Here is a 69881-nt window from a genome sequence, read left to right on the forward strand (position 1 = left end):
TAGGCTCAGGCGGAAGTGTCTGCGCGCGCCTCTTCGTGTGGTTTGACCTTTGAGAAGAGTGCAGGGGTGTTGACGCTGGGAGAGGACTCTCACACACATCACACACTCATCATACACTCCCCACGCACACACGCAACACACACTCTGAGGGAAGAGACGCACAAAGCTCCGCTGACATTCTGCGCTCTTTTCTCTCTCTCTGCTGAGGAAAAAAAGTTTTCACGCAGAGAGGAGAGGACACGCAGAAACACGCACAGCCTCTCCTGCTGGTTCCCTGCGTCCTGGAAGTTGAAGGTTCCCCCGTCTGCGCGCTGCTCCTGCTTCATTCTGTGGGATTCCTGGTTTCTTTCTGCTGTGCGCGAAGCGACGGGCTGTTGTTGTGTTTTTGAAAAACTGAAGAGGAGGAAGAAGAGGAACTCAGGAAAGGAAGAGGACCCGGACCAGGGCGCGCCAAACACTCACCAGGTAGGAAGACTTCATCCACCATGGCGCTTCCTCCTCATTCTGCTGCACATGATGATGAATCTGTGATCTAGTTCTGCTGCAAAGATAGAAATGCTCTGGAGAAATGCAGCCACGTGAAGGAACCGCAGTTAAATGTAACCAAGTCTGCAGGAGAACAGAGTAAAGTCCGTTTAAATCAGACATTTGTTAAAGCGCCAACATCAGTCATTCACTTTCTGCATCTTAGCTGTTTTATCTCTATGTAACCGGACTCTAAACGTTACAGTTTATTGACATATTTGATGTTATTTTTAGCTGCTACAGACAAACAAAGTGAGTATTTCAGGATTACATCACACACCCTCATGGAGGAACAAGCTCCAAACATCAGACTCATTTTATTTAGAAAGCACTTTAAAGATTCCCAATAACAAAACTGTACAACTCTGTGCACAAACACAAAGGTTACAAGTTTAATACACTATGCAGAAGTTTAATGCATTAGCTCATTATAAAGAGAAAACATAAACCTGGTAGTCATCTGCATACAAATGAAATGTTTTGTTTCCAGAGAAATGGCAGCAAGTTGCAGCATAAAAAAGAAGGGAATGGAAGATCAGGAAGAGCTGGCAGCCAGTGAATAGAAATTTACTTTGTTAAAAATCAAACTTTAACATCTGGAACCGGTTCCAAGGACTCATTTCCTAAGAACAGAGAAAGAGTCGACTTTATTTCCAACAATCGTCACCGGATTTGACTTTGGCTTTTGGTTTGTTGCTCAAATTCAGGTATGAAAGTTCAACATGATTTCGTCCTTTTGTCATCTACTTTCTCCATTCCTGAGTTAATTTAGTCAAATCCATTTTTTGATGCTGGAGGGCAAACCAGGCTGTCATCTGCATAAAAATAAAAGGAAATTCAATGTTTCTGAAAAAAAGCATCAAGTAGAGAAAAAACAGGGATGAGAATAGAGCCTTGTGGGACACCCCTTGAAAAACTGTTTAAATCCTGCAGCACAAGCAGTGAACATTTATTAGTGTCCACTTTTGAAAAGGTGTTATGAAAGTGTCATGATGAGCTTCCAAGAACGCCTTCTGGTTGAGAAATGTCGGAGTTTATTTCCGGAATCAGAGCAAAGGGAGAGGATTCCTCTCTCCAGTCAGGAGTCCCACCTGAGCGTGTCAGAGCTGCTGTGATTCCAGAGGCTCACCTGCTGCTCACCCACAGGTCAGCGATACGCTTAGCTCCAGAGTTTTAGTCGGAAATGGAAGGAAAACATTCAAAATCAACACAATATGAAACGAACAAATTCTTCCTGAGCCTGGACGTTTCCTCATTGAAACTTCACATATTCAGATGACGTTTCACAGCAGCTCACTGAAAACATTCATGTTAACACAAGAAGCAGAGGAAAGGCAGCATTTTTGGACTAAATTCACCTTTAGTCATTAACAAAACCCAAAACGTGCAAAACAATCGTGATGCGGTTAACATCTGTGAAATAAATCGCCTTAAGAGTCCAGAAAATGTTTATCTGCAGTGAGTGACTCCTAAACCGGCGGAGGAGGACGAGAGCGCCTTAAGAAGCTCCACTAGCCCACGTGTTTTTATCATCAATGCTAATGTTCTTTAAGTGACATTTCACACTCCTTTATTTTCCACCTCTTCTTTATCAAATCTGCTCACGTCCTGCATGTCCTCGTTTTGTTTTCCAGACTCAAAGCTTCGCTCAACGTTTGCTTTAAAACTCAAACCTGCTGTTTTTCACTTCACGGTTCAAAACAAATGTTTTTCAGCTAAACATCACTGATATCCGGCTGAATGAGTAATGCAGCTGTCAGGAAGGAAAAAGCTGAAAATCACTGATTAATTGAAAATCAGGGCTTCTGATTGTAAAAGACGGTTTTGGAAAGTCTGGAAGCTTGAGGTCAGAGGTGAACGTGTCTCTGGTCGGCCTGCAGATCTGATGCTGCTGATGCTGCAAACTGTTTGCAGCATCAGGAGGAGGGAGAATCAGAAAGCAGCTGCTGAAATCTGGAGGTCAACCAGGGGCTGTGCAAAGAGGGGCCCACCGGGGGGCCTTTATTCATAGTATTCATAGTATTTTTAAAAAATGAAATAATATTATTACAAAGGTTTTTGTCGAACCTTTGGCATATTTCATTAGATAAACTTTCATAGTCTGGCCTTTTTTTAAAATTATTCTGATCAAATATTATCAAATTATTCTGATCAAATATAAACTTTTATAGTCTGGCCTTTTTTTTAATTATTCTGATCAAATATTATCCTGTTATTACAAATCTTTCAGTTTTTCATAAACTCTTAAAATTTGGAGTGACTATATATATATTTTAAATTATGGCTCTGGTAAAATAAATATTGATAGAGGAAAATAAACACCATCTATACTAATATTACAAATCTAATTATTTATTTTATCTAAAATTTTTCACAAACTTTGATTATTTGACCTTATCCTATGACTATATAAATATAATAATTTTATCACAAATCTAGGGTTTAAATTTGGTCTCAGCATTTTATTGTTTGCCTTCATCGTATTTTTTGAAATATATGTTAAATAAATAACCCAGTGCTGTATTTATGGGATGAATATGTGTAACATATTTTTGAGGGTAAATTGGAATCTCAGAAGCTGTTGAGGAGCGGCTCGTCTGGCTCTGGTCTTTCTGTCTGATGACAGAATGAGGACAGCGCAGTGAAAGTCCTGATATCCGGCTGAGCCGTTTGGTTCTGGTGTGAAACCAGAACCGTCTGTTCGCCAAATCTGGCCACCAGCTACTCTTGGTTATTTCAGGGTGAGGTTGCGGCGGATCTTCGACTCCGGGAACCTTTTGAGTCCGTTTGAACAAAAGCGACTCAGATCCTCCGTTACATCAGTTTGCACACGTTTGTTTGCTTTAGGTTTTCTAGAAGCTTTTCAGTCCGTGCTGCAGATAAGGAACTCGCTCTGACTTCACGTTTCTTCCTTTGTGTTGCCGGTCGACGTCCATACAGGTCCGAGCTGCAGAGATTTACAGGGAAACACGCTGCTGAGTCACTGCAAACTAATACATGTAGAGATTAGTGTTTACATCTGATGAAACCTGCATGTTGCAATAGGTTTACATGATGTCCAGTGTAAATCAGGCTGATTGGAGGGATTTGTGTACTAAAAACAAGGAAGTTTTTGAGGGAACAATCCTACAGATATTTATTTACGTTTGGTTTTGTGTCAGGCAGCTTCTGTCTGTGTCATTTTGTGAGTCGACGCCTGCCTGGCTCCCCAGGCCTATTCTGGGCGAGGCAGGCCCACCACCTACACATCCTGCAGGGGTGGAGAGAGGCATGTGGTCCTCCCTGCAAGCCGGGCCGGCTGGCTGCCACTCCTCAGTCAGTCCAGCCTCCGCAGGGCCTCACATGCACCCAGGAAGACTCGCAGCCAAGCCTGTACTCCCTGAATCAGCTTAAAGTGGCAGGAGCACGCCGTGACTTCAAGCTTTTTGTGAAAAGTTTAGATTAATGGCGGCATTAACGGAGGATAAATACCAACCTGATGGATGTAGAGACACTTTCAGGGAGGAAAATGGTGGATATTTTGAAATACTTAATCTGTGTTTTCTCAATTCAACTAACAGGCTAGAGCTAAAAAATAACACTATCATAAATGAATGCGAGCTAGTTCTGCCACAATAGCAAATTTGATCAGATTTTTCCTCAACATTTGAGGCTCAACAGGTGCATTCAGTCCTTCCAATCAGCAAAGGACTGCTGGCATCTATCCTTTTGAAATTTCTTCACTTTTTTTAAGAAAAAAGGTGAATATCCTGATCTGTAGCTCCGCCCCCTTCCTCTCCGCTGTGCTGCAGCTCTGCCTCCATGGAAACTGTGCAGGTAGCATCATAAATGAGAAGCTATTAGCTTTAAAAGGGCAACAAAAGAGTTTCGCCTTCAGTTTTCTGAATTGCTTGTTTGCAGAAGCATCCTGTAAATAATGCTTACATGACATCAGGAAAATATATTTTCACACATTTTTTTCACTTTAAAGTCCAAATACAACTGTACTGACTTAAGTGTTTGAGCAGGACTTTGACTTTTATATGTCTGTTGTCATAAAAACAAAAACCAGACAGAAGTAAAGAGGTCAGAGGTTAACAACCAATCCCAACCTCAACGTTCAGTAAGACAAATTAAACTTTTGAAGATTTTCATCTTGTTGAGTCTTTCAAAGTCATGGTTGTTACTTCTCATGTCGTTAACTTGTGCTAAAATGAGTTAGCCAGATGACGAGACGGTAAATGTTTTCAGTTTATCTGAGGTGTTTGCATCGGCTGACTCTGGTTCCTCTGTGTTTCAGGCATGGCGGCGGTGTTGCCGAGGACCCTGGGTGAGCTGCAGCTCTACAGGATCCTGCAGCGCGCTAACCTCCTCTACTACTACGAGGCTTTCATCCAGCAGGGCGGCGACGACGTGCAGCAGCTGTGCGAGGCCGGAGAGGAGGAGTTCCTAGAGATCATGGCTCTGGTAGGGATGGCCAGCAAGCCGCTGCATGTGCGGCGCCTGCAGAAGGCGCTGCGGGACTGGGTCACCAACCCGGCCATCTTCAACCAGCCGCTCACCTCGCTGCCCGTCTGCAGCATCCCCGTCTACAAGCTGCCCGAGGGTTCCCCCACACTGCTCAGCGCCCAGGACCGCTCCAACACCGCCAGCGTGAAGATTCCCAAAGCCATCGCCGCCGCCTGCTCCGACCCGGGGAAGCTGGACGTGGCGAGAGAGAAGGTCTCCACCGGGTCGCCCCTGCAGGGGAGCAGCGAGGCGCGGTTCTGGTCGGGCCACAGCAATGACAGCGAGCACAGCCTGTCTCCGTCGGATCTGGGCTCGCCGTCGTCCCCCAGAGACGCCATGGAGGCCCTGGACGCGGCGGCAGTGCAGTCGGTCCTGGAGTGCGTGGACAGGATGGCGCCTGGACTTCCTAAGACGGACCCGGCGGACGTCAAAGAGCAGCTGAAGAACAACAAGAAGCTGGCCAAGATGATCGGACACATCTTTGAGATGAGCGACGAAGACCCGCGGAGGGAGGAGGAAATCCGGAAGTACAGCGCCATCTACGGGCGCTTTGACTCCAAGCGGAGGGACGGAAAACACCTGACGCTGCACGAGGTGCTTCACCGAACCGGAGAAACTGCGGCCCAGCAGGGGGCGCTTCCTCTGTGTAACCCGACTGGTTTGTTTCCTGTGCAGCTGACGGTGAACGAGGCGGCGGCTCAGCTCTGCATGAGGGACACGGCTCTGCTGACGCGCCGCGACGAGCTGTTCGGACTCGCCAGGCAGATCTCCAGAGAGGTCACCTACAAATACACCTACCGCACCAGCAAGTAAGAGACGAAGAGCAGACACAGATCACTGCTGCAGCAGTGTTAGGACTAGACCACCACCAAAAACTCAAAAATTCAAAATTCATCTCAGAAAATTTCTAGAAAAACTTTTCTCTTCTCCAGAAAATAGCTCTAAAATTTCTAGATTAATCTCAGAAATTTTATAAATCTGAAATGTCTGAGCTCCAGATTTACAAGAAAAACCCTGAAATTATAAATAATTCAAAAAACGTTTAACTTTTCTGACCTTGTAAAGTCGAAATGCCAACTTTTGAAAATGTTCAAAAGTGGAGAATTTTCATGTATTTTAACATCTCATTTGTGAGATATCTGAAGTTTGATAGATTTTCTTTAGGATTCAAATGCAGCACAAACTTGGCTCCAAAGGAAAAATGGGTTAAACAGACTTTCCATCCTTCCTCTAAGACATGAGCAGAACCAGAACCGAAGGTCCAGAACGGTAACTAATGTTTTGTATCTTTCCTGATCTGCAGATCTCGGTGTGGAGACAGAGACGAACCGTCGCCTAAAAGGATCAAAACCGAGGTGAGTTCAGATTACTGTGGATCAGAGACGCCGTCTTCTGACAATCAGGCAAAAATGTACTTTAAGTAAAGTTTTCTACACTCTACTTTTTACTTGAGTCATTTTCTTAGTTGAGTAAAATTTCCAGATTTTCCTGCAGTTTCTGTTACATTTTCATAACTTTTAGAAAGAAACTGATTTGCAAAATGTTTGTTTCCAGTTTTTTTATTTCTATGAATTATTTAAATTTTGCTTCACGAACTACCAAAATTTCCACATAACTTTGTACTTTAGTCCATCTGATGATGTAATTTTTAATATTAAGTGATTATTCAGTGCTTGAGTCGGCCTTTTACCAAATACTTTTTACTTTTAGTTGAGTTAAAATATGTTGAAGTAGTTTTAACCTCCTTCTGGAAACAAAGCGCTGCTGTGTGACGTTTAGGTTCTTCTTCTGCGCTTTCGGGTCGTAAGCCGTTCACACATAAGTCTGATTGCTGTTGCATTTAATCAATAGAATGAACAACAACGTAAAAAAGATTTTAGGTCAACACGATTGAATTTTTCTCACTTTGTGCTGCAAATGTTTGTGTTTGAACCTCTGAATGGTTTGTGTGGAATCATGAAGTGAAACATCAAAGTAACGAAGCTGAAGCTCCACATTAGTGCGGGTTCGGAGGACTCGGGTCTGGCAACTGGAGCTCCTCTGAGAGCGTCGATCTGGAGCCGAGTACAAAGCCGGGTCTGAGCGCTGCTCTCCCGGCGCCGCTCGGCCCGGAGCCGGTTCTGAATGGCTCCTCTCACAGAGCGAGCCGCTGATGGAAAACATGTGGCGGCTCCACAGGGATCCAGAGGCGCAGATGATCCGACACCTGTTCACACAAAACAGGGGATTCCCGTTTAAATCTGCTTAAAGCCTCATTTAAAGAGACAGGCCCTTATTTCTGCAGATAGAGTTCAAATAAAGACAGACTGGAAAAGACTGATTGACTGAAGGGACGTAACTGTGCTGCAGGAGAACTTCTTTGACATCCAGGAGGCACTGCAGGCCATCCACATGAGGCAGGAGATGCTGAGGGAGCAGCTGGCCTGCGCCAAGTCCAAAGGAGAGGAGACGGTCGGACGCAACCTGCAGGTAGGACCAACCTGGACGACGTCCAGGAACCAGACACAACATTTAAGATTTCACTGCTGCAATAGTTCCTTCTGCTTTTACAGCTACAAAACCTTTAGATTATTCACAGTTTTCATTACGTGTTAGATGTAGAAAGAGTCCCGCAGCATGACACTGCCACTACCCTGCAATAAATATGCAACAAAAATGTAATAGTAGTTTTAATGCATTGTTATTTTTGAGACTGATTGTAAAATTTTTCATAAGAAGAAGAGATTTCCTGGCTGTGTTGGATGTGAGACGTCCTGCTGTGATTTAAAGAGACAGTGACAGATTAAGTCTGTATCTATAGATACTTAGGAGCCTCGTTTTGTGCTGATTGGTCAGTTTTAGACCAGAATTAGCTTGAATTAGCATATGAAAGACCATCAGTACGCCGGACTCCCAGCTGATGCCTGGTCTCTGTGCGTCAGATGCAGCTGGAGCGCCTGCTGGCAAGGCAGATGGAGATCCTGCAGGACGCCGCCGTCCAGGAGCGGCTGCAGGCTCTGGACTGGAGGATCCCCCCGCTGCGCTCAAGTACCTCAACGACGCCCAGAACACCAACGGAGCCGCCGGTGCCGCCGACCTCAGCAGGGACAGCCAGGGTAGGTCTTTTCAGCACTTTTCACTCATTTCTGACACTTTTTTCTGGCTCTCTGCTGCCCCCTGTGCCCAGATACGGCGCATTGTTTTCACTCTTTGTTGTTTTTGAGCTGAATTTAAATCTAATTCACGTCGACATGAAGCTTTTGACTGGAAGTAAACGCCTGAAAGGTGCAGATTTTCCACAGTCGGCTGTCAGTCGTTGTTCTGCCTGGAGTTCACAAACAGAGGAGAGGAGGCGCATCATTATTCAGGATCTTTCTTCTCCTCCAGGCCTCGTCTCATTTTCATCCTTTTTCCTCTCTCACCCACTCTCGACAGCTCATTATAACGCTGTTCCCACAAATCCCACAATGCACCTGTAATTATGGCGCCCACGCCTGTTTACCTCTAGCCAGAAGCCTGGAGGGGGGCGTCTCTCTCTCTCTCTCTCTCTGCTCTACTTTTCTTCCTCTTTTTCTTTTTTCTGAACTTTTCGTGACTCCTGTCTTTAGATAGAAACACTGAGTCCGATCTCATTCCTGGTCGTTTTCCTCCAGATGATCGACCAATCAACCTGCGGGTGGTCAGTCAGAGCATGCAGGAAGGAGACCTCCCATTGGGCAAGCAGCTAGCCAATGAGCTGAAGCGCCATCACAACCACAACCACAACAACAACAACAACCACAACAGCAGCAGCACAGATGAGGCTAAAACACCAGCAACAGGTGATTCACTTTGAATCAAACCGGCTTATTTTTGTCTTTAAAAAACGACTGTAAACATGAACCATGTTTGCAAAACTGTCAAACAACTAAACTGTAACAGCATCTTTCACATGATGTAGCTTAATATTCAGAGTTTACCTGAATTACAATTTAAGTTTTAAGATATTTTGAGATTTTGCTAGGGATTACACAGCTTAGCACAATGATGAAACACGCTCTAGATTTTTGAGTTTGAGTCTGAATTTGATGGAAAGGTGTGAATCACCATAGCAGCAAGTGGCGAAGCGTTTGAGTTTTATTTTTTACTGTTAGACGCTAAATTAGTCGTAACATTATGAGCAGTATGTGCAGAAAAAAGTTGATATCTGGTGAATTTTTCAGTAGTAACCAGACTGGAATCTATCGGCTCGTTTTCTGAAAAACCTGTATGCTGATGATGCTGCGTTTTATGTGTCTCCAGAAAACGGGACGTCACAGCGAGCGCCGGCAACGCCGAGAAGAAAATCATCAAATCAGAGCCAGAAGACTCCACATAGTGCCTCCCGCCTCTCCATCATCCCACCCTCTTCATTCTACTCACTTGACAGTATGCAGTTATCACCCATCTATAGATACTAAGCAAGCACAGCCACAGTAGAGCCTTAACAACCAACGTTGCCTCATGAATAGCATTTATTTTAATTTGTCTCTTTGTTTTTAAAAGTATTTGCCAAAGCACCTGAGAGCACATCAGGAAGCCCCTCGGTGCTCTTTGTGTTTCCTTTGGATGTTGATGTGAGTTAAACTTGGTACCTCTGCTTTCTGTGGCAGGGCCTGAATCTTAACTCCACTACTGCTGTGGAGGCTCAAGCATTGGATGGTGTTGATGCAGTTAGAAATTTCTGTTTTTAAACAATCTTGTCGCAAACATGATCTGCTTGCTAAATCCACACTGTTATCGTGCTCGTTCAGGGCAAAGGTCACTGTCAAGTATCAGTCTTGGGAGTGAACGGCGAACATTTCACCAGGCAGTTACGATTTAGTTTCTAGTGCAAATGTCTTAGTGCATGTGAAATAAGACAAACTTAACTTGTTTTAAGTGAATAACTCCTTAATGTTGATTTAAACAAATACTGGATCCACTGGCAAAAATGTTTTGCTTTAAATGATATAATCTGCAACAGGAACTCGTATGTTTTTATTCATATTAAGGAATTATTCATATCAATCAATCTGATTAACTAAATAAAATTGAACTATTTATTTTTTCTGTAACTTTATAGCTGTGAATATTCTTGGTAAACTCACAATAGTCACATAAAGTAGTTATACTTTTACTACTAAACTGCACACAGTAACTATTTATTCATATTTTCAAATGTACTTTTATTTATTGATGCTCTCATTGAATAAAGTGGAGAAAATAATTAACTTGGGAGATTTTAAACCTCATTCATTTGATTTTATTGTGACAAATGATGCCTGGAACTAAGATATTTGCACTGGAAACTAGAACAATAGTAAGTGATATTTATTTTTTGTTTTTGCGGTTTGAATCATGAACACATCTGTAATGGATTTATACCTTTAGTTTCCATCCAGGTGTTTGCTGTAGAGGGTGGCGGGACAGAGGGTGAAGTAAGGAGGCCGAGTTAAGGTGCAGCCCTGCAGCAGGTTGTCATTTTTTAACGTTTCCTTCGAACGAGGCGGGACCGACCGCTGCTGCCTCGTGTGTATTTATGGCAGGTAATTTATGAAGAGGATGTACAGGAGCTGTTGTGGATCAGCAGCAGCAAACGTTTCACGTTGTAATTTAGCAAATTGCTGCTGTCAGAGGAGAAACTTTCAGGAATAAACTCCTGCGTGTTTCTGAGGACACAGGAAAAGAAGCGAAGCTCGCAGGTTTGGGGGGTTTTGTTGCAGCGGCTGCAAGATTTAAAAATGAAAAAAAAAAAAAAAAAAGTTTATTGCTGTTGAAGCAGCAGCTTGTAAATATAACAAATAGCCTAATCTGTCAGCCAGGGTTTTCTGTGTCCAGTGTAACTTTGCTGTAGATTTTTGGTGTCGATACAGTGTTCATGTATGTAGAGCTACAACAGAAAAAAAGAAATCTTAATTGTCACTAAGGAAAAAACGGTGTCTGGTATATAAGAACTGCTTTTAGCCTTAGCTCTAACAGTGTTTTCTGGCCATGTGTGCAGATTTCCGACGTGTTGTTGATGTTTAGACGTAGAAACATGACGGCTCAGTGTTCTCTGTGTAAATACATCTGTTTGACCCCCTGCACATAGTTTAGTCTCGTTCAGAGATCAATGCAATATTTATGTAAGTAATAAGTCTATTTGCATCCTAACGCGTTTTCGTCATGTGCTCAGTAACTGTGTGTCTGTCACCAGGGTGGGACCTTCTGGGAAACGTTTTCGTCTGTCTGATTTTCTGCAGGTTAGCGATGGCAGAACGCTCGCATGTCGTCTCTCTGATCACTGTTTCCTTTAAAGCGATAGATTAGGCTTTCACCCAGTTATGCACCTGTTTTTTAAACACTAATATATTTTATTTGTTATACAGCACATAAACATTAAACTTTATTTTTTGAACTCTGGTTTGGTGTGTTTTCTGGTTCTGATTCTGGTTCCTGTTTTTATATTTTATTTTCTGGCTGTGTGGATGTAAAAGGGATAAATTGATCACATTATGCCTTATTGGGGAAATGTAACTTTATTTTTGTAATGTTTTCCCTTTGCTTTTTCCATCCCATATATTTAGATTTTCTTTGTCTTTTCTTTTTGTTTACTTCTAGTTCAATGGTAACAAACAAATCCATAAATTGCGCATTCAAAAATTCAGAACATAATATTCTGATCATATTTTTAGCCTTACAGCAGCAGGTAGGATGGAATAATTTGTTTACAAAATGTTTACTTTTCCATTTAAATCGACTCAGTTTGTCTGTAGGACCAAAACCCATCTGTCTAATGTAAAAATGAATCAGAATAAATTCCTCCCAGTCTAGAAAAATCCCAAATAATCCCTCATTTATAGGATTATTTGGATTAGAAAAATAAAGAGGGATTTTCTTAAAAGGGTTAAAACCTCATAAAATGCATGATTAACTGATATGTATAACTTACTGAGGACTGAAGTTAATAATGACCATAAAAACCCAACCAATCTGAAGAAGTGATGTGATTTATCCTTCAGGAAGCCGCCATGTTTAGCCCTTTGGTCTCCGCTGCAGGTGAGTCTGCTGGGAGGATGAGCTGCACATGAATCCCTGAGTGGATGATTTGCATCAGCGTCACATCAACACATTGTGAAAGTGGCTCATGACTCACTCTGACGCAGGTCTCCTTCTCTCTCACACACACACACACACACACGCACGCACATAGATACGTAGACAGATTTTCTCTGGAGAGCAGCTCGGCTCATGAACGCCCACGCCGAGCGCCGCTCCTCCTCCTCCTCTTTCCTCCCTCCTCTTCCAACACAAGATGATGATGATGATGATGGGGATGTGTAACCATGGCAACGGCTGGAGGTGGGCGGCGGCTCCACCGGTGGTGGGCGGAAGCCAGCCAGCCAGCCGCTGAGCAGCGTGGGAGGGATGTGCAGCCATCAGCCGGTTTGGAGGGAGCAGGAAGCGGCGGTGGGCGGCTCCGCCTGGGATCCCGCTCCGCTTCCTTTGTTTACTGCCTCAGAAAGGCTACGTTCAAATTTTACATTAAAAAGCACCACCAATGTTCTTGGTCATACTTATACCAAACAAAAAGTGGAGACATGATGCTTTCTACGTCAGCACATTGGGGGACTATAGCTAAAAAAATTTAAAAAGTAGATTTCCACAAAAAAAATATTTTAACCTCAGAAATATTGTAGAAAAACTTTGTGAACTCACAAACTGAAAATTTTGCGAAGAAAAAAAATCTCTAAAAAACGTGAAAATTTCAGAACGTCAAAAGTTTTACATTATTCTTGTTTTTAGAAAAAAAGACATTTTTAAGATCCAAAGACAAAAAAAGAGAAAGAAAGGAACTCAGATTGATTTTTAGATTAATCTCATAAAATGTCATGAAAAACTTAGAAGTTTTCTGAGCTTCCAAGTTCAACATTTGTGAGGAAAGAGGATTACATTTGGAGATCAATTTCATATTTTTTTAGGATAAACGAAATGTTTAAGATTCACTGGTCAAACATTTGCAAGAAAAAAATACTAAATTTCAGATAATTGTTTTCTGAAATGTTCTAGATATTCTGATCTCATAAAGTAGAAAATTTGCCAAGAAAAAACCTGAGAAATTCTCTTGAAAAATCTTCTGGGCCAGATCAAAAATTTGAAAAGAAAATATATCCAATCAGATTTCTAAGGACAATAATAATAATAATAATAATAATAATAATAATAATAATAATAAAATAATAATAATAATATAATAATCATCTTTAATTTTGAGAATAATCTCTGAAATTTTCCAGAAAAACTTTTCTGAGCTCCAAATGCCAAACATTTCTGACAGGCTTGAATACTTTCATGTTGTGGTCGTGATGTGACAAAATGGAAAACCTGAATTGCATTAAAACTTTCACATCAAACAAATGCTGAGCAGTTGAAAGATAAGCAGTTATAGCAGTTATAACAGAAAAAATGTCTGCATGCGCACAAACCGAGGCCACGTCTACGTACGCATCTGCACAAAGAAGGAATTTTTTTTTGACTGCGTGTTGATCAAAAATGCAGATTCCTGTAATTTTTACTGGAAGTCCCCTTTATTTGTCTCTGTTTTCAGGTCAGACTCATGCATGAATATTTGATGCCCAGGTTCAGAGGCGTCAGCTCTGATCGGTTTGTTTTATCCTCCTGGGAGGTCCAGGTGGGTGGAGTTTCTATGTCGACATTTAGATAAAGGCTGATAAGAGCCGAGAGAGAGAGAGAGAGAGCAGAAAGTGGGATCAGCAAATAGTTTCCAATGAGTAATCGCTTTTGTAGGCCATTTGTTTATGGGTGTCAAAAATCACCCACACAGGTTATTGAAGGTCAGAATAAACATTTTAATTCGTTTCAACTGGATTTTATTGCTGAGGAACAGAGCAGATAAATATCAGGTGGTTAATGCTCTGCTCCTTCCAGGAGATGGCGCTAAATTCACTTTAATCCCAGAAAGGGTCACATTATTGAGAAATGAAACAGGATGCAGAATCAAAAACGCCCACACGGTGGCAGAGCAGGATAAGATGACCTCCTTCAGCAATTAGAAAATTAAAGATAAAAGTCTAATTAAGATAATGGAAGTATAAAAACTTGATTTCGCAGCAGTTTTTTTAAAAATGCAATCTTGTTTTGTAGTCTCATGGCTGCTACTATTGTGTTTATTGTTTTAAATGTGAAAAGTAAATCAAATGTAAATTTCTGCTTATCCATTTAAGAGCAAAAAATTGCAGGAAGTAATTTGCTTATTAGAACATCTGGTCATAAAAACATTAATTAACCCGATATAGTTAATTTTTTCATCTTTTGTGTCGTTTTATTTATTGAAATTATTAAGTATGTAAAGATTTATGTAGGTATGTAGACAGGTGTAATAAATATAGTGAACAGATTTATGGACGAAAACATTGGGTCAAAAAGTAGGCGGGACTTTATGGTGATTGAGAGACGTTTTAGCCAATCAGAGGCCACCACGGGACGGAACTGTCCAATGAATCGCCGCCCCGGGAGAAAGGTAGGTTGTGGATATTCAGAGCCGTAGAGTCGCAAGGAGAACCGTTAGGAGGAGGTTTCCGGGAGGAATAACTCACTTTTCCAGGTTTATTTCACCCTTCTGCACCCAATACAATCCGGAAAACCTGTTCGGTTTTTAGGGCGAACATAAAATGTTGCCTTTTCGCTCGACGGCAGCTCTGAAGGAGTTGCTCCAGAGCCAGCTGAAGTGGCCGGTCAGAGCCGCTATGATCGGTCCCCCCGCGGCCGCGGCTGCCCTCAGCTTCGCCTGTCCGCTCAGCGGCTGGAGAGCCCCGCAGCCCGGCAGGAAGGCCGGCTATCGGGGCTTCTGCACCGCGAAGGGCCACAGCGAAGCCACCAGCGACACCTCCGGAGATAAGTGAGTAATCCGGGTTATCGTTTGAACCGCTTAAACCCCGCAGTCAAATTAATTTTTAAATATGATTTAAAGTATCGATAAATGTGACAACATTCTGATCAGGCAAGATAAAAACAGCCTAAAGCGAAAACCAAAATATACAGAGTTGTCCGAAAATGGGAGCATGTGAGGTGCAACGAGCCATGAATCGTGACCAGCAGCTTCTGCATCATCATCATCATGTTCAGCTTCATCCCAGAGGAGATCCGGTTAGACATCAACCTGGGAGCTGCTGGTCAAACGATAACAACACAAACAACCAACTCAATGACTGCTGAAGGTCAGGCATGACTGCGTCCGGGTCCAACCAGCAGCCCTGTTACTTCAGCTGCATCTACTCATTATATCACCGACAAGTTCATTTATGTCAATACTGCAACCACAAACAGACTTATAATTAATCTGGATTCATTACACACTGATTATTATGTTTATTTCAACGTGGTTGAGGCTCCTTTGCCCAGATTGCATATTCCGTATGTGGTTCTGCTCATTTAAAAGCTCTAAATGTTCTGGTAGATCCTGGTCAGACCCAAATGCTTTGATTTCCAAATAAAATGCACCAAGCCGCTGTCTGGTTCTGGTTCTGCTAGAATAGTTGATGTCTCTGATTCAAGACTGACTCTCTTTAGGACTCTTGAATCTCAGCATGTTGTAAATCTCATATCCACACATCCTTAAAAAGTCTTAAAAACATTTATGAACAGTAAAGGCCTTAAATTCATGTTTAGAAAGTGAGTCAGCCTTAAATACTTTAATCACAGGTTTTAAATTTGTTGCATCATGACTTTTTAATCTTGTATATTGTATTAGATTTTCCTTGTGAGACTTTTTGTTAGGCAAAAGTTAGATTACTTTTACTAATTGCTAATACACAATTGCTAATTAGCAATTTTGCATATATTTGTAAGTCTTTAAATTCTTTTAAATATAGACCTATATTGACTTGTATACAAATGTATTTGATAACTCTGCAGCAATAGAGCACAGTTAATATACCAATAGCTTCACAAGCTTGGTCACACATGTAAAAATAATTAAATGTTTTCAGTCAGTGTAATTAGCAATCTGACAATGTAAAATAAATAAAGAAACCGATAAATCAATATAAAAATAAACTGCATCAAACCTTTTGGATGGTTCAGGAAGTGCAGTTAGAAATTCTAGATATATCAATGAAGTTATGCAAATCTGCATTCACCATTAATGCAACATTAGTGGTGCATCTAATCACTTACCTGTGCACTTTTTCCTTCCACACATTTTTCCATCAACATGATTGGATACTGCAGCTTCCCCTGCATGTGTGAAACTTCCAGGCTGCAGATTAGAGATTAACTGTGAGGATGGATGAAGGTCGTTGTCTCTTACAGCGTCAGGCTTTTACTGTACGAAAGGAGTCCAGATGTCTCTTCAAAATGGGAAAGAGAGGTGAACACTATGCTTCCCCCAACAGGCTGATATCTGCAGTGGTAATCTGTGGAAGACGAGCAGCTGGGCGTCCATGTTGTGTTTCTGCTGATGAACGATGTGTTAATGTGTCGCACTAATTCACTCTTTCTCCTCTGCACATCTCTCTCTCCATGTTGGTCTGCTTGCTTTGCATTTGTAAGTATGTTTCTCTTTTATTTTCTCTAAGTTTTGTTCTCCCACTCTGTGGTGCTTCTGTTCAGTAGATAGATGTTCTGCTCCTGAAAGCTGCTTTTACCTTGAAAACAGCTCACCTCCCCCAGTGGCTCCGCTTCAACCCCCTTCCCACTCACCCACTCTGACCTCCAGGCTTCACTAATGAGGTCAGAGGTCAGCCAGCAGGCTGCCAGCATCTCCAGGCTTCCAGTTTCTTCACTTTTTTGAGACTTTTCTTCATTTTGCATCTGAAACAAACAGAAATTGTCCTGTTTGATCAAAAATGAGACAGCTAAACAAATGAATCAGTCAGAGGCCTCTTCAGATTTGTTGTAACACTGACTGCTACATTGATACAGATCTTGATGATAAATAATTTCATAATTATAAAATTCAGCCTTTGTTTACATCTTGATTTATTGCTTCTGGCTTCTTCTGGTGCAGAATTATGAACCATGTGTCACATGAATGATGTAAAAGTCGGGTGAAATGACTGCAGGTGATTGAAAACAGAAATGATTGTTTCACACATGGAAGTGACACACATCAGATTTTATTTGGGGGTGAATAATTCAGAATTCTGTGAAAAAGTGGGATATGGATATTAGGAGATAAATAAAATACTCTATAAAGGAGGTGTCTCAAAATGCCAGGTGGAGGTCAGGGATGAAAACAAATGTAAACAGAAAACCACGACTGATTTTCCTTCCAAACTCTTCCCAGTAGAATGAGTCCTACTGTTTTGTTTTTACCATTAAAAACTGGAAACCTGATGCTGCAGCTGTAGCTCTGCTTCCCCTAACATGCAGGTCAAAGCTCCCATGATGCCTTGCAGGGCACGGTGAGGCCGGACTAAATCCTCTTTGCAATGAATCATAGCAGAGATCTCCTGTCGCCATGGTATGGTTCCTCCCTGGGGGGTCTGGTGTGGGGTGGGAAGACCAGGCAGCAGTTGGAGAAACTGCTGGAAGTTTCTGCTGCTAACATGTAGCTTCTTCCACTGCAGCTGCTTTTCCATTAACTATCAAATTGTGCAATTAGAAACAGCTATTTCACCAAAGCGTTGTATCCATAGCTGCTCCCAAGTAGGGGGCTTATCGCTCCAAAGCCTCAACAAGATGGAGATGTCTTCTGTGATTGGCTGATAGAAGATGAGCGCTAGCGCTGAATTATGAATATTAAGTGTTTACATTCGTATCCGCCATGATTTCTAATGACTTTGCATCAACAAGCTTATTCACATGATTTATTATTTATTGGAAACCCCACCATTGTAAAATCATGTTGTTTTTTTTACATTAGCAGAAAACAGACTGAGATTTGCTGACATTTGTAATGGAAACGCAGCTGGTGAAACCTCTCAGTGTGATGAAGATGCCTCCAGGCCTTCATCGCTGCAGCTTGTTCTGGCTGGTGCTGCAGCACCCAGACACCGGCGGCCCTTGGGGGCCTGGCGATGGCAGCATCATGCCTCCACCCCCCTCATGCTGCTGCATGTTTGTGTTTCTTGCAGGAGAAGGAAGGCGGGCATCCTGCCCAGCCTGGAGGATCTGCTGTTCTACACCATCGCAGAGGGACAGGAGAAGATCCCGGCTCACAAGTTCACCACCGTGAGTCTGGAGAGGACGGAGACGGACACGCCGTCCGCCTCGCTGCTCTGATCGTCCATGTCTCTGCCTGCAGGCTCTAAAATCCACGGGGCTTCGGACCGGAGACCCTCGGCTCAAAGAGTGCATGGAGATGCTGAAGGTCACCTTGAAGACGACCTCAGACGGAGCGCTGGACCGACATCTCTTCAAGAAGTACGCTTTAATTATTTTTCTACTTTATGGCTTAAAAAAAAACAAAAAAAATTCTCCTGTTTTATTTGAATTTAATTTATTTTTATACAAAAAGTTCCTTATTTCTGTTTTAAACAGTTTGCTTCTAGGCTCAATTTTTATTTTACTTTATAAAAATATTTTTTATTCTAATAAAAGCAGTGTTCAGTATTGGTTATTTAAAATTCTTCAAATCAAAAGTATTTTTCTCATAAGTATGCTGTATTTTATTTTGATAAAATAGTGTTTCATTTGTAAAAGCTTTTTAGATTTTTAATAATTTTTAGGAAACACTAAAAGAATATAAATTTTTTATTAAATATAGATATATTTCTATACTTATTTATTTTATTTTTAAATAACTAAAATAAATAAAACTGTATATTTAGTAGGAAATCACATGTGACTGATTTATTTTATTGTTTATTTAATCATTAATTTAATCACTCATCTATTCCAGTCCCGTCTGTTTCTGTTTCTGTTTTTTTTTTGTCTGGGCTCCAGACTCAGTTTCTTCTTTATTTCTCTGCTGCATCGTTTTGCTGCCAGCATAAATTTTTCATCTTTGTCCACCTAAAAATACAAACCGAAGCCCGGAGTCCTGCAGCTGAAAAAGGTCACTGGATCTGCTGAATTATTCAGGACTCCTCTGTTTGCACGCCAGCTGCAGCTTCTGGATGCAGCAAAGTAGAAGAAGAATAAGAAGAGTGATGAGAGGAGAAGCTGGATCTGTGTAAACATTGGGCAGCAGGAGGAGGGCCAGCTGGGAGGCGGCAGCATGGAGAGCGGGACATATGACGACTCAGCAGGGAGCAGACCTGAGAGCCGGCTGCTGGCCGCCATCCATCACTTCCTGCTCTGCGGCTTATTTGTAGAGCTCAGCTTGTCAGAGACTTGGAGCGGAGCACGTGAGCTGCTGGTGTTTGTTTCTGCAGGGATTAGGCAGCACTCTCTCTGCCAGCTGAAGAGAGAGGTGCTGTAATCACCGCATGAGAAGGATCAGCAGGAACGAAGAGGAGTGATAGAAACGTGTCGGTCTGAGCTGCATGGAGCGTCATGTCACCAAACACCTACTCGTAACTTCTCTATTGTTTTACAAGGACCATAAAAACACGGTGGCTTCTGGAAAGAACCTGGTCAAAGTCTGATCATTAATCAATTAATAATTGTCTGAGGGTTTGAACTTCACTGGGGTCAGGGTGAGCTTCATGCTGACAGAACCACCACCCAGAAACATTTTGTTCAGTTTGGAACCTGAACAAACGTCATCATGTTCCAGTTGAATCTGTTTCTAATGATGTTTTTCTGGTATCAGGTGTGTGCAGAGCAACATCGTCCTGCTGACTCAGGCTTTCAGGAAGAAGTTCGTCATCCCAGACTTCCAGTCCTTCTCCACCCACATCAATGACATCTATGACAACGGCAAAAAACTGTCAGGAGGGCAGGTATGCTAACAGGAAGCGCATCATCATGCCTCTGGTGTTTTACAGAAAGCCACTATATTGGTCTCCTGCAGGTGGCGGACTACATTCCCAGCTGGCTCGCTTCAGTCCTGACCTTTGGGGCGTCGCGCTGTGCACCGTCGATGGACAACGGTACCGTTTGGGTTTTTAGTTGTGTGTGTGTGTAACAGGCAGGTGTGTGTGACCTGTTGACACTCAGAAGGCCGTCGTCTTCCCAGGCACACGGTGGGAGACACCAAGGTCCCCTTCTGTCTGCAGTCGTGTGTGAAGCCGCTGAAGTACGCCATCGCCGTCCACGACCACGGCACCGAGTACGTGCACCGCTTCATCGGCAAGGAGCCCAGCGGGCTGAGGTTCAACAAGCTGTTCCTGAACGAGGACGGTGAGGACACACACACACACAGGTCTACTGTTTCATATGTCAGCGTGTGTCTGTTCGCCAACCCAGGAAGCTGGCTCACATACAGAGGATCCATGTCATCACTCTGTTACCACAGAGATGTGATCCAGCAGTAATGAGAAGCCGGGTGAAAACTCAGGAGGTTTCTCTCTGAATCCCGTCTTGTTCTCTGAAGAGTTTGCAGAAAGTTTCCTCCTCTGACCCTGGATTGTATTTTATTAATTAATCCTTGTGACATTTAGCCGTTTCACAAGAGCTCCACTTCTGATTGGACGAACAAAATCAAGCACAACACGACTGGACAAGCAAATTATCATAGGGCTGCACCTGATTGGATGAAATTAACGCCTGTCGTTCATCTTACAGCTCGTTTTTAGTTATTTAGTTTCTCTGATGGATGTACGGAGGCCAGTTGTGTCAGCAGCGTTCTGCTCCCAACGTCTGGTTTTAATAATTAACGTTGCCGATTATTCAGAGATGGTTATAAGTATGAAAGCTAAATGTTGACTAATCCTGTCGCAATTAATCAATTAAATGAGCTAAATAGTAAATAGGTAGAAAACAATAAAGATTAAATTGTTACTTTAGTTATTGCTTCATTGCATTCCCAGTGGATTCCTGCAGCTGCACCAGATGTTGAGTCTGTCAGAAATGTTCAGTTTTCCTCCCTCACCCTGCAGATGTTGACTCCTCGTTAAGCTCGTTAAGCCGCCTCGTTTCCACCTGCAGCACTAAAATGTTGCTAACGCCTCCCTGCAGATAAACCCCACAACCCCATGGTGAACGCCGGCGCCATCGTCTGCACCTCCCTCATCAAGGTAAGCCCCGGCGTTTCTGACCGACCCCTGACTTCCTCTGCAGTCAGACGGAAATGATCCACAGATTATTTTCCAGCCAGATTAAGGTTCTGGAGCATCATGCTAAAAGGGGATTAGCAGAGTCGGAGCTGCTCTGGGTTCTGCTAACCTGAACGCTTCGCTCTCACTCAGGGATTTGCTCTCTGTGCTCGTCTGGAAAACACAAGAGCGCCACCTGTTGATCCTAGTCATATTTAAGTCAGCAGGAGCCCCAGAGAGCCGCTTACAGGAAGTGACTCCTCCACTTCCTGCGTAATTCCTTGGTTCAGAGAACTTCAGGGAGAAAGGCAGCGTCTAAAGCAAACGAGGTGGATTAGGTGCCGATCCCCTGCAGGTCCGTTACCATGGTAACACCTCCGTTTTCTCCTCAGCTGCTCTGACCTCATCACTCACTCCAGTAACTATGGAGACGCCAAGCTGCAGCCAGGCTAACATCGTCACAGTTGAAGTAGACGAGTTTCCCTCTCTAACCTCAACTGATCACACTGAATGACCTCTGACCCCGTAGTGTTTCTAGCTGATGTCTGTTCACGTGCGCCTGCTTCCTGCCGGCTGGTTCTGACCGGGTTCTTTGTGTTTCAGCAAGGAGCCAGCAACGCAGAGAAGTTGACTACGTGAGTCCGAGGGAAACCGTCGCTTCTGTTCATCCCACATTTCACATTTCCTTCCTTCTCACCTGTCCTCCTCCTCTCTGCAGGTGATGAACTTCATGAACAAGCTGGCAGGAAACGAGTACGTTGGCTTCAGCAACGCCACGTGAGTTCCTCAGCAGAACCTTCTGGTCTCAGGTCGGTTCACTGCCGGCGTTAATGAACCCGCCTAGTTCTGTTTGTGACCCAGTTTCCAGTCGGAGCGCGAGTCCGGAGACAGGAACTTTGCCATCGGCTACTACCTGAAAGAGAAGAGAAGGTGAGGATGTCTGGTGTTCAGGAAGTGTTGGAGTTCTGATCGGGTTCTGATCCGGTTGTCCTCCACAGTGTTTCCCTGAAGGAACCGACATGACCGCCATCCTGGACTTCTACTTCCAGGTGAGTCTCTGGTTGTGGTTGGGCTCGGCGGGGAGCCGGAGCCGCTCCCTGACCCGGCTGCTCTCTGCAGCTCTGCTCCATCGAGGTGACCTGCGAGAGCGCCAGCGTCATGGCCGCCACGCTCGCCAACGGCGGCTTCTGTCCAATCACGGGCGAGCGCGTGCTGAGCCCCGAGGCGGTCCGCAACACGCTGAGCCTCATGCACTCCTGCGGCATGTACGACTTCTCCGGCCAGTTCGCCTTCCATGTCAGTACCGATCGCGACGCTTCGGTTGCTTTCCATGAAGACGGGAGCTCACTGTCGTTCTGCTGCAGGTTGGGCTGCCGGCGAAATCTGGCGTCGCCGGCGGGATCCTGCTGGTGGTTCCCAACGTGATGGGCATCATGTGCTGGTCTCCTCCACTGGACAAACTGGGAAACAGCGTGAGAGGGATCCAGTTCTGCACGGTAACTTGGTTCTGTTCGGGTTCTGATAATCCAGTAGACTCAGTTCGTTTGGGGACAAAAACAAAAAATGGAAATTATTGAACTCATTTTATTGCTTTTACATCATTAATCAAAATTTCTCAGGTTTTTGAATTTTCAAACTCTTTGAAAACTCTTTAAGATTTCCTAAGCAGAACTTGTTGGATCCTGAAACCGGGCTCTTTTCTGTCTGCAGGATCTGGTTTCTCTCTGCAACTTTCACAACTACGACAATCTGAGGCACTTCGCCAAGAAGCTGGACCCCCGCAGGGAGGGAGGAGACCAGAGGGTGAGTCAGCTGCTGCTGCTGCTGCTGCTGCAGCTGCAGAAACACTGAATAGCACCAAGTGTTTCAGTCCAGTTTCTAGGACTCTGCAAATAAAACACTGACAAGTATCTTCAGTGAGATATAGGAGCGTATTTTCCTCTGCAGCGCCTGCTGCTGGCAGGCTGCAGACGATGAAGGTTTCCCTCCTCTTCCTCCTCTGCAGGTGAAGTCGGTGATCAACCTGCTGTTCGCCGCCTACACCGGAGACGTGTCGGCCCTGCGCCGTTTCGCTCTGTCCTCCATGGACATGGAGCAGAGGGACTACGACTCCCGGACGGCGCTGCACGTGGCGGCGGCTGAAGGTCAGGCCCAGACAGGAAGTGGAGGCGGCTGCTTCCTGCTGTGTGTGTGTTGTGAAGGCTGAGGTTCTGCTGGTGTGTTCCAGGTCACGCTGAGGTGGTCCGCTTCCTGCTGGAGGCCTGTAAGGTCAACCCGGTCCCCAAGGACAGGTAGGAGCGTCTCCAGGGACACAGAGACACTGAGGACCAGTTCAGACCTGGTCCTCAGTGTCTCCATGTTTATTTCCTGTCTGCTGACATCTGTCCTCCTTTCCTTTGACCTTCCTTCCTTCTCTCTCCATATTTCCTTTTTACTCTCCTTACTTTGGTTTTCTTACTTCCTTCATTTCCTGTCTTTTCTTCCTTCTTCCTTCATTTGTTATTTTTTAGCATCAAACTTTGTCCTCAAAGCGTTCCAGCAGCGTTTTCATGGTGTTGTCGTGTTTTGCGTGCAGGTGGGGCAACACGCCGATGGACGAGGCGGTGCACTTCGGCCATCACGACGTGGTCACCATCCTCAGAGACTACCACCCAGTACAGCCCTCAGGATGCCACCGCCGCCGCCGACTCGCAGAGCGCCGAGAAGAACCTGGACGGCATGCTGTGACTTCCTGGAGGCTCCTTCAGTATAAAAGCTCCTCATCATGTTTATCTGTTCTCCCAGTGAAATAATCGGTTTTTATTCCCTCCTCTGCGTCCAACCATGAATCAAACGCGCCGGTGCTTTTATTCTGGAAACAGGAAGTGGAGTATGCGTTCATGGTGTGACCCTGACATGGTGGTGTGTTTTGTATATAAGTGTAAATATGTTAAACTGTCGCTGTTTTCCTGTAAAACTTTATTTCCTCTCTTATTTCTCTTCCGTTTGAACATATCAGAAGAGACACTGCCAGGCTGAATGGACCGGTTCTGACCGAGCCGCAGTCAGAAGGGATGAATGTTCAGGTGGCAGGAAGTGTTACCACGGTAACAACCTTCACCAGAACCAGTAAGACCTGCTGGGTGAAGTTCTGGTCCAAGATTCGGCTGAATCCTGAATATTCTCCCTGCTGATGGCAAGTTTGAGGTGTGTGTGTGTGTGTGTGTGTGTGTGTGTGTGTGTGTGTGTGTGTGTGTGTGTGTGTGTGTGTGTGTGTGTGTGTGTGTGTGTGTGTGTGTGTGTGTGTGTGTGTGTTCCACTCAGGACGCTGACACGCTTTCCGATGCAGATTGTTTCTGACTCATACTTGAAGAGTCCGGTTCTGTTTTTGTGCTGAAAGTTTGAAACAATCATGTTTTATTTGTTTTTTTCCTCCCAAATCCAAACTTTAAAAAAAAGGAGGATCATTCCAGAAGTCGGGTCAGAACCGGGTGGTAGTGGGGTCAAAGGTCACAAAGGAAGCACAAAGCTGCGGCATGGTCCGAGCTGCAGCTCTTTGGATCATGTGACGTTTTGTTTCTGAATGTAACGTGTTTGTTCTGGTTCTTCTTCTTGTGTATTTATGCCGCTGAGCCACCAGCAGATATTTATCCAAATAAAAACTAAATATATAAAAACAAACTGAATTCCTGTCATTTAATTCCTAATAATTTCATCTAACATTCAGGAATTAAAACAACTGCTTCTAAATTTTTCTGACTTTCCAGACTTTTTATTTTATGTTTTATATTTTCAAACGTTTCTTTTTTATATATACAAATTTTAAATGTCATTAGAGTCGGTTGTGTTTTCACTAAACCTCATTTTATTTTTTCTCTTCTATTTCCAACCAGGTGAGGCTAAATTTGAAAAGTTAAATTTTTGTATTTCATGAATTTGCAGAGAAAAGTTTTTCTTTTCTCCCTTTGCAACAGAAACTGAAACACTGGGAAACATTTTGTGTTTTTACAAAGTTGCAACTGATCATTGGATGGAAAATCAATATTTTCCTTCTGGTTTCAATGATCTTAAAAGTTCCCAACATGTGAGGAGAAATAAAAAAGCCTCCAAGTGAAGAAGTAAAAGTGGAGCTGCAGATGAAGTGAAATTGTTCCAGATCTCCTCCGTTGTTGTTCTGAACATGTTGAGCAGTAAATGTTGGTTCTGCTTTTCCGCCCAGATGCATCAGCTCAGTTTGGACCTTCTGGATCTGAACTTTGAGTTTTTCTCCTGGATCAGAGACGATTCTGAAGCCACGCCTCCAGTCGTCACGGTTGACGCCCCTTTTTCACCAATCCTCCAAAACAGAAGACAAGTTTTAAAAAAAAAGCAATTTAGTGTAGAGCGAGTGGCGGAGAGAGGAGGAATACAGGCTGCTTATCTAAAGGTTGTTGGTTCGAGTCCAGCAAGGATCTTGTTGTGTTTTGACTCAAATAAAGGAAAAATTCAAGTAAAATCAGTAGAGTTCAGGACTCGAACCTGCAACCTGTGGACTCCAGTCCACGTCTTATTCCTCTGAGCTACTGCTCATTACAAAAATAAATGATTTCCGCGTAAATTTGTCACGAAAAAATCACCACATTTTCACACTTTGTCAAATTTTGTGGAAAAACCTGGCGAGGGAAGAAAAGAGGCGAGGAAACGTGTTGATCAGAGAGTTGATGACAGCTTGGAGCTTCAGGTCTTCAGATTCTCTTCATCTTCAGACCAAAGACTTTCCAGATTCTCTGCAGCGACTCGTTGGGCTCCTGCAGACCTTCGTCTGTTCAGCAGTAAATCCCAGCAGGACTCGGCTTCACAGACTCCAGCTTTATTTCTTCATCTTTACACAGAAATACTTTCTCTGGGCCTCCACCTCAGAGGAACAATTAAAGCCCGACAAGCCGAGCAGAGTCACATTGATACAAACAGGAGAGTTTTCAGAGTCTTCAGCAGTGATGAAGGTAAGTTAGACTAATTAAAGCAGAGCTCTGCAGCCTGCAGCTCATTAGGACTAAAGATCACAAACTCAAGTTTGACAAAGAAAACATACAAATTTAACCATTTTACACTTTTTAGTGAAAATTACTTTTTATTTTCACAACAAAATGACTTTAAATGTGTTTAAGTAACAAAATGTGATAAACATCAAAATCACATTTTGAATATTTTCACTTTACACATTTTGCAACAAATAATTCAGTTTATTTTTAAATGAGACAATAAAATTTAATAATTAATTTTAATTAATCAATTAATAATTGTAGATTTTTATTTTATTTTTTATTTTTTTACATAATTGAGTCAAAAACTGCAGTTTAATAAGTTCTGGGTAGAAAATAATTACAAACAAGATTTTATTTGATCTTAAATGTAAAATTATAGATTTTTTTATCTGAATGGTTGTTTTTTAAAGAAAATTAACACTTGAATAAATACTGAAGTTTTTGATTCACTGATTACCAAATTAGCTGACTATTATTTTAATAATTGATTATTCATCATTTTATTTAGATTTATTTTTCCTGATATTAAAATAAAAACCATGTGCAAATATAAACATCCTATATAAAAAAATTTAGCACAAATTCCTCAAAAATCTTTTTTGAGGACGTTTTGTGTTTCTCTTTTTAATAAAAACCTTAAAGTAAAAATAAAATATTTCCTCTAACAGTTAAAACAGATAAAATGAAGTAAATATTTGAAAATGTCATTTTGTGGCTCTGGACCCGTTTTATTTACCTGGAAAAGCAAAAAATGTCTCTGGATTGGAAAAGCTGCAGAGAGCTGGACTAAACAAAGCCCACCATGACGAGGACGCGGAGCGCAAACGGGCCGAACAGAACCACCAGGAGCGACGAAGAAACAGAACCAAGACCAGAACCAGTATCAGGATCAAGACCAGGAGGGGCGGGGAAACGGTGGCAGATCGTCTTCAGTTCTCATCCTGAGATTCTGACTGAGGAGAAAACAAGAACTAATTAATTCATCTGAAACAGAACCAGTTCAGTTCAGAACCGTTCATGTTCAAAGTTCTTTTCTTAATACGTAGTTCTCATAAACTGAGCAGAAAAAAGAAATAAAAAACAATCGTCACAAACTAACTGTGAGGAAAGAAAGAAAAACAGAAAATGTAAAAAATGAGAGATGAATTTAAATCTTAAATTAAGTTAATATATTGGTATAAATATTAGGATTTTGTGATGTTGCAACGTTTAAGCACTTTATTAAATAAAATCATTTCACTTTAAAAATGGAGGTGATTTTTAGAATAAATAAAAAGTTTGCCAGAGGATGAAATTGTCAATATCATAATTTAACTTTTCATCAAATTTTATAAGATTAAAACTTGTGGAACAGATTTATTGTACAAAATTCAGTTTTGAAAATCTTTCTAAAAACATTCATGAAGTTGCAATTGAAAAAATGTCTCAAGAACACAAAACAGGAATTAATATTTATTTTAGATTTTCTTTTACAGAAACTCATTAGAGAAAACTTAATAGATAATTATGAAATTAATGTCAAATCTGCTGTGGAATAGAAAGTTATTTGGTTCTATTATTTATTTGTAGTTTATTATTTTTGGATGTGGGCTACTATCACAATTTGAGTAAACACGTCATCGAGAGGCGCAGGCTGCAGAGTGAGGACTGGACCCGGCCTCTTCACTGACGTCATCATTGTGGGACCATTTAAGATGTGAGACATGCGCAGTTCTGACTTTGCAATAAAGTAAGCAGTGGTTTTCCTCCTGGTTCAACTGAATAGTGAATAAAGTGACTTTCTCCGACTTTTCCTGCCCTTATGACGCCAACCAGAGGAAACTGCAACATTAATAACAAAGAGCTCGACATTTCCAACCAGAACTTCGAATCAAAGATGAGAGTCCGAGTGGCGGAATGTTTACGAAGCAACACAAAATGACACTTTTATTAAAGCGCAGCTAACAACCTGCATGGGTCCAGATGCTCGGTCACAATATGACACAAATAAATAGAAAAACCAACAACTTACCGAGCAAAGCAGGTCGGTTTTAAATGAAATACAGAACCGGTGTTGACGTTCTCCTTCTTCTTCTACAGGGTGTCAGTGGCGGCTGCAAACCAACTTCAGGTGCATTACCGCCACCTACAGGCCAATCAGTGAAGCACTCACCTGTACGGTCAGAAGAGAAGCTGGAAACGGAAGTTCAGGTTTGACATTAAAGTTTTTGTTGCTTCTTCTACTTTTATTTAATATTGTCGTTCAAGATACGTTTTGCCCAACGTAGAATACATGCAATGCACATTATTCAGGAAAAAAGTATCTAAAATCTGGCATATCATTATTTTGAATGCAAGCGTTTAACTTTGTGTTGAAGCTGGTGGGACGAGAAGAGGAAGCGCTGATGCAGCCACAGTTACTACAAGGCCTTTTCATTTATTAGTGCTGAGAATAATAAAGTATCTTTATTTGGCCTCAACTCTCACGATGAGGCCAAATAATGAGTTTTCTGCTGAATCCATGAAAAAAGCTGCTCAGCTTCGGATCTGCTTCACTAAAAGCAAAATCTAAATACTGAAGGTTTTGAAATTAAAAGATCTAAGTTTTGTTTTTAGTCTGTGAGTCACGTAACGTCATGTGGAAAAGAAACTGAAAGCAACTTTGGTTTCCTTCAGAACAGCGTCCATTTTGAGTCGCAGGAGGAAAACAACTTACCGAGTTAATAACAGTAAGTGTTGTCTCTCCGTGTCTCTCCATGTCTCTCCGTGTCTCTCCGTGTCTCTCCGTGTTTCTCTGTTCTCTCCGTGTCTCTCCGTGTTTCTCCGTGTCTCTCTCGGCTCTCTGGAGCCTTTCTAACCGATGAACCATCGCAGTTTTCCGGGTTCTCCACCACCGGGTCGCTCGGCTCCTGTTTACTTTATTAACTTGCTGATCTAGACAGGAATTAGTCACGGGTTAAATAAAATGCTTTATTGTGAGTATTTCATTTCACTAATAGCTTGATTTGTGGTAATAACACTGTTACTGATGATTGACACATTTGTGAGGTACACATTAAAGCCGCACAGCGGTGTCATGCGGGTTGAGGCCCGCACGTTAGTCAACGCAGAAGGTCTCGCGCAGTTTCCGCGCCCGTCCATCAGGCGATACTGATGGATCTGCACAAAAGATCTGGTGCAGATCGGTGGATGTAGAGAGGAGATATAGTCCGTTTTCACAGGATGAAACCCAAATAAATCATAGAATTTCAGTAAAACATACAGCAGAAAAAACAGGTGACTGCCTGTTGAAAGTGGGCGGGGCAAAGGTGATGTCATCGTGTGAATGTGATCAGGACTGGTCTGCAGAGAGACATAGGAAGTGTGATGCAGCTGTGATCTTGCATTTGGAAGTTATTGAATCTTGATGTTTCAGGGGAATAGTCAAAGTTAGTTTCGACCATATGGTATTGAAGGAGACCCAATGATGATCAATCACAGTAACTTTGGTGACTCAGTGAGTTTCTGTGTAGGAGATACAACAGTTTATATTTTCATGGTGAGCAGTGAACTTTGACCCCTGGTGACAGAGCTAAATATATTCACCACTTCATAGGAGATGTTCACTCCTTCATTCACCTGATTCACTCTGATCCTCTGAACACATGATGGGAACCAGCTTTCTGCTTCCAGTTACTGGAACTGGATCACTGGGACTGACTGGTTCTGGTTTCTCTCTCAAAAGGTCCAGAAGATGGAAGATCTGGATCTAAAAGAACCTCCAGGATCCATCAGTCCATCTATGAGGAGTGACCGGTCCAAACATCGTCCTCCAGACTTCAGTAATGAACCTGGACCCTCAGACAGAAAGTAAGAAACCAGTTTCTATCTGATTCATGTGAATCTATAGAGATAAAATATAAATTAACTAATTGATCTCAGTGTTTTAATAAAGAGTAACTTAATTTTCTTACCTATTAATTTAAAGTTAGACATGAAGGATGTTGGTCAGTAAATCAGTTTGAATGAATTAATATGGATTAAAATGTTGCATGAAAACAGAAACATGTGAGGAGCAACAATTCAGATTGTCTGTAAACCCACTGAAGCAGTGAAACCAGCATCTTCCAGACTGGGAACACTGGCATCAGTCATCATACCAAATATAATTCAATGAAGTACTTAAAACCAGAAATCATCAATGTTCTGAGGTTCTGTTCTGACCCAGTTTCTGGTCCCTGGTTCTTTGTGGACCTTCATGAACATGTTCAGCTCCAGCCTGTTGCTAGTGAATATTTCAGTGATGAAGAAATGTCTTCACAGCAGCAGCTTTAATGAGGAGGAGCTTCCATCCTGCTGTGGTTTGGGTCAGAATGTTCTGATGGATCCGGGCTGTACCAGCTGCCCCCAGTGTGGGAAACGACCCAGAACAAGATCTGGACTGACAGCCAATCAGAGCAGCCCTACTCCAGGTGAGACTGAACATGTCCAATCAGAGCTTCTTCCTTCCAGATCCACGTCTTTAGTTGAGATTTGGACATTTAAGGATTAAAAGTCTTTTTGTGGTCAGTTGTTTCAACTGAATCTGTCTTTTTTCAGCTGGTGTAACTGGATCTTATGTCTCTGTAACTCGGCTTAAGAAAGTCCTCATTTAATTTGACTCTGTTCAAAAAATGGCCACGAGATAAATGTACAAATTATAATACAAATTTGAAACAAATTTGAAACACAACAGCAGGTTCAGACCTGAGGAGCTGATCAACAGACTCTGAGGAGAATCTCTGGATGGAGCAACAGGAAGAGTTGATCTTCATCACGTTTGTCTCTCAGATGTAAATTAATCCTGTTTCTGTTTCTGCCTGCAGAGGAAAAACTTTTAAAGGTTCGCCCTGAGTTTGTGAAAAGAGTTTCTGAGGAAATCCTGAAACGGCTCCTCGATCACCTTCTATCAGATGGGTCTTTATGCATTTGGAGATAGAAGATATACTGCAGAAGAACCAAACCAGAGCAGACAAGGCCCGCGACACCATAGATGCTGTGATGAAGAAAGGACAGAGAGCCTGCAGGTTGATGATCAACATCTTCATCACATGGATCCAACTCTGTCCAACCAGCTGGGTTTGTCCTCTGACCCCTTTGGTCCAGGTGAGACAGCCTGAGTTGACAAGATTTCAATTTGTCACCACAAAAAAAAAGTTAAATAAATTAATCTGCTGAATGTATGAAGACAATGGATTCTCGGTTCAGCTTGTTGAATATTAATGAAACCAAATGAAAACTAAATTCATTTGAATATGTAATTACTATGCCATATTCAAGTTTACAAATTCATAAGTTAATATGGATTATAATGAAATTTTTTGATGAAAAGGTTTTGTACAACTTGTACAGCCAACAGAGATAAAATGAATGGTTCTGTTGATTTACTTCAAAATGAAGAGAAGCAGCTGTGGTGCATCAACACTCAGCGATGGAGAACCTCCAGGTTCTGGTTCTGTTGGGCTCAAATAGAAATTGTTTTATAGAAATTCATTGCTGAGCCAAACATAATGATAAAACTCAGATCAGCTGATTATGATGATGTATAAATATAACTACATTCTGACACTTGAAAGCCCTTTTGAATTTAGGTCATACAGTAAGAAGATGTAAACCAGTAGCCACTTGTGAATTTCATTTCTTTTACATCCAAAGGAAAAATGTGAGAGAGGAAATACTATTTATGGAGTTGTTTTTGCGGAAGGATTCTTGGCACCGCCCTGGGTCAAACTGACCTGGTGCTCTACCTTCCCTTGCATACGAATCACAAAGTTGGACCAAATGTGACTTGGGAAAATGTGGTTTGGACAGATAAGAACACCAATCTGTGATGAATTGGCTTATTCTGCCAATCTGAAATGGAGCAGATGTTGAGGTCAAGAGGTCCCAAATATTCTTAAGGAGGTCCAACACACAATCAGTCTAGGACTTGCCAGGATCCTTACATCAGTCAAGGGTTGTAATGCTGTTGGTTGAAACTTTCCAACTCACATCAGTAAAGATGAGATTGTATAAAAAAGGGTGATGTTAAGAATATGAGGAGATTTTTGTTTTTTGTACTGATGAAGTTGTAAGACATGTCCGTGTAAGAATGATAAATCTCCCAACTCGCCATGGCCTGAAGCAGCAAAAGAACCTGAGTCTGGAGTGCGTTATTTCCTTTACGTGTGTATATATATATATAAATATAAGAGTTTAGCCACCTTTCTATTCTCCAACAAAAACAGTTAATATTACGTAGTTTGGTCTTTCATGTTTGTGCAAATGGCAGCTCCGACAGAACCCTGACACAGTCGCATCATTTCTCTCTTTTTTATTGCTCAACAAACTCAAATCTTGAATATATTCAGATCAACATTGATGTAAATATTCCAAGAAGGCATGAGCATATATACAATCATAGAAAGGTGGTTAGTGGTTGCAGCATGGTCACTACAGGATAGATGATTGATGTGTTCAAAGCCAAAACATTTACATAGAATATCAGAGGAGGCGTATGTGTTACTGAGAATCTCTTGAGCTTTAGGTGCAAAAGAAAAATGTTTAAAATTTTCATCTTAAGGCTTTTATCACATCTGTTAGTCTGGTTCAACCTTCAACCAGAAAAAACCGTGAAAGAGTTTTAAAGATCACAACTAATTCAAATCAGCTCTGTTCAGTAAGAACCAAGTTTATGGTTTTTCTTACCATGCAGAAATTTTAACAAATTTGAGGTTATTTATTGATTTACTTTTTTCTCATTCATTAAAGGTGATGCATAAATCGTCTCTGAGAATATAAAAATTATTGTTTTCCTTATGTTCAGCTGAAATGTCTCATCTCCTGTCTTTGTCTCTTCTTTCAGATTTTGATATTCGATGTCAACGTGACCTTAAAGAGTCTCTGAAGACGATGTTCCAAAGTCTCTCTGAAGGCGTCGCTGAACTTGGAAATAAAACCGATCTGAACCAGATCTACACTGAGCTCTACATCACAGAGGGGTCAACTAGAGAGGTCAACCAGGAACATGAGGTCAGACAGATTGAAACAGCATCCAGGAAACAAGAAACAGTCAGAAGAGAAGACATCTTTAAAGTCCCACCTGGAGGAGATCAACCAATCAGAACAGTGATGACCATGGGCGTGGCTGGCATTGGGAAAACACTGTTAACACAGAAGTTCACTCTGGACTGGGCTGAAGGCAAAACCAACCAGAACATTGAGTTCATATTTCCATTCACCTTCAGAGAACTGAATTTACTGAGAGAAGAAAAGTTCAGCTTATTAGAACTGATTCATAAATTATTTCCTGAAACCAAAGGAATCAGCAGCTTTGAATCGTTCCAGGTTCTGTTCATCTTTGATGGTCTGGATGAAAGTCGACTTTGTCTGGATTTCTACAACAATCCGATCCTGACTGATGTTACAGAGTCCAGCTCACTGGATGTTCTGCTGACAAACCTCATCAGGAGGAAACTGCTTCCCTCTGCTCTCCTCTGGATAATCACACGACCTGCAGCAGCCAATCAGATCCCTGCTCAGTGTGTTGACATGGTAACAGAGGTCAGAGGGTTCACTGACCCCCAGAAGGAGGAATACTTCAGGAAGAGATTCAGAGATGATGAAGAGAAGGCCAGCAGGATCATCTCCCACATCCAGAAATCCAAAAGTCTCCACATCATGTGTCACATCCCCGTCTTCTGCTGGATCACTGCTAAAGTTCTGGAGGATGTGATGGAGACCAGAGAGAGAGAGAAACTACCCAACACTCTGACTGAGATGTACATAGAGTTCCTGCTGGTTCAACTCAAAATCAAGGAGGAAAAGTATGATGGAGGAAAAAAGAGCAAATCTATCTGGAGTCCAGAGAACAGGAAGCTGATTGAGTCTCTAGGAAAACTGGCTTTTGATCAGCTGCTGGAGGGAAACCTGATCTTCTATGACAAAGATCTCACACAGTGCGGCATCAACATCCAAGATGCTGCGTTGTTCTCAGGAGTTTTCACTGAGATGTTTAAAAGAGAGAGAGGGACACGCGACGTCTCCGTCTACTCCTTTGTTCATCTGAGCATCCAGGAGTTTCTGGCTGCAGTCTACATGCTCCACTGCTTCACCAGCAGGAAGTCAGAGGAGATCAAGACGTTCCTGGGATACAGAGAAACATCTCTAGATGAGTTCATGAAGAAAGTCATGGAGGAATCCCTCTGCAGTCAAAATGGCCACCTGGACCTGTTTGTCCGCTTCCTTCATGGTCTCACTGTGGAGTCCAACCAGAGAGACTTAGAAGATCTGCTGGGTCAGACAGAGACCAGTCCAGAAACCATCCAGAGAATCATCACCAACCTGAAGGAGATGAACACTGATAGAATCTCTCCTGACAGAAGCATCAACATCTTCTACTGTCTGGTGGAGATGAACGACGTCTCATTTTATCAGGAGATCCAACAGCTGCTGGATTCAGGGCAGCAGCTCTCAGAGTCTGACTGTTCAGCTCTGGCCTTCATGCTGCAGATGTCAGAGGTTCTGGTTGAGTTGGACCTTGAGAAGTACAACACATCAGATGATGGACGATGGAGACTGGTTCCAGCTGTGAGGAACTGCAGAAAGGCTCGGTGAGTCCAGATGTTTTCATTGTGTGATGCTGATTCAGCTCTATTGTCCTCCTGTTTCTTCTTCTGTCTTCAAGTTGATTCTGGATGTTTTTGCTCTTTATCTACTTCCTTCATCCTCTGGATTATTTTTCATAAACTTTATATTTTGTTATATTTACAGTTTCAGAAATATAAATACTTTGAACATTCAAACCTCCACTAACAAAAGCTGCAAAGTATCTTGTTGAACAAAGACAATTAAATAATAAAACAATAAAACCCAAAGTGAGAACTTTCACAATAAAAATAGATGATTACATTGATCCTCCAGTTGGTTCCAGGTTCAGGTTTCTTCTCTTCCAATATTTTTATTGATCAGCAGAAAGTCTTCATGACAGTCAGTCTCTCCACTGGATGAATTTCCTTAATTATTTCCTTCCAGTCTAATGTGAATGTTCTGATGATCATCATCATCATCATCAGTGTTGCATGTTATTCGCCCAGGAAAACATGAAAACATTCTGGGGAGGAAATTTCACATGTTCTCTGATGAGATTAAAATAAGTTTGTGTCAAACTGACTGTCTGTTCGTGTCTGCTGCTCCTTTGTGGTGTTAATTTAAAAACTCAGCATGCAGAAGCTGCTGGTTGCTTATCTTGACTCTGAGAGCATTCTGCTAAAGAAACCAGGTTCTGCAGAGCAAGAGAGACGTTTTGTAACGAGCAGAAATATTAAGTAGGGAACTGGTTACAGGTCTGAGAACAAACACAAAGCGTTCGGTTCCCCATGTACACTCAATCAATCAATCAATCAATCAATCAATCAATCAATCAATCAGCCAATCTGATTGATTGATGTACACTCACTGCTAAGTTAATGATGAATATTCATCAATATTTATCTTATGCTAGTCGACACATACAGTTACATTTAGCTATCAAGCTGCAGCATTTATGATGCTGCACTATGCTGCAGCATTTATGATGCTGCAGCATAGTGCAGCATCATAAATGTTGCACTATGCTGCAGCATTTATGATGCTGCAGCTCGTGGTAAAAATGAGTCAATTTTTTAAAATAAAGTGTTTATCAGAAAACCTAAAGATCAAATCAGGATTGATTTAACACCAGAGACAGAAAAATAGAGCAAAAGGTGTTTTGAACTGCAGTTGGAACAATTATTGACAATATACAGGGGTTAAAGTTCATCAATAACTGGTTCAATCCTCCATTAATCACAAACACTGAAAAATAAGTTGATTAAATTCATTAAAAATGTCCAAATGCTGATAAAGATCCAGTTCAGTTTCACCAAACCAAGAACCAAAGTACTGAAGAGGGAGTTGGGAAAGCATTTATTGATTTAATATAGATCAGATATTGACTCGATCAATATCTGCCGATAACAGATATTGATCAGTTATCGGCGTTTGATTCATCAATTTCAACCTCAAATGATTCGTTGACACATTTTCAACTTTGGTTCTGACTAGAATTGGATGATTGTTTGCTGATTGATCATTGATTATGGACCAGAAATCAACCATTCTGACTATAATCCATCGTTGACGTAGCATCCTGTGCTATCAGGTCGGCTAACTCCGGGTCAGTTAGCGTTAGCAGTTAGCGTTAGCAGTTAGCGTTAGCAGCTCATCGTCTGGTCTTGTTCCTTAATAGTTCCTCCCATAATGTTGTTGTTCTCTGATGGATCAATAAAGCAGCAACGTGGCGATGAGGGTTCAGCCTCGGCCACAGACCCTTTCCTGAATCTGATAATCCACATTAATCTTAATCCTGGCAGAATGTGATTCATACAGACTGAAACAACCTATAATCTGATTATTAAAGCCAAATCTGTCCAGAGCTCAATAAAGATATTTCCAACACTTTGAATCAAAGCCTTTTCAGCATCTAAATGACTTTATTGATTCTGTTTAACCTTTGACCTGTGAGATCAGGAGCCCACGTTGTCATGGGTTTGAATGTTGATGATAAAACCAGATTAAATCTGATCTGTGTCTGTAATTCCTGGGATTATAATATTTATCCAGTGTTGCTGCAGTGATCCTGTAATCAATGTTTCAAACTGATGTTGGTTTATGAACCACATCCAGTTTCATCTTTACCAGGTTTAGGAATCACTGACATCTCTGCTCTGATCCAAGATGGCGGCGTTTCCCCTCCACAAAGTTCTGATCAAATCAATCCTTCAGCAGCCGCTCTGCCGGGTCGCCTCCTCACCTGCCGTCTGATTCCCTTTCAGTCTTTAATGACTTTATTGATCAGTGATTAGTTGTTAGTGGATGATTTTGATCTGTTCCTATCGATGGTGAATCCAGAGCAGCAGCAAAAACTGCATGAGGCTGAGAGCAGAACTGAGTGGAGGATCATTCAACAGATTCTCATGTGTTTTAGAGATCGGTGTCTTTATCTGTTGGATTTTAATTTATTGATAAATCTATTAGTTTGCTATCAGTTTCTTTGCTTTGATCTATTTCCATAATAGTTGAGTTGAATAAATTTATCATTTTCCTCCATCTGGTTTCATAGAAACAGTTTCTCCTTGTTTCTCTGATTTGTTATTATTATTATTTTCCATACGTTGTATTTGTAGAGATTTTAGTTTTCTAATCTTTTAAACATTTCTCTCTTTCTCGTTAGAGAACCAGATAATTAAAGTTTTTGCTTCGTCCCATAAAATCCAGGGAGAAAAATCCTCTGTGTTGTTCTGGTTCAAATCATCTTTGAGTCGTTTTTCCTGAAATCTGTTAAATTTAGTGTCATTAATAAACTATAATTATTGTTGATTCTCCACAGGGTTTCTTTGGTTCATGACCCAAAAGGGTCCGGCCCTTTCCAGGCCCTGGTCTGGCCCAGATCCGGCCCTGGTCTGGCCCGGATCCGGCCCTTTCCTGGCCCGGGTCTGTCCCTGGTCTTGCGCTGGTCTGGCTCGGGTCCGGCCAGGATCCGGCCCTTTCCTGGCCCTGGTTTTGCCGTGGCCCGGCCCTGGTCCGGCCCGGATCCGGCCCAGGTTCGGCCCGAGTCCGGCCCTTTCCTGGCCAGGGTCTATCCCTGGTCTTGCGCTGGTCCGGCCCGGATCTGGCCCTGGGCTGGCCCTGGTCCGGCCCTGGTCTGGCCCGGGTCCGGTCCTGGTCTGGCGCTGGTCCGGCGCTGGTCCGGCCCGGGTCCGGCCCAGATCCAGCCCTTTCCAGGCCCTGGTCTGGCCCGGATCCGGCCCTTTCCTGGCCCGGGTCTGTCCCTGGTCTTGCGCTGATCCGGCGCTGGTCCGTCCCGGGTCCGGCCCGGGTCTGGCGCTGGTCCGTCCCGGGTCCGGCCCGGGTCTTTGCCGATCTCATAAGTATATTTTAAAATGACCATTTCCAGTGGGGTGGCAGTAGGGGTGGCAAGGCCTCTGTTGGGGGTGGCAAATGCAATCCCTGCCACCCCTCTGTCTCCGCCTCTGCTGTCTGAGACGTTTTAATTTTGCTGGAGACCAGAAAATGATTTTAGTGAAAGTTCCAGTTTCATATCAATATCTGATACTTTGAGTCCAAAATCTTCCTAATAATCATTACTTACTGTCAACACATTGAATCAGGAGATTCTCTATGATCCATGCAGCAGAAAATGGATCCCAACATCTTCTAGTTACTGGAGAAATTTCACTGCTTCATCATGAAAAATGGACCCAAACACTCTGGTTCTGGTTCTGTCCACCATGATCCATTTCATCACTATAGTAGATCAGACTGATGGACTGAGAGTTTATCAGTCTGTCTCATCTCAATGTGTGCAGACATATTAATGAGGATCATCTGCAGATCCTGGGTCACCTGGACCCGGTTCTGACCCAGTCCAGACGGTTCAGACCGGAAGGAGCAGCAGGACAGGTTCTGCTGCTGCTCTGCAGGACAACCAGAACAACGTGAAGCTTTTAGCTGCAGCAGGTTGACGACTGTCCACTTTCTACTTTGTTAAAGCATCAAATCCAGCAGATGAACGGAGACAGAACTGGAGCATCATGTGTTTGTTCTGCTCCCAGTTTCCTCTGTGGCAGCATTTAATAACCTGCTGCTGGGAAACATGTTTCTATACAATATATTACTATTATTCATGATGATGCAGCAGATATTGGCTCAACAAACCCAGAGATGCCAGAGGTCCACAGCAGCTGGACTTCCTGTTCTGCTCACTTCATTTATAACTCACTTCCTGCTTGATCTAAACGGTCTAGTCCAAGTCAGAGCTGTGAGCAGTTCCTCCTCCTCTCCATCATCTCCAGTCGTTTCCTTCATTCAGCTCAGTCAGCCTCTTCATCAGCTGCTGCAGAGAAACTGAACTTTCCTTCACTGATGATAGAAGATCTTCAACATCTGACTGCAGCTGAAGGTCTGAGGACATGAAGCCTGGACCAGAACCAGAACCAGAACCAGAACCTGGACCAGAACCAGACCAGAACTAGAACCTGGACCAGAACCAGAACCTGGACTCTAACCAGGAACTGCACAGATTCTCTGTGGGGTTAAACTCAGTAGATATTGATCAGATGATGATCAGATGATGATCAGATGATGATCAGATGATGACATCACTGTTATCATATTTTAGTCTGTTTATGATCCAGATTGATTTCATTAGAACTGAATTTATTTCTTCTCTAATCACAGACTTGGTGGCTGTTGGCTCCAAGAGGCTGAATGTGAAGTTTTGGCCTCGGCTCTGAAGTCCAACCCAGATCTGACTGAACTGGAAATAAATCAGATCTTCATAGACGAAGCTAGAGAATCTGATATGAAGCATCTGGTTGAGATCCTGGAGAATTCAGTCAGTAAAGTGAAGAATCTGAGGTTTGTTTTCTCTATTTATTCAATAAAATCATTTATTGATTCTTTAATCAATAGTTAATCAATTAATGTTAATATATATTATTTAAAACAACTTGTTTAATCACGAGAATAAAATCTCTAAAACTTTTGACCTTATTAATTATTTTCTTATTTCAGACTTTGAGATTATTGAACTTTGTTTTTCAGTTTTTCTCTTTAAAATGTTTTTGATGAACAAAATGAGTAAAATAATTGAAATGCTGTGAATGAATGATGGAGATGTTTCAGTTTGGTAAAGATTCAGATGGTTTATTTCTGATTCTTTACATCAGAATGAAATGTTGATCCTCCAGAGCCACAAACACTGACGAGTTCAAATCCTCATTAATGAACGTCTAAGAAACCACTGATTGTAGAAAAGCAAATCTAGATGCAATGAATGAAAGTGAGGTTTGCAGCAGCAGCAGGTTCCTCAGCTTTGTCCTGAGGCTGTGGTTCTGTTGGGCCGGGTCAGAGAGGAACCGTCTCCTGAGGAAATAATGGCCTCCATTGGCTTTCAGCAGCTTTAATAGGAACCCAAAGGCCATTAATGAAGAACCTGACTGGTTCTGATCCAGTTACCAAGTCGGGTCTGATGATCAGGAACCAGCAGAAATAGCTCAACTCATCCAGGCTGATAGAAAACTTTGAGTTTCTTTGTTAATCAAATGTTCTGGTTCTGCTGGTTTGGACTCTTTAAACCAGTTTGACTGGATCAGATGTTAGAATCAGTTCATCATGTTTCTTTTACATTCAGGGAAATTAATTTATACATTTTTATTATTGATTTGTTCATATTTCAGTTTTAACTGCATCCTGTTGGTTCACATCTTTTATTCTTTATTCAGATTGATGAGCTGCAGTTTATCAGAGACCAGCTGGACGTCTCTGTTCTCAGCTCTGAAGTCCAACCCGACCCATCTGAAAGGACTGGACCTGATCAGAACCAACCTGGAAGGTTCTGGACTGAAGGAGCTCTGTGGTTTTCTACAGACTGAAGGCTGCAGACTGGAGACATTGGGGTATTTTAATGATATAATTATTGATATTTCTGTGAATAATTCTATATAATTGATCATAAATCAAAGTTCATTTCTTCTGATCTAATCAATATTTTCTGAGTTTGTTCCTGGATCCAGAGTTTAATTTAGTTTCTCTGTGTAACTGAGTTGGACCTGCTGATCTGAGGTCAGAACAGGACAGCATTCGGACCCCAGTGTGTAGAAATCCCCCTCAGGTCAAGCAGGTCAAAGGTCATCATGAAATGTCCCTTTATTGAAGATCCATAAATCCCACATTAGCTTTAAATCTTCTGCTATTAGTTGATGATCCAGTCCAGGTTTACAGAGTCCAGGTGTTGCAGTGCTTTAACTAGACCAGATTAAAGAAGCTGATATCCTGATCAATATTCCCATTTCTGCAGCGACTCTGATGAACGATTCAGAACCAGAACCAAATGACCCACAATGACCTCACAGAGAAAAGGATCAATATTTTCTAGTTGATGGTTCAGAAACTGAATCAGCACAAAATGATCAACTTTCAGAATGTGATGATATTATAAAAGGATTGAAATCAACCCGTTTCCATCTGTCATACTGAGCAATGAGCTGCAGTTCAAATACAAGCAGCAAGAAAAACATCATTAATAGATTAATGAAGAAAAACTGGAGCCATAAAATATCAGCAGATCAATGATGGACAGAGCAGTCGGAGAATCCAGAGCCTGGAAGGAAACATGGAGAGAAAAACATCCACTGAGTTTAAGATCCTCAGAAACTTTGAGACAAACTTTGACTTTCTTTGTTGATCAAATGTTCTGGTTCTGCTGGTTTGGACTCTTTAAACCAGTTTGACTGGATCAGATGTTAGAATCAGTTCATCATGTTTCTTTTACATTCAGGGAAATTAATTTATAAATTTTTATTCTTTATTTGTTCATATTTCAGTTTTAACTGCATCCTGTTGGTTCACATCTTTATTCTTTATTCAGATTGTATGAATGCAGTTTCTCAGAGACCAGCTGGACGTCTCTGTTCTCAGCTCTGAAGTCCAACCCGACCCATCTGACAGAACTGGGCCTGTACAGAACCAACCTGGGAGATTCTGGACTGAAGGAGTTCTGTGGTTTTCTACAGACTGAAGGCTGCAGACTGGAGACATTGAGGTATTTTAATGATATAATTATTGATATTTCTGTGAATAATTCTATATAATTGATCATAAATCAAAGTTCATTTCTTCTGATCTAATCAATATTTTCTGAGTTTGTTCCTGGATCCAGAGTTTAATTTAGTTTCTCTGTGTAACTGAGTTGGACCTGCTGATCTGAGGTCAGAACAGGACAGCATTCGGACCCCAGTGTGTAGAAATCCCCCTCAGGTCAAGCAGGTCAAAGGTCATCCAGTCTAGAAAAGTGAAATCCTGGAATCTGACAGGAACAAATCAATAATCAATGATAGATGCTTCAACACTTTGATCAGAACCTGGAATGATTTTACTGACTAAAATCCTCCAACACATCATGACCCAGTACCAGGTTCTGGTTCTGGTTCTGGTTCTGAAGTCAGCAGGTCTTTATTGGAGCAGCAGCTTGTTGGCATTAATATTCATGAGAATCTTTAACTGGTTCTGTTGGACTGGTTAACCTGCATCCTGTTGGTTCACATCTTTTATTCTTTATTCAGGTTGATTCACTGCAGTTTGTCAAAGATCAGCTGTGATTATTTGGTCTCAGCTCTGAAGTCCAACCCGACCCGTCTGACAGAACTGGTCCTGAGAGGAAACAAGCTGAAGGAATCAGATGTTCAGCAGCTGAAGGATCTTGTAGAGACTTTAGAGTAAGTAAATGTTTGTAGTGAGTCCAGCTGCTGTCAGCATATTGAACTAAACCCAGTCAGCATCAAAGCAAAGATCCAGTGTTCCCAGTAAAGCTGCAGCTTCTCAGTGGGAGGAGAATGGTTCAGGCTTCCTGATTGGACACAGCAATCAGCCAATCAGAGGAGCAGCAGCTTGCTGTGTTGTTGCTGTGTCCATGTCTCCAGGACGTCCAGCTGGACTCCAGCGTCCAACATGTCTAGAGACAGTGGTCCTCATTCATCAAACAGCAGCAGATCTGATCTCAGACCTGCTTGTTCTCTCAGTTCAACAGGAAACAACTGATCAGGTTCATCTTGGTCACAGCTCTGAGATCAGTCTGACTGGAAACCATCTACTGGATGTGCTGCGTCACTGACTGCTACTGGAAACACTCACTGATCTGCTCTCCTTCCTTCTTCTCTCTGCAGGTGGAGATGATCTGATGATCTCTGTAAAGTAGAGAACGTCTCTGTGTCCTGCTGATCCTCACAGGTTGAAGCTGCAGCAGTTTGAGTCTAAAGAGACTCTGGATCAAGATGATGACCTTTGACCTCAGAACATTTTCTATTTCAAATATTTTCCAGACGTCGATTGTTGAAGATTTTCAGTTTTATTTTTCATCTGATCTGTTTGATGATCTGCAGGAACAAAAGAGAGAAAAATACTCTGAGTTTGTTAGAAAAGTTGAATTGAGCAAAAACATGAAGCATAAATTTCATTAAAAAGCTTTAAAGAGTTTGTTAATGGGACAAAATGTCATTTTATTCTGTTGAGGTGAAAAAAGTTGATCTAAAATCAGACATGATAGCAGCTCTATAGATTCAGAGCCAAACAGTAAAACTTCCTCTGGATCTGTGGCATTAAATCCACTTGAGATCCAGACGTCCTGACCAGATCCTGCAGAGAAAAGAAACAATATTTGAACGTGGATCATTTGGACTCGGCTGCTTGGATGTGTGTTTGGATTTGAAAGGTTTTGTTGTGAAGCAGAAAGTTGATGAAGTTCACAGTGAAGACGACTTCAGTCCACCTGAAACCTGGTTTCACTCAAACCGTCTTTATTCACTTTAAGTTTCTGATGCAACAAGAAGGAAGAAAAGGTCAAAGGTGAACCAGAGATTAACTCCTTGTTGCTCACAGATGTGATGGGATCAGTTTGCACAGCTGTTGTTCAAGGAGAACAGTTTTATTTTCCTGCTTTTGTTGATGGATGCAAATTTGCATCAGAAGATGAGAAAATAACTTTCTGTGGTTTATTTGTGTGGATTTAAAGTGGAACAAGTTTAAAGAAAAACTAGAGGAGAAACCTGAGCCAGCGTTCTGACAGACCAAACACTGAGGAACCAGAGTTTGCATCGTCAAAGTGACGAAATCATCTGAATGTTGTGACTCGTTTCCCATCAAATCCCTGACAGGAGAAGCAAAACCTCACGTCTCCAACATGAAGCTGCAACAGGATGCAGAACTTCCACCGAGCGTCACGTCACTCACAGCAGATCAGGAGCCTCGCTCTTCACCTCAACACCGCCTAAAACCTGGGACCAGGGGTTAAAGGTCATCTCCTGCACCTAGTGCAACATTTCACTTCTCATGAGAGCGCGTCTCAGTTTAGAGGCTAAAACCAGCAAGAAGCTTCAGAGTTTTCCTGCAACGTAGCTCTGGTCTATTGGCTTCAGTGAGGCTGGTTTTACTGAAGATGTGTTCAGGTACGCAGGAAAATTCAGCGCTGAGACAGACGGGACGAGCGACTCCACCTCTGATGATGCTTGGATAAAAGTTAATATGTACATGAGATGAAACAGTTAATTTTCCTCACATATCAGGACATTCTCCATCGGTCATCCTGCCGTCGTTCTGGATTTATTCATTATTTACATCATCAATAGAAATTGTTCAACCAGATGTTTCTCTTTGTTTTAATTTTCACTGTTATAAAGTCAGATCAAGTCAGCTTACATTACTGTTGTTAAATAAGAGTCACTGCAGGATTTTATTCAGTTTAATTAGAAATAAAACGTCTTGTAAAGAGTTTAATACAGCAGCTTTATTTTATCATTTTAAACAGTTTTTAAAATAATAAAGAACAGTTATTCTTATGTCAGCTGGTTGTTTTTTCTTGATATTTGAAGCTTTTTCATACTTTCATTCTCAAAATTAACAACAGTTAATATTTCTGGGATTGTTACACAATAAAATGTAGGATTTTTTCAAACTAAATTTCCATCTATTGTAAAATAAAATATTACTTTATAAGTAGTTGTTCACTTTGTGTCTAAATTATTCTAATAATTAATCTCCATCTCTAATAACATACATGTATGAAATATATAAATTATCATTCACAGGATTAAGTTAATATAGCTGTTATTAGAAACTAGTGAAAAGGTTAAAGTATTAATTTTATGATGGTTGATTGAGTTCTTACTGCCCTCTGGTGGTGAACTGTCATAACTACAGACATTATTCGTATAAATTGTTAAACCGGATGTTTGTTTTAATGTAAAATTTTATAACGTCAGATCAAAGTTAACTCCAAACAGTGAATCAAAATATGTCTGAATAATATACGAGTCAGAAATCTGTGATAATGACTCAGGATGTCTTTTAGTTTTTCTCTAAACTCCACATTAATGGATATTAAACATAAATAATGCATTATCAGGGCTGTAGTTCCCACTATGGGCACCAGAGGGCGTAAATACCCCGCTCTGAATATAGAGGTGAGTTTGAAGAGCTGCAGCTGGTTTCTGGAAATCAGTGTTTTATCTGTCAGTGTGAACTAGAAGCATCTCCACAGAGTTGAAAACATCCCGCAGAGACTCTGAGCGGAGCTAACGATGCTAACAGACTAGCAGCGGCTTCAGAGGAGCTGTGGTTCTTAAAACTGGAGCTTCAGCTCAAACAGAGCTGAAACAAACTCTGGTTTAGGCGATAAGATGCTGAGCTTCGGTCTGAAGGTAGGAAAATATTTATGAAAAGTTAAATTATCCTGCAAACAGTCAGAATAATGTTGATATTTTAGCTGCAGAGCCGCGAACTGAACTATTAATATCAGAGCAGGGCGGTTTCTGCCCTCTAGTGGACACAGATGATAATTACACCTACTTGATAAAGTTAGAGCGTTTACAAACTACATTCACTTCCGGTGAGTACTTTCACATTAAGAGCCATAGAAACGAGTTCCTTTGTTAGCTTTCATTTGAAATAATACATTTTACTTCTGTTGTTTTTCTCTTTGAAACAATAAACTGTTATTCAAAAGCAGCAAATTAAATTTTACTCACCTCAAACTGAAATAATTATCAATTCATAAAAGTATTTTAATAATATTAAAAGCCGATCTCTGACCCGGTTCCCTCTCTGACCCGGTTCTCTCTGACCCGGTTTCCTCTGACTCTCTTGTGTTCATGAAATCAGTTCCTTCATTCAGAGACTCAATCTGAAATGTTCTTTAGTGAAGAAGAAACTTCATCTGGTTCTGATGTTGAAGCTGCAGCTTGAATCCGTCTCAGGATTCGGATCAGAATCCAGTTCGTATCACCGATCAGCATCACTGTGGCTCCAGAACCTGGCCTATCTCTACCTGTGCAGGCCGGTTGAGGCCAAGAGGTCAGAGGGCAGAACCAGAACTGGACTGGTGCCGTCATGTCGATGTTTTTTAGATTTAATCTAAAAATTAAAGATTAAATCTCTCTAATATAGAATTAGAGAGATTTTAGATTCTCTCTAAAGTCTCAATTTTTAGAGATTCTCTGGAGATAAAACAGAAAATTACAGTTGGAATAACAAAGGTCAACAGTTTGAATTATGAGACAAGAGTTTGTGATAATTTATAAAGAATGTGACTTTTATACTAAAAGGTGTGGAAAGAAGAATCCAGTCAAACTTTTGCTGTTCTGCCAACAAAGTTTATTTATTGAGTCATTTGCACCAAAGCAGCTTTCAAAATGGCCGCCCTTACATCCAGCAGTCCATCAATTAACCAGTGAAGCCCCGCCTCTCAATTTGCCCGGCCAATCAAAGTGCAGCGGTTCTATTAAAGAGCTGTGTTTGAGGCGGGCCTCTTCTTTAGCAGAATCCCAAGATGGCTGCTGCAAAGGACTCACCCTGAAGGTAGCAAACATTTCACAGACAAAGACTCATTTACACGCTGGAATTCACAAGTTTTAGAAAAACTGAGTCCTTCCTAACAGAGACATGAAGTAACACGACAATGACCTGATTTCTGGAGCCTCGGCTCAAAACTCTGAGCTAAATAGAGGCTAAAAGCAGCTCAAGGTTCTGAAGCTACGATTCATAAGATGCAGGAGGAGAAACTCTGGAGAGTTTTTAGTTATTTAGTAATAAACTTTTCACAGTATTGCTGCATTTCATCTGCCATATATAATTATCAATAATGACTTGTTCATCTCTTTCCAGGTGAGCTGTGGTCTCCACTGGATGCAACAGCCAGAAGAGAAGCAGCACCAGTGCAGCAGAGGGCGCTGTTCAGGTGAGCGGTACCTCACCTGAAACCCACCGGAGGAGACAGGAAGTGATTTCATGTGTCCTCAACTCCTCAGGATGTCGATTGACTTCATACTTGCTGCAGCATCCAGTAAAAACAGAATCGGTTCAAACTTTGGCACTTTGCTGTTCAGGCCAACAGCTTTAGGTCTGTTGGACTTAAAGCTCAGAGTTTCTCTTTGAATAACTATATTTAAATAATTTTTCAGTTTCCAGTCTGCCATTTTCACCGTCTCTCCCAAAGGAGAGCGTCTTCATTCCCGCCTCCCAGATGGTTGTAGCTCTGTAAGGTGATGGAGTTCAGGGCTGAGAGCTTCCAGCCTCAAATACTCACATGTTCAAGTTTAAAGAACGACTTCAAAACTAAAGTATAAAGAATCTAAGAACTGAAATCGCCCCAAAAACAAATGATTGAACAAATAAAGCAAGCTGAGCCTGATGAACCAGATGTATCTGGCTCTGTTTGTACTTGTATGACTTTGTTAGCAGCTTTGACCTCTCAGTCTGAGAAGAGTCTCCTCTGAAGGAGAATCCTTTTCCAGATCAAACTCATCCAGATCTTTTTCTGATGACGGTAAGATGAAGACCAGAGCCGACCACCGAGCAGGAGACAGTTTACCAGAGGACAGACGTCCTGAACTCAGAGACTGTTGGATCTCCTCCACTAGAGAACGATGGTTCAGTTCATTCAGACAGTGGAAAAGGTTGATGATCTTCTCTACAGGCAGATTGTCGCTGATGTTCTTCTTTATGTACTGAACTGTCTCCTCATTGGTCTGAGCTGCTTCCTGTCTGTGTGTACGAGTCTCTGATTGGTCTGCAGCGACAGACCCAGCAGGAAGCGGACGACCAGGTCCAGGTTTCCATTTGGACTTCTTGAACAGCCATCTACTGCTCTGATGAATCATTTGTTTCTGTTCTTCACTGCAGTTCTGTTTCCAGGATGTTGAAGAAAAGTCCTAAATCAGTAACTGGCAGAGTGAGAGAAACGAAAACCTGCTGCTGGTGTTGATGTGTCAGTTCACTGGAAAAGGTTTTCACTGGAAAAGGTTTTTAACTGGAAAAGGTTTTCACTGGAAAAGGTTTTCACTGGAAAAGGTTTTCACTGGGTGTAATTGTGACGTGCAGAAGAGAAATCCTGAACCAGGAAATATTTCAGTTTAGTTAAGATTCCTCAGATATTCCTGAGCTGAAAGCTGCGACACTTTGTGTGAACATTTGTGGAAAGTAGTTTCAGTTCATGAGGTTTGAATGTGAATCTGAGTCGCCTTTTCTTGTTTTTCTCCGGGCAGAGGAGACGTGGAGATCAGCCTGGCTCCTGACGGTTCCACTCCGACCCAGATCTACAGAAACAGGTCGGTTCTAAGGTCCGGTCCAAACGACTCTCTGGACCCGAAACGCAGCAGAACATTCCTGCATCCAATCAAATGCGATGCAGACGTGCAAACATGCAGGAGAAATGTTGCAACCATTCAGCTCAAAAGGAGAAATTCGTAACAGACACAGAGTCTCTTTACAGACAGGAATATAATATTTATATATGTAACGTAGAAGCGACGGCCATTTTAGACAGTTTAACGTCTGGATGCAGCGATCCGATGTTTCGTATTGACCATCTGAATTCATTTAAAACGGTTTTGATTTGAAAACTGGTGTAAAAGTTGTGGATTATAAATGTAGCTGATGAGCAGCATCAGTGCAGCTGAATCCACCAGAAGCTCCAGTAGTTTAATAAATAATAAAGAAACAGATGAAAGCAACAAGTTGACCAACTCAGTTCAACATGTCGATAAACGGCGACAAACATTTGAAACGGTTCAGAAAGTCCGATTAGTAATTCTAAGTAAAACGCAAATTAAATAACAAAGCATTTTAAACATAACTGGCCTCTGGTCTAGTTAAAGCTCACAGATGAGCTACTTTCTGTTTTGCTTTTGTTTTTAGTGCATCATGGAGCTGGCAGATGCGCTCCACTACAGAGACATCAAACCAGAGAACCTGTTGCTGGGAGGAAACGGGGAGCTGAAGATCGCTGACTTTGGTTCTTCTGTTCACATTCCATCTTTAAGGTATGTGCATGCTGACATGTTAGCATGCTCTGTAGTCATTTCAGCTCTGACATTGTGTTGTTCTGTCCATGCAGGAGGTCCACCCTGTGTGGATCGCTGGATGACCAAACTCAGGATGAGAAGGTGGACCTGTGGAGTCTGGGGTCCTTGCTATGAGTGTCTTGTTGGAAAACGTCCATTTGAAACAAAAGTCACGATGAACCTACCGTAGGATTTCTAAGGTAAGAATGCTGATGAATGCAATAATTCAATTCCTAATTTTCACAGGAGTTTTATCCAAATATTTGAGCTTTTTGGAGCACAGAGATCCAAAATAAAAATCTTTTAGGCAGACGGACCAGCTAACATGTTGTTAATATTTATTATTGGTGTAGGTGGAGTACAGTTCCCCTCCACATGCTTCCATTAGTGCCGGAGCTAAAGACTTGCTGGCCAAGCTGCTGCAGCCCAACCCCATGCACAGGTTGCCCATTGAAGGCGTCGTCTCCCATCCCTGGGTCCTCAAACGCTCCACCAAGACGCCCACGACTTGTGAGTCATTTCTGAGTACGTCTTTCCCAGCACCGGCTCCATCTTCCGTGTCCAGGATCCACTGATTTGGAAGGACAGTTATCAATATTTTAAAAGTACATGACAGCCAAGAGGAAGTATGTTAATAAAAGTCATCCTTTCATGTTTTGAATTTTTTGGGGGGTTTGAATTCTGTTTCTGTAAACATATTTACACACGAGAGGAAAGAGAGACAAATTTGCTGTAGATTTTTTGGTGGAGATGTTTTTAATCCAGCAGAAATTGAAGGGAGATTATCCCCATTTCTGAACTGAAACATGTGTTCTGAACTTTTAGATTTATTTTTCAAAAGAGTATTAAAATGGTAAAGCAGCAGTCACATTGAAACATTGAAGTATTATGGATATATGATTTTATGTTGTTCCTTTTAGTCTGCTTCCAGGAAGACGTCCTGCTCCATTTTTATGTCACTCTGCATGACTTGTAAGATTTGATCCTTTTCTTTATGCTGAACAAAATGTGTTTATTTGTCAAGCTGAAACGTCCGAGGGGTTTTGTTTGAGTCCAGTGGCCGAAATGGAGCCGATAAGAACAGGAAGGCCCAACATTTTTGCAGGGAAAGTCAATTATCTCTGCAGGTTTTCCATGAAAACTAACTGGTAAGTCGTTGTCAGTTTGAGATTTTCTTCCCTCTGTGTCCTTCTAGATGAGACGCAGCCGCGGGAAAACAAAAAGACCAATGTTCACGTCCTCTACGGAACCAGAGAGACGGACTTTCAGACGGGGAAACAGCCGGAGACCATAACAGAACAGCCTTACCTGGTCATGTGCTCGGCTCGCACATTCTGGCGAGCCGTTGGACGCATTCAGAGCTGAAGCTCAAATAAACATGCTTCTTAATGAAGCAAGAGCCACAACTGGCTAATGAAGGAGGTGGCAATAGGTCAAATGAGCAACTTGAGGAAGCTGCTGCAATGGTATGTCGTTTTTTCTTCATTTTTTCGACAACATACTATATAGTATGTCATTTTTTCAATATTTCGGACGACATACTATATAGTATGTAGAAATGATAATATTGAAATGATACTTTATAATAGGGAAGAAAAACAATGATATGTGTGAAGAATGTGGAGAGAATGTAAACATAGAACATGTATTAATGAACTGTAAAACATGAATGTGAAAGGGAGAAATTGAGAAGAATAGTTGGAAGGACAGATCAAGAATGGAGTTTGAAAGGAATACTGGGGAATGATGGAAATATAATGGATATTTGCATTAAAGAAAGCACTATTTATTTATCTTCAAAATATGTAACTGATGTAAAATACTGTTGCTACACACTCGTGTACAGTAGGTGGCGGTATGCACCTTAAAGTTGCTTGCGATCCGCCATAATAGAAAAGAAGAAGAAGAAGGCCAGGGTTCTTGAGTTATTCTGAAATGTTTGTTTTTTTATTTAGAAAAGTAAACAAAAACTATTTTAAACAGGATCAGGAACTGAAGTCGGTCATGTAGTGAAGACGACTGGATGGATCCGACTGACTGAAACTTTAACAACAAACATCCACAAGTTACTGGATGATAAAAACATTTCCTCCTTTCTGGGTCTTTTTCTGCAGATCATTGATTAATATCTGGATCAATACAGTGGAGATGCAGAGGAGATAATAATGTTCCTGTAAAGCTGATCACAGTCAAAGACGTTTTTACACCAAGATTGAATCAAACTGACGGCTTTAAAACTTTTACACAGTAATGTTTCATTTTTAGATGTTGTTCATTATTATTTTACCTTTAATCTTCTACTAATCTGCACTAATGAAACTGTTTCCTCTGTTTATTTCTCAGGTTATAAATAAATGTTCAAACTGGTTGACAGGCTGGAAAACCATCAATCTGTCCTGATCAATACCAGAACCAGAACCAGGCACCAACAGAGAGCAAATCAATCTCTAAAATGTCACATTTTAAGCTTATCAGAAGCAGTTTGTTAGAAAATGCAGCAAAGACATTAAATTAAAATATTGTAGAGTTAAAAGTGAGGCTGTCTGTGTGACAGATGAACCTCGACCCAAACTGAGGAAGGAGGAAACATTCCTGCACAGCAGAGACAGAAACTCATAAACATCTTCCAGTGAACGGCTGCAGCAACTTAAAACCTGTTTGTAACTCTGCAGGTTTTTAACTTTCGTTGGAAACGTTTGAGACAAACTTTTGAACAACTTAAAGCCTCCAGGCTAAAAGAGACAAAGATTAAAGAAGTTTATGTTCAGTAGTGAAGGAGGATCAGGTGAGTTAGTAACACGACTGGGATAAAGTTAGTTTTGTTCTGTGGCCTGTAAAGAACCGAGACGTAAACGCCTCACTACGTCTGACCCAGTGATGTTGGTTCTGAAGCTTTATTGGCCAATAGAGGAGCTGAAGGCAGATGGACTCGGTTTCATCCATCAGGTTTGCTAAATGTTTCCCAGGCTGAATGTAACTCTGGTTCTGATCCGTTTGGATCACATTATGGCTTGTAACACCTGATCATTTTCAGCATTAAAATCTGTTTTATAAAACCAAATCTCATTATTTCTCAGGGTTCTGGTCGGTCCTGAAACCGGTAAACGGACCTGGAGGATCACAGAGACAGAAATGATGAAACTCCAAAAAACTATGAGGAAACTGAAGGTCCTGACCTTTAACCTCCTCACAGCTCCATGGCTGAATGAGGAAACTGAAGGTCCCGCCTTTCCTCAGAACTGGATCAGAACCGGTTCAGCAGCGTCTGAATCAGCCAATCAGCAGTGGAGTTTCTTCCTGCGTGTCTCTGCTGGTTCCAGTAGAACGGTGATCTGGAGTCAGAGGTGATCTGCTGCTGGGATCCGATGGACGACTCTCTGTTCTGAGAGGAAGATGATGATGATGATGATGATGATGATGATGATGATCCTCCTGCTAGGTAAGATCATCTTCCTCTCTGCTCCTCATCCTCTCCAGTCTCTGCAAGCTGCTGATCAGCCTCAGAGCTTCTGGGTTCTGGTCCGTTCTTCTCTCTAAATGACCCCTGGTGACCTCAGCTGGTTGATGGTTCTGGATCAGAACCTCAGGTTCTGGTTCCAGTGACTCGTCTCTCACCAGTCCTCCCAGTAGATCTCACTAGTTTTATTGTTGCTGGTTGGATTCTGGTCTCTTCCATCCAACCAGTGGCTCCACTTTGCCGTTTTCTGTCTGGATCCAATTTCTCTTTTGGGTTCAGCAGCTGATCTGGTTCTGATTTTTCTATCAGGTTGTAGTTCTGTGAGCTTCAGAACCACTGAGACCCATTCAGACCAGTAATCTGGACATTAGCTCCCAGAAACATTGACCTCAGAAACAGTGATGAATGTTTGCAGATGTTGAAGGTTCTGCGTTTCCTTCCTGCCTTCAGTTTTTTCACATTCATGTTCATTTGAATCAAGATGGCCGCCTGCTGGTTGTACTTTATTTCTCCTGAATTCACCTCAGTCTCAGGTTGGTGGTCATAATGTTCTGCCGCTGATGCATGATGCTGGTCTGACCATTAAAGGAGAACCAGGTTCTGGTGGGTCCGGTTCTTCTCTGGTTTACTGGTTGATCTGTGGATGATATTCAGAATGAAATGATGAGTTTTTGGATCAAACAGCGATTCTTTAGAAATGTCCAAATTGTTGTTTGATCAACAAAACGCTTCAGTTTCACAGCAGAAAGTGACTGAAAGTTACTGGAAGGTTTAAACTCTGTAACTAGAAAGAATCAGAACCAGAAACCCAGAAAAATAAAGTCAGAAGAATTTTATTTTTTTTATAAAGTCACAGAAATAAAATCTGCCCAACAATCACAAGATACTAAAACAAAAATCTTTCTCATCAAATAGATAAAACAAGCTGAAAACTGACAGCAGGATTTCTGCTAATAAACAGAAACTCTGAAAACATTCATGCTTTTTCAGTTTCATCTGTTTCCATCTTTCAGTTTTAAATGTATTTATTTTAATGCACTTTATCAGTTTTCTGACTTTTTGCTCAATGTGAGTTAATGTTACATAACAGATCAGAGTTCAGGATCACTGAGCCGTTTAGCAGACAGACTGAAATCTTTCATCTCTAGTGAAGAACTGATCATTATTTCTACACCAAACCTCATCTTGTGTCCTCAGTTTCCCAGCATGCACTGGGAGGAGTGGTGGAGGTCAATGAGGGGCGGAGTCTGTCCTGCTGCCCTGCATCTACACTGATAGTCCTGTAGACCCGTCACTCATCTGGACTCGCAGTGACCTCAGTCCGAACTCCGTCCACCTGCAGAGAAAAACGGCGACGATCTTCAGAACCAGAACCAGCGTTTCAGGAACCGGACCTCCATGAATCCTGACGCTCTGGACACTGGAAACTTCAGCTGACTCTGAGGAAACCTGAGCAGATTGATGGAGGAAACTACAGCTGCAGCATCTCTAATGGAAGAGAAGAACTGAACCTGAAACAGATTCACCTGAAGGTCAAGGTCAGATAAACAAGCAGCACAACCTATGTTAAAGTTCTATGAATGAATGATTTGTTCAAATGAGAAAATGAATAATTGATCATAGTGTCTGTAACCATGGAGACAGTGATGAGACTAAATCTGACATGAAAGCAGAAAATGATCCAAACTGTTCTGATAATTTTCTTCTTTTTTCCTCTCAGCTGATCAGCAGGAGGTCGAGGTCACTGAGGGGTCAGATTCTGTCGTCCTGCCCTGCACAACATCGTCCCGCCTTCCTGAGGACACAGTAGTGGAGTGGACCCGCTCAGAACCAGAATTTATGATGGTTCACTCAAGCAGCAACCAGAGAAACCAGGACGGATTTTTACCGCGACCCGAACAGAGATGGACCAAGATTTCCTGAGGACCGGAGACGTCGGCCTGACCCTGAGGAATCCCACACACAGAGACGCTGGACGCTACGTCTGCACCGTCTACAGAGACCAGGACGTCCTGAGACACACGCTGGTTCTGAAATATGTACAGAAAGGTCAGAGCATCAGGTCAGAGCTGCTGGTAAAGGTCAAAGGTCAGAGTGAGGTCAATCTTTCTCTGTTTTCCACAGAACCCTTTCCCTGGGCCACAGCTCTGCTGGTTCTGCTGGTTCTGGTTCTCATCGTCTCGCAGGATTTTTATATCATTTTAAAGATTTTTTCCTGCCAGGTGAGTCTGAATGTTTCTGACCAGAATGTGAGAGAGATCATGTGACCTGTCCTAGGGGTCAGAGGTCAACAGTTTGTCCTGTCATCAGTTCAGATCTTTGTGTTCATTCATGTTCAGATCAAATGCAGCATCAGAAACATGAACAGAACCAGAACCAGCAGCTGCTGCTTCTCTACAGTCTGTTAGAGGATCTCAGTGTTTCTGCTGTTTTTCAGTTTTCTGGAAGTTTGTTCCAGATTTATATGTACAGAAAGGTGCTAGCCGGCTGCATGCTAGCCGGCTGCATGCTAGCGTTGGCTAATTTCTCCCCGTAAAAAAACCCACAGTGCCTGGAGGGTCAGAGATTGTGGACGTAAATCCCATTAAAACATACTTTTCCATGTATGTTCTGTACTTATTCGGCTCGGGTTTTGCCTTCTTTTTCACTTTATCTGAACTTTCATCAACATTGCTGCTAGGCTTTAGCCAGTCTCCATAGTTACAGTGTAGTAATGGTAACAGTGCGCTGGGTCCGTTTTATTTTAAGGATATTGAAATAAATACTGAATATAAAATTCAGTGCATGAACACACATTTATATTTATCACACTTTTTACAAAATAATTTTTCCCAAGACTTATTATGAGGAAGCCGACTGATTTTTTAAGATATTTGAAAAGCTTCACGTACCCCCTGCAGTACCTCCACATACCCCCAGGGTTCGCGTACCCCTGGGGGTATGTGTACCCCCATTTCAGAACCATTGTGTTAGAGGATCTCAGTGTTTCTGCTGTTTTTCACTTTTCTGGAAGTTTGTTCCAGATTTATGGTGCATAGAAGCTGAAAGCTGCTTCTCCATGGTTCTGGTTCTGGATGCAGAGCAGAACCAGAACCAGCAGGTTGATGCAGCAGCTGCAGATTTAATCGTTCAGTGATTTATAAACTAGCAGCAGTTTAAAGTCTCTTCCTGTCAGTGAAGGACTGTGGAAGTGGGCGGAGTTTGGATGTTTCATTAGTTACTGATAAAGTTAAATAAAGTAAAAGAGAGAAACTAAACACAACAGAATTCACCACTTTAAAGTAAAACTCAGCTTCTTCTGGGCAAAATGAGCAAACAGAAAATGTCTAAAGCAGTGGGGCCCAAAGTGGCCCCTGAGGGCCCAAACCTGCATGTTTCAGTCTCAGGTTTAATCCAACTGGATCCAATGAGGCTCATTAGGAGAACATTGACCTGCTGAACAGGTTGTTGGTACCAGGAGAGAATAAAACCTGCAGGATGCAACCGGCCCTCCAGGACCCACTTGGGGCCCGACTGGTCTAAAGTTATAAAATACAAACATTATTCTCTGAAACACAAATAGACTGATGGTCATAATTACACATAAACTACCAACAAACTCAACTTCAACTGATCTGCACTGATTCCTGAACTAAACATCACTCACTAAATGGCTGCGGCCCCTAGTGGCCAAGATAGAAACTACAAGGGAGGAAGGAAGGAAGGGTCTCTCTCTCTCTCTCTTTCTCTCTCTCTCTGTCTCTCTCTCATCTTGTCCTCTGTGTCTCTCAGCTCCACAGGTGCAGGTGGATTCAGGGGTTAAATCTGTCGTGCTGCCCTGCAGAACCAACATTTACCTGCCAGGAGGCGCCAGAGTGGAGTGGAGGAACGGAGAGAACAAGACGGTCCATGTGTATCCGAGCGGTTCTAATGGTCCTGAAGAACAAACCTGACCAGCAGAACCAGGATGGGTGACGACCCACTGAAGACTAAAGACCTCAGTCTGACTCTGGACCGCCCCTCAGTGGCAGACAGCGGGATCTACACCTGCAGAGTCAGGAAACGAGTCACCCTGATGATGAAACGAGTTCATCTGCAGGTCAAAGGTCAGTGGCGTAAATGTTGGATTTTTCCAATCAGATGATCCAATCCAGAGTGGAGCCCCGGTGACCCGCGTCTGGGCGAGGGAACACTAGGTCCAAAGTTTGTGTGCATCATAGGGGTCTTCGGGCTGCGCTTTGTCTGGTCCCTCCCCTAAGACCTGTCTGCCTTGGGTGACCCTACCAGGGGCATGAAGCCCCTGACAGCATAGCTCTTAGGTTCATTGGGACACTCAAACCCCTCCACCACAATAAGGGGGCAACCCGAGGAGTCTGTAACATTTAATTATTCAGTGATATTTTTACATTTCCTGTCAACTTAACATCTTTATATATGAAAACATGGTGGACGCCTCGGCGCCCTGATCGTCAGGCTGAGCAGGATTTCTAGGGGAAAACTGGAAATGAATGACCTCAGCTACAAACTGAGCCGTTACTGTTTCTCACAGCAATAACATACAAGGTAACATGAGTGAAACCTAAGCAGCTGCTTATGCTTGGGCCGGCCCTGAGATTGGAGTAACGTTCATTGAGTTTAATCTAATTATTGAATTATGTTTTCTTCATCAAAGTTTATGAAGAAGAACCAAACTAGCCACTTATTCGTCCAGTAATTGTTTTTATTTATTATTTTCTTTCTTTTTCCAGATATTGTTGGTCTGTATCAGCCTGACCTTAAAGAGTCTCTGAAGACGATGTTCCAAAGTCTCTCTGAAGGCTTCGATGAACTTGGAAATAAAACCGATCTGAACCAGATTGACACTGAGCTCTACATCACAGAGGGGTCAACTAGAGAGGTCAACCAGGAACATGAGGTCAGACAGATTGAAACAGCATCCAGGAAACAAGAAACAGTCAGAAGAGAAGACATCTTTAAAGTCCCACCTGAGGAGATCAACCAATCAGAACAGTGATGACCATGGGTGGCTGGCATTGGGAAAACACTGTTAACACAGAAGTTCACTCTGGACTGGGCTGAAGGCAAAACCAACCAGAACATTGATTTTATATTTCCATTCACCTTCAAAGAACTGAATTTACTGAGAGAAGAAAAGTTCAGCTTATTAGAACTGATTCATAAATTATTTTCTAAAACCAAAGGAATCAGAAACTTTGAATTGTTCCAGGTTCTGTTCATCTTTGATGGTCTGGATGAAAGTCGATTTAGTCTGGATTTCACCAACAATCTGATCCTGACTGATGTTACAGAGTCCAGCTCAGTGGATGTTCTGCTGACAAACCTCATCAGGAAGGAACTGCTTCCCTCTGCTCTCCTCTGGATAACCACACGACCTGCAGCAGCCAATCAGATCCCTGCTCAGTGTGTTGACATGGTGACAGAGGTCAGAGGGTTTCACTGACTCCCAGAAGGAGGAATACTTCAGGAAGAGATTCAGAGATGATGAAGAGAAGGCCAGCAGGATCATCTCCCACATCCAGAAATCCAAAAGTCTCCACATGTGTCACATCCCCGTCTTCTGCTGGATCACTGCTAACGTTCTGGAGGATGTGATGAAGACCAGAGAGAGAGAGAAACTACCCAACACTCTGACTGAGATGTACATAGAGTTCCTGAAGGTTCAACTCAACATCAAGGAGGAAAAATATGATGGAGGAAAAAAGAGCAAATCTATCTGGAGTCCAGAGAACAGGAAGCTGATTGAGTCTCTAGGAAAACTGGCTTTTGATCAGCTGCTGAAGGGAAACCTGATCTTCTATGACAAAGAGCTCAAACGGTGCGGCATCAACATCCAAGATGCTGCGTTGTTCTCAGGAGTTTTCACTGAGATGTTTAAAAGAGAGAGAGGGACACGCGACGTCTCCGTCTACTCCTTTGTTCATCTGAGCATCCAGGAGTTTCTGGCTGCAGTCTACATGCTCCACTGCTTCACCAGCAGGAAGTCAGAGGAGATCAAGACGTTCCTGGGAGACGAATACAGAGAAATATCTCTAGATGAGTTCATGAAGAAAGTCATGGAGAAATCCCTCCGCAGTAAAAATGGCCACCTGGACCTGTTTGTCCGCTTCCTTCATGGTCTCACTGTGGAGTCCAACCAGAGAGTCTTAGAAGATCTGCTGGGTCAGACAGAGACCAGTCCAGAAACCATCCAGAGAATCATCACCAACCTGAAGGAGATGAACACTGATAGAATCTCTCCTGACAGAAGCATCAACATCTTCTACTGTCTGGTGGAGATGAACGACGCTCATTTTATCAGGAGATCCAACGGCTGCTGGATTCAGGGAAGGAGCTCTCAGAGTCTGACTGTTCAGCTCTGGCCTTCATGCTGCAGATGTCAGAGGTTCTGGATGAGTTGGACCTGAAGAAGTACAAAACCTCAGATAAAGGACGACTGAGACTGGTTCCAGCTGTGAGAAACTGCAGAAAGGCTCGGTGAGTCCAGATGTTTTCATTGTGTGATGCTGATTCAGCTCTATTGTCCTCCTGTTTCTTCTTCTGTCTTCAAGTTGATTCTGGATGGTTTTGCTCTTTATCTACTTCCTTCATCCTCTGGATTATTTCAGCCAATCAAACATCTAAACATTCAGCTCATCAGGACAGATGCAGCTTCTGGTTTTACACATTTTGATCATTTTAAAAATATTTCACTTTTTATCAGTTTTCAGGATGAAATGAATAGAAAACCCTGAACTCTAGAAAATCTATTTTCTCTAAGATCCAATCAGCCAGAGAAACTTTTAAACTTTAAACTCTTCACTCATTGAGCCGCTGCTCCATCAGTCAGATTTTAGGATCTTTGAATGTTTTTATTAAATTATTGTTGGGTTTAATAAAAATGTTGACCATTGAAATAAATCATTGCATTAATTATAAACTATGTGAACAGTGTTGATCTTCATCATCCTCTTCCTCCTCCCTCTAGTTTCCTCTGAGTTTGTAAATGAGACCAAAATGTGGTTTTTGTCGTCTGGTTCCAGAAAAGTTCTAGTTTCTGTCAGATCCTCCCAAAGCTCTGAGAATCTGCTTCCAGAGCTGGAACCATTTTCCTCATCAACTCTTCATCTGCAGCCTTTGTTGAAGCTGTTAGCTGTCCTCCATGAAGACCTGCAGAGACATGAGCTTCAACTCTGGAGACATCCAGCCTCTTCTAGTGACTGGAGAACTTTCACTGCTTCGCCATGAAATGCTGCTGGACCCAAACGCTCCGTCTCCTCCAGGGGTTTTGCTCTTCAGCTCTTTAGGAGTTTAGCAACAATTTCTCCTGACATCCAAACCTTTGTTCCTCTGAGACAATGGACAGACCACTGCAGAGACATGTGTCCGTCTTCCAACCAGTTTGTCCCAGTTCCTCTCAGATCCACAGTCTGAGAGGACGGTTCTGACCCAAAGGAGCAGCAGGACCGGTTCTGCTGCTGCTCTGCAGGACGACCAGAACAACGTGAAGCTTTTAGCTGCAGCAGGTTGACGACTGTCCACTTTCTACTTTGTTAAAGCATCAAATCCAGCAGATGGACGGAGACAGAACTGGAGCATCATGTGTTTGTTCTGCTCCCAGTTTCCTCTGTGGCAGCATTTAATAACCTGCTGCTGGGAAACATGTTTCTATACAATATATTACTATTATTCATGATGATGCAGCAGATATTGGCTCAACAAACCCAGAGATGCCAGAGGTCCAGAGCAGCTGGACTTCCTGTTCTGCTCACTTCATTTAGAACTCACTTCCTGCTTGGTCTAAACGGTCTAGTCCAAGTCAGAGCTGTGAGCAGTTCCTCCTCCTCTCCATCATCTCCAGTCGTTTCCTTCATTCAGCTCAGTCAGCCTCTTCATCAGCTGCTGCAGAGAAACTGAACTTTCCTTCACTGATGATAGAAGATCTTCAACATCTGACTGCAGCTGAAGGTCTGAGGACATGAAGCCTGGACCAGAACCAGAACCAGAACCTGGACCAGAACCAGAACCAGAACCTGGACCATAACCAGAACCAGAACCTGGACCAGAACCAGAACCAGAACCTGGACCAGAACCAGAACCTGGACCAGAAGCAGAACCTGGACTTTAACCAGGAACTGCACAGATTCTCTGTGGGGTCAAACTCAGTAGATATTGATCAGATGATGATCAGATGATGATCAGATGATGACATCACTGTTATCATATTTTAGTCTGTTTATGATCCAGCTTGATTTCATTAGAACTGAATTTTTTCTTCTCTAATCACAGACTTGGTGGCTGTTTGCTCCAAAGGCTGAATGTGAAGTTTTGGCCTCGGCTCTGAAGTCCAACCCCGATCTGACTGAACTGGAAATAAATCAGATCGAAATATATATTGCTGGAGAATCTGATGTGAATCATCTGGTTGAGATCCTGGAGAATTCAGTCAGTAAAGTGAAGAATCTGAGGTTTGTTTTCTATTTATACAATAAAATCATTTATTGACTCTTTAATCAATAGTTAATCAATTTAATGTTAATATATATTATTTTAAAACAACCTGTTTAATCATCAGAATAAAATCTCTAAAACTTTTGACCTTATTAATTATTTTCTTATTTCAGACTTTGAGATTATTGAACTTTGTTTTTCATTTTTTCTCTTTAAAATGTTTTTGATGAACAAAATGAGTAAAATAATTGAAATGCTGTGAATGAATGATGGAGATGTTTCAGTTTGGTAAAGATTCAGATGCTTTTATTTCTGATTCTTTACATCAGAATGAAATGTTGATCCTCCAGAGCCACAAACACTGACGAGTTCAAATCCTCATTAATGAACGTCTAAGAAACCACTGATTGTAGAAAAGCAAATCTAGATGCAATGAATGAAAGTGAGGTTTGCAGCAGCAGCAGGTTCCTCAGCTTTGTCCTGAGGCTGTGGTTCTGTTGGGCCGGGTCAGAGAGGAACCGTCTCCTGAGGAAATAATGGCCTCCATTGGCTTTCAGCAGCTTTAATAGGAACCCAAAGGCCATTAATGAAGAACCTGACTGGTTCTGATCCAGTTACCAAGTCGGGTCTGATGATCAGGAACCAGCAGAAATAGCTCAACTCATCCAGACTGATAGAAAACTTTGAGTTTCTTTGTTGATCAAATGTTCTGGTTCTGCTGGTTTGGACTCTTTAAACCAGTTTGACTGGATCAGATGTTAGAATCAGTTCATCATGTTTCTTTTACATTCAGGGAAATTAATTTATACATTTTTATTATTTATTTCTTCATATTTCAGTTTTAACTGCATCCTGTTGGTTCACATCTTTTATTCTTTATTCAGATTGTGGGACTGCAGTTTCTCAGAGACCAGCTGGACGTCTCTGTTCTCAGCTCTTAAGTCCAACCCGACCCGTCTGACAGAACTGGACCTGAGCAGAACCGACCTGGAAGGTTCTGGACTGAAGGATCTCTGTGGTTTTCTACAGACTGAAGGCTGCAGACTGGAGAGATTGAGGTATTTTAATGATATAGTTATTGATATGTCTGTGAATAATTCTATATAATTGATCATCAATCAAAGTTCATTTCTTCTGATCTAATCAATATTTTCTGAGTTTGTTCCTGGATCCAGAGTTTAATTTAGTTTCTCTGTGTAACTGAGTTGGACCTGCTGATCTGAGGTCAGAACAGGACAGCATTCGGACCCCAGTGTGTAGAAATCCCCCTCAGGTCAAGCAGGTCAAGGTCATCATCCAGTCTAGAAAAGTGAATTCCTGGAATCTGACAAGAACAAATCAATAATCAATGATTGATGCTTCAACACTTTGATCAGAACCTGGAATGATTTTATTGACTAAAATCCTCCACATCATGACCCAGTACCAGGTTCTGGTTCTGGTTCTGGTTCTGAAGTCAGCAGGTCTTTATTGGAGCAGCAGCTTGTTGGCATTAATATTCATGAGAATCTTTAACTGGTTCTGTTGGACTGGTTAACCTGCATCCTGTTGGTTCACATCTTTTATTCTTTATTCAGGTTGGAGGACTGCAGTTTGTCAAAGATCACTGTGATTATTTGGCCTCAGCTCTGAAGTCCAACCCGACCCGTCTGACAGAACTGGACCTGACAGGAAACAACCTGGAGAAATCAGATGTTCAGCAGCTGATGGATCTTGTAGAGACTTTATGGTAAGTAAATGTTTGCAGTGAGTCCAGCTGCTGTCAGCATATTGAACTAAACCCAGTCAGCATCAAAGCAAAGATCCAGTGTTCCCAGTAAAGCTGCAGCTTCTCAGTGGGAGGAGAATGGTTCAGGCTTCCTGATTGGACACAGCAATCAGCCAATCAGAGGAGCAGCAGCTTGCTGTGTTGTTGCTGTGTCTGTAACACAGTTGAGAAGGGTACAATATGTTTTAGGTAGATGGGCCAATAGGTTCGGCTGTCGGAGCACGATGGGTGTTTAAATGACACACATACACAGTTGAGTGAATTTAAAAACAATTAGCTTTAGTAACATGAATCATAAACTCACAAGTGGACAAGACATACAATTAAGAAAATAAAATTACACACAATAAAATACATGAAATAAAAACAACAATACTTGGCCAAGTGCTAAATATCAAATTTAAATCTATTGGGTGCACCCTGGTAGTTTGCGCTCTAATCTCTTTTAGATGACAAATGAATCAAATTAAATCCTGGTTCAGGTCTCACTCAACATGGGAGGAAATCCAGATCTTTCTAAGTCCAGGTGGGAAGGCTCGCCATCAAAGTCAGTAGGGGAATCCACTCCAGGAACAATCCAGGAGAAGAGAAGAAAAAGCAAAAAAAAAAACAAAAACAACACAACAAAAAAAAAAAACCTGATCTGTCAACAGACAAGACCAGCAGAAACATAGAATTATTATTAAACCATTCTAGCTTATTATGTTTCATAACTGTTTGAAAAATCCTTTTCCAAGAACAATAATAAAACATTACATTTTACACAAACTCAGCAAAGGTTCACGTTTCAATAACTAAGTAGGTCAAATAAAAATCATTATTTGACAACAAGATAAAAGAACAAAAACCAAATGAAAGGTACAAAATATGCTCACCGATCTCAGTGCGGCACGTTCAAAACAACTAGACAGGGACTCTCATTCCAGACACGGAGGGCACTAGACAGTGTAAAATGCATATTTTTTAAGTTTTAACTTAAAGAAAATGAATTAAGTAAAATAAAATACATTATTATAGGCTTTACCTTCAGTTGAACTGAAAACAACTGCCAATCAACTGCCAGAAAGTGCAACAGTTCCAACTGATCTTAGTGGTTCTAACAGCAGAAAAACTGAAGTTCAGTTTTCTGAAACTTATCACTCTTTCTAACTTATAAGTTGGATTTAAACAATAACTATTTACAAAAAAAAATTCCTTCAAAGTCAATAATGATATTAGAAAGAAACCAAAAGACTCTCACTCTGGCTCAGCTGTCTGATCAGGTCAGATCTCCCGCTCACAATCAATGCTGCCAACACGGGAAAGAAGGTGGAGCCTCTGTGGCATTCCGCTCTCTGATTGGTCCAAACATTCATGGGAATCAAACTTCCCATTGGCCAGGCAGACTACCCCGCCTACCCAATCTCTATTTCCCAAAAGGCTATCCCCACTTTATGTGGGTTACATGTCCATGTCTCCGGACGTCCAGCTGGACTCCAGCGTCCAACATGTCTAGAGACAGTGGTCCTCATTCATCAAACAGCAGAAGATCTGATCTCAGACCTGCTTGTTCTCTCAGTTCAACAGGAAACAACTGATCAGGTTCATCTTGGTCACAGCTCTGAGATCAGTCTGACTGGAAACCATCTACTGGATGTGCTGCGTCACTGACTGCTACTGGAAACACTCACTGATCTGCTCTCCTTCCTTCTTCTCTCTGCAGGTGGAATAAACCATTTTTTCTCTAAAGTAGAGAACGTCTCTGTGTCCTGCTGATCCTCACAGGTTGAAGCTGCAGCAGTTTGAGTCTAAAGAGACTGGATCATGATGACCTCTGACCTCAAAGGTTTTCCTCCTGTTTATTTCCTCATGTCTGTCATTTAGTGTCTGATGTTGTTTGAAAAAAGAAAAAGTATCTGGATCTTGACCAGGAATGAAGTTCAGTTTTTTCACAAACATCAGAACAACAAAAAGTTCATGATTTGCATTGAAATTTTATCCAAACTGAATCTTTAATTCAGATCTGTTCACATATATTTGCATAAATTAATTAAAAATAACTAAAAATGTATTTCAGAAAGCTTCATTGTTCTTTTTAAAATAATTAATAAATAACTTTATAAGTTATTTGCTGTCATTTGGCACTCTTCATTCTCCATAAGAGTCAGAACTGGAGTTTAGTATTGAGCTGTGAAAATGTAAATTTTATAACAACAAGCCAGTTTATCCCTAATATAGTTTAGCAATAAAACTATTTTAAGGAAGGATAACGCTATATATAAAAATATATTTTCATTGTTTCTCTAAATTACTCTCAGACTGTATTAGAGAGAAACTGGCTTGTGTTTAGAAAAATGTACATTTTCAAACTATAAAAAGTATTTTTTAATCAGCCCTATATTATAAAATGTATTTATTCAATTTTGCCAATGAGATAAAGAACGTATTACTTTGCAGATTATGAACTGTTTATCTATGAAACAAGGTGTCATCACACTCCTTCCCAAACCTGGAAAAGATCCAACTCTTCTTGATCATTTAAGATCAATAATATTATTAAAGAATGATTACAAGCTTCTGACACACATTTATGTCAACAGGTTAAATCAGATTATCCCAGATTATTTCTGACTCTCACTCTGGATTTATAAAAGGCTCTATACTTAATAACATTCACCTTATTTTGGACTTAATCGACTAAAACCACTTCGTATTATTCGTAGACTTTTATAAAGCCTTTGATATGATAGAACATGAGTTTATGTTCCAGTCTTTAGGTTTATTTGGGTTTGGAAATAAATGCATTAATGTAATGAAAACATTCTACAAAGATGCCAACAGTTCAGTGAGTCTTCAGAGATTCAGCATCAACTGAGGTATAAAACAAGGTTCTCTGATCTCCTCTGCTGTTTATTGCTGCTGCAGAAATGCTTTCATTTCAGATAAAAATGCTCAATTTGGTCAATTATCAGTGGAAGGAAATCATTTTCTGTTAGTCAGCTGGCTGATGACACAACCATCTTTTTGAATAACCTCAATGAAATTCCCAATTAAATTGATTGAATCATTGTCAAAGGCTTCAGGTCTTAAATTTAAACAAATGTGACATTTTGCCTCTAAAAGACTGTCCTATAACTACTGCTTTTTAATATTCCTGTCAAATTCAATGTCAGATATCTGGGTGTGCAAATAATAAAAAAATCTGATTTAGAAAACCTGAATATTTGGGAGAAACTTCAAATATGTAAAACTCATTTAAATAAATGGAACAGAGAGATTTATCTATTCAGGAAGAACAATTCTTCCTGAATAGATAATTGAAGAAATAATGGATGAAAGGTCATTAGTTTGTCTTAACAATTGAAAATGTACCAGAGTAATATACATAAAAGTACAATGTCATGAAGCCTAGGCGCAAATTCAAACTGGAAGACTCTTTAGCTCCACCTGCATCATTCAATCGGCGCATCCCGCTAATCACTGACGACCAATCAGCGCTGGATCAAGCCCGTCGCAGCCAATCACCGACCAATCAGCGCTGGACCAAGCCACGTCGCAGCCAATCACCGACCAATCAGCGCTGGACCAAGCCACGTCGCAGCCAATCACCGACCAATCAGCGCTGGACCAAGCCACGTCGCAGCCAATCACCGACCAATCAGGCTGGACCAGCCACGTCGCAGCCAATCACCGACCATGCCCCAGCTGACAGGACGTCCATCCAAGGCGTCTTCCACTTCGCAGCTGTGCTCAACCCACCACCACCCCTTCTCCACCTCCACCGTCCAGACTCCCAGGCATACTTCATTCACCGACCTCCACCACCAGGATCGGGTCCCGGGGGGATGACATTCCTATCAGCATCGGGAATGCTCATCCGAGCTTATCGCATCAGCTCGATGTCCTTAGCCGGGGCCCGAGCGCCAAAGACTTAATTTATGCTGTCAATAAACTTTTCTAATCGCTTTCTTTCTGTGTCTGAGTCTCTCCAGATTGAATTGATATTACATTAGTATCTAACTGTCTTGTAGGTTCATGTGAATGGGACGTCAACAGGGAATCTACAATAGAGTGATCACTTTCCAGTGAGTACAATAATTAATGATAATATAAAGAGGCATGAAGATGTCATAATCACCAGATGGTGTTTTAATAAAGCTGAATGGTAAAAATTTAAAGTAAATAGGGAGAAAAGCAGACATTTGGTTACATTAAAAGGCAATATAGAAGAATGTACAAGCCAGATAATGTTGAAATAGAATTTTAAATCAGCACAATAGTACACAGGCTAACCTTTAAGACAAACTTAGATAAAGATCCAGGCTGGGGCAGATGGTGATTCTCTGAACTTACATAAATTTCTAATCAGAAAGCAGTCTTATACTCCCTAAGGAGCGTTTCAGACAGGGAGTGTATTGGCTATCAGGGCAATAAATTCTTTACTCAGGGTTGAATAGTTCAGGCAAACATTAAAAACTATAGAAGTCCGTTACAACATATAATCAAACATATTAATATATTTCTTTAAGCATGAAAAAGCATGTTTTTAATTAGTTAGTTTTAGATCCAAACTTATAGTTAGTATTAAGCAATACATTTTATGCGAGTTTGTTTTAAATACCAACTGGTTTCTTGTTGAATGATTTTGTGGCAGAGATAACGCTCCAGCTGCACGCCGTAAATCACAGTCTGTCCAAGAGGCTGGTACGAGAAGAGCTTGGTGTTTCAGTAGGTCTCAGAGGTAATAAATACACATTAAGACAGCCCACACAAAGGAAAAACACACCTCCTAATTTAAATTTAGAGAAAGGCACAGGCTTATAAAAGTTTTCGTTTGCAACAAAGAATTCGAATTGCTTTCTGCCCGAGTTCGCAATTTCAGGAAAAATGCATTTTTCTGTCTTTACTTTCAACTCGTGTAATTGTTTCTGTTTTGTCATGTCTTGGACTTTTGATAATCTAGGTGAGATGCTTATTGTGACATTCTTCTTGCATTGATTTTCTCAGAATATCTGAAGTCTGACGTCGTATGATTGTTCTTTCTCACTGCGCATATTGAGGCAAAAGAATCCGGGATCAGAGGAATGAATTAACGAGCTAAATCAAGTTATTCCTCTTTTTTATTCTTAACAGATAACAAAATATATTTTAAATGCTGCAAATTCAAGTATACCAAAAATAATAATTAAAGTGAAGAAAAAAGTAGTTCCGTGGAGGAATGATGATTTGTACCAGAGCGGTTAAAGATCGTAACAGGGCATTTAAAATACTGCAGAAAAATTCATTTTCTTTTTATAATCTTATGGATTATAAAAAGAAAAGAGCAGTGGCTCGTAAAACCGTTAAGAAAGTTAAAAAGAAAATGTGGAGAGTATATTGTTCCTCAATAGCATCAGAAATAAAATTGCAAAATGTTTGGTCAATGTTTAGGAAAATGATTGGGAAAAGGAGTGATGTTAAAATGCCAGGAAGTAGTAGTGTTAAATAAAGATAAGGCAGATTTGTTGGGTGAGTCATTTGCTGCAGTGCATAGTGGAGAACATCTTACAGACATTCATAAACAACAGAAGATTCAAAAACTTGGTAAGCATAAAAATATATTGGAAAAAAGTCAAACATATTAGACATGAATATAACTATGAAAGAAATGAAAACAATATTGAAAGGGACAGGATATTCAGCTCCTGGGGAGAATCAGCTGTGCTATGCTATGTTTAAACAGATTCCTGAAGTAACATTAGAATTAATATTAAAACTGTTTAATAAAATATGGAAAGAAGGTTTAATACCAAATAGCTGGAAGAGGGCAATAATCCTACCGTTTAATAAACCAGGGAAAGATCCTATAAATCCAAATAATTATAGATTAATAGCATTAACTTCACATTTAAGTAAGTGGACGGAAAAAATAATAGCTAATAGATTAGAATTTACTCTTGATCATAAAATATTAATTAATGAAAATCAGTGTGGATTTAGGAAAGGGAGATCAACAATGGATGCAATAACTAGAGTCAGTAATGATATAGAGAAAGTTTTAAAAATGAAAGAGATTATGATTGTAGTATTTTTTGATATAGAAAAAGCTTATGATTCATTATGGAGAGAAGGTCTACTTATAAAAATTAAGCAGATGGGAATAGGTGGGAAGATGTTTAATTGGAATTTTTTGTGGGATAGAAAAATAAGAGTGAAGATTGGAAATGATTACTCAAAAGAATTTAACGTTAAAAATGGAATTCCACAAGGCAGTGCAATTAGCCCAATACTATTTAATATCATGATAAATTATATCTTTTCTGAAACAGAAGAATGTATAAAATCTGCATTATATGCTGATGACGGGGTTATATGGATAAGAGGAAACAATACAAGACATGTGGTAGGAAACATTAAGAAAACAATTAATAAAGTAGAAAAATGGTCCTATGAATGGGGTTTTAAATTATCAACAAGTAAATCTTGTTATATGGTTTTTACAAATCAGAAAAATATTGATATAGGAGGGGCTGCACAGTGGCGCAGTGGGTAGCGCTGTTGCCTTGCAGCAAGAAGGTCCTGGGTTCGATTCCCAGCCCGGGGTCTTTCTGCACGGAGTTTCCATGTTCTCCCTGTGCATGGCGGGTTCTCCCTGGGTTCTCCAGCTTCCTCCCACAGTCCAAAAACATGACTGTCAGGTGAATTGGCTTTCCCAAATTCTCCCGAGGTGTGAGTGAGTGTGTGGTTGTTTGTCCTGTTGCCCTGCAACAGACTGGTGACCTGTCCAGGGTGACCCGCTTCTCACCTGGAACGCTGCTGGAGAGGCACCAGCACCTCCTGACCCCGTTAGGGAGAAGGATGGATTGATATAGGAACAATAACATGAACAGCCGTTGGAAAGGGTAACAGAATTTAAATATCTGGGAATATGGTTGGATCAATGATATACATGGAAAACACATATAGAGAATCTGGAAACTAAATGTAAGAAAGTTATAAATCTACTAAAGGCTTGGCTGGAAATAACTGGGGTGCAGATAGTCAGTCATTATTAAACATATATAGGGCTGTTAGGGTTATACACCATAAACACATATTAACAAAGACAGGAAAGTCAGTATTTGGTTAATAATATCACAATTTCTCCAACAAGGGCTCTCATGAGATCAATAATAGATTATGGTAGTTTTATATATGGAGTAGCAGCTAAAACAACATTACAAAATATAGATGCATTACAGAATAGGGCTTTACGTATATGTACAGGAGCAGTGAAAACGACACCTATTAATGCCCTTCTAATAGAGA

General features: G+C 41.5%; 1 protein-coding gene and 4 pseudogenes across 1 annotated transcript; all 5 read left to right on the forward strand.

Moving 5' to 3' along the window:
• The first annotated feature begins 395 nt into the window (after positions 1-395).
• On the forward strand, positions 396-11389 carry LOC129356786 (NGFI-A-binding protein 1-like). Its single transcript, XM_055026335.1, is given in 10 exon segments — positions 396-465; positions 4805-5607; positions 5689-5822; positions 6317-6368; positions 7363-7482; positions 7935-8025; positions 8028-8108; positions 8646-8813; positions 9274-9291; positions 9294-11389. Coding segments are annotated over 9 exon segments (1521 nt in total). The 5' UTR covers positions 396-465; positions 4805-4806; the 3' UTR covers positions 9350-11389.
• A 3123-nt stretch (positions 11390-14512) lies between these two features.
• LOC129356779 (glutaminase kidney isoform, mitochondrial-like) lies at positions 14513-24734 on the forward strand (annotated as a pseudogene).
• Positions 24735-28224: 3490 nt separating this feature from the next.
• On the forward strand, positions 28225-42797 carry LOC129356778 (NACHT, LRR and PYD domains-containing protein 12-like; annotated as a pseudogene).
• A 4652-nt stretch (positions 42798-47449) lies between these two features.
• On the forward strand, positions 47450-50328 carry LOC129356772 (aurora kinase A-B-like; annotated as a pseudogene).
• Positions 50329-52901: 2573 nt separating this feature from the next.
• Positions 52902-59478, forward strand: LOC129356781 (protein NLRC3-like; annotated as a pseudogene).
• Positions 59479-69881: the final 10403 nt, after the last annotated feature.

This window comes from Poeciliopsis prolifica, unplaced genomic scaffold (genome assembly GCF_027474105.1).
Source record: "Poeciliopsis prolifica strain line A6 unplaced genomic scaffold, Auburn_PproV2 SCAFFOLD193, whole genome shotgun sequence".
In the NCBI taxonomy this organism is placed as follows: domain Eukaryota; kingdom Metazoa; phylum Chordata; class Actinopteri; order Cyprinodontiformes; family Poeciliidae; genus Poeciliopsis; species Poeciliopsis prolifica.